The sequence below is a fragment of the Toxorhynchites rutilus genome, chromosome 3 (genome assembly GCF_029784135.1).
Source record: "Toxorhynchites rutilus septentrionalis strain SRP chromosome 3, ASM2978413v1, whole genome shotgun sequence".
In the NCBI taxonomy this organism is placed as follows: domain Eukaryota; kingdom Metazoa; phylum Arthropoda; class Insecta; order Diptera; family Culicidae; genus Toxorhynchites; species Toxorhynchites rutilus.
The window spans coordinates 120,445,707-120,517,795 of record NC_073746.1 but is presented as its reverse complement, the minus strand read 5'-3'; the positions used below and the strand labels follow the sequence as shown (position 1 = coordinate 120,517,795).

The 72,089-nt window shown below is 37.0% G+C and overlaps 2 protein-coding genes across 4 annotated transcripts in view; one reads left to right on the top strand and one right to left on the bottom strand.

Annotated features, from left to right (window-relative positions):
- The window catches only part of LOC129777496 (polyadenylate-binding protein 1-B-like), a 50,011-nt gene extending 43,174 nt beyond the window's left edge, over positions 1–6,837 (top strand). Inside the window, exons 2-3 of one of the 2 annotated variants that reach the window (XM_055783788.1) lie at positions 2,341–2,402; positions 6,166–6,837. In XM_055783788.1, the coding sequence (XP_055639763.1) occupies positions 2,341–2,402; positions 6,166–6,652 (549 nt within the window). In that variant the 3' untranslated portion in view covers positions 6,653–6,837. The remainder of the gene's footprint in view (positions 1–2,340; positions 2,403–6,165) is intronic. The other variant, XM_055783787.1, reaches the window with a different exon arrangement.
- Positions 6,838–15,472: 8,635 nt separating this feature from the next.
- Positions 15,473–45,800, bottom strand: LOC129777124 (uncharacterized). Of its 2 annotated transcripts, none has more exons than XM_055783201.1 (4): positions 17,878–18,014; positions 17,215–17,727; positions 16,331–16,864; positions 15,473–16,271 (listed from the first exon to the last, which is right to left on the bottom strand). In XM_055783201.1, exons 1-4 carry the CDS (start codon positions 17,902–17,904, stop codon positions 15,852–15,854), a joined length of 1,494 nt encoding a protein of 497 aa, XP_055639176.1. In that variant the 5' UTR covers positions 17,905–18,014; the 3' UTR covers positions 15,473–15,851. The 2 variants fall into 2 exon arrangements, with proteins under 2 accessions (XP_055639176.1, XP_055639177.1); XM_055783202.1 differs by lacking the exon at positions 17,878–18,014 and adding an exon at positions 45,704–45,800 and having other exon boundaries at positions 15,475–16,271.
- Positions 45,801–72,089: the final 26,289 nt, after the last annotated feature.

Here is a 72,089-nt window from a genome sequence, read left to right as displayed (position 1 = left end):
ATATACACATTGATAGAAAATATCCTCAGCAATTGTTTATATGCTACACATTACGGGTTTTCAGCTCATATAAAGTTCAAATTGATGAAAAATTGGAATAAAGAATTCCCTATTTTCCCATACATTTTGTTTGCGCTCCCGCAGCAAACAGCTATTCATTACAAGCAACCGGGCGAACCGTATGCACAAGGCGAAGGAGGGAGACAAAAAAGAGATTATAAATAAATATAGGCGGTCGCTACAACGTTAACCATATGGCTATATAAAGTGAGCGATGGTGGGGCTTGGCCACATTATATCATCGGACGCCAAGCAGGAAAGACGCTATCTTGAAATTGATTTTCAGCATAAGAGATTGCTGCATTTGCCGAGGATGTATGCGGTGCGATACCGCAAGAGTGAGAGACAGGAGTTTCAATGGGATGTGGAGCAGGAGAGACAGGAGTTTCAATGGGATGTGGAGCAGGAGAGCAATCGAAGTGTGTTAAAAGCGGTGGAAGCGTCGCGCCGGGTGAATGAGTGGCTAATCGTGCTCGATTTGATAGAATGCTGGAGTTTTTAAACGGTTTTATTTAGCTGGGACATACAGGGGGTTCTACCATTATCTGCTAGCGGATGAACCGCGGAATCGGGTTCCATAGTAATTCTATGAACCAACCCTAAATTTGACAAAGAGTGGTAGGTTTTTGTTCTTCTGTTTTGGTCATGACTTTCACATTATTTGACTACTGGTGTACACGACCTTACAGATGGATAGTTCAATGATTCCTGTATTGATAAAACATTGTTTTCATACTGAAATATCTGTTTTTTTGTGTTTGCACCTCATATTTAGTCATTTGTTGTGTTATTCGCGATTTTCGTGATCCGCGGTGGGCTAGCCCGACTATTCCGCGGATAATCGGGGTTCCACTGTATTTGTATGTTTGTATGTAACATGTTTGTCTATGGCGCTGTACCACATTAATTGAAATTTGACCCCTTTCCTGTTGACCGTTTGATCTGAAATTTGGAACACACCTTTATCTCTGCAGTCATTATAAAACTGCATATTTCATGATATGGAAAATCCAAGATGGCGACCGCTACAAAATGGCTGATGGCTTTGCCCCATCAATATGGGTATCAAATGAAAGGGATTGACTAGTAGATCACAGTTATTTATGAAAAATACAAATCCAAAATGGCCGCCATCACAAAATGGCGGATTACATATTATATATGGGTATCAAATGAAGGACTTGACTAGTAGAACACAGTTATTCATGAGGAGTGCAAAGCCCAATTATATCACGATACCAGACGGTAAATTCCTATTACGATATGCCCTCAAGTATGTGTTCGTTGTCGGCTGAACAATAACCCCTGCAACATTTGCACCGCACGACATTTGCACGACAAATTTTGATTTTTTCGTATTTGAATCTAAACGTTTGAGTGTTTGCTGAGTGCTGAGGTTTTATTTTATCCTTTGATTTTTTTTTCTGTAATTTTGTACATGAAAAGCTGATCATTATGGGATCTGTGCTCCATGATATTCGAATATTGGACACCCCTTGGTGTAGTCCTACGTCTCTCCGGTTATGTCCCCGACATTACCCACCCGTCTTTTCCAAACTGTATATAATCGAGTCCAAAATTGTATATGATTGAATCACATATAATCGAGTCCGACCTGTAGTCAACGTTGGTAGACCGCAGCCTAACATTTGAACAATTAGTCGCCCGTAATGCCCAAAAGTTTGGCCACCACTGGTATATATCATTCACCCAGAATGTCAGATGTTTTCACAACCACTGCAGTCAAATTTCGGAAGCAGAGCTATCCTCGGACGACCTGCAGACACCTTTGCAGATCTATTATTTCTTTTCTCGTTGGAAAATTTTTCTCACGATCTACCTATCCTAGACACTCCTACCGCAACTTTTTCGTGTGTGACAAATCGTGAATACGCTGCCACTTCAGCTACTTTCATGCGATTTCCATACTAAGAGAATCGAGATCTCTTATTGAAGATCTAATGTGATATTTGTTGTGGCACACATCCATACAACATATCACAAGAATAAACATATTATTCGCACAGGTTAATGGGGTATTTTATAATGTCAAAACAATACTACGCAAATGGTTTTAGAGAGTAATATCTCATATAGGACGTGTTTTATTCTAGGTCGTTCTTGCAATTCACTAATTAATACAAGAATGTCAAGTGTAGTTTATCATTCTGTATCTCTTTGAAATCAAACTAATTTGTTATCAATGCATTGTACGGAAAGAGTAGACAAGATCATATAATTATTATAATTACTTATTATTTTTCTACTATTTCTTTTCAGATCATTATAATGACCGTGACACTGTCACTTCTTAATGCAGTTCAAGCGGGTGACTTAGAAAGGTAATATTTTATTTTTTATAACATTATATGTGTTCGCCTGTACCTAGATGCAAACCGTCGCGTTAATCCATGTTCTTGTTCGTCTCACGTTGTATCGAGTAAACAACACATGCCAAAACAATAAATAGCAACTCGTCGTAACTCGTTTCGATTCAATTTTCAATGCTAAAATACTGCGTGACTGAAACTGCCCGACGCAGATGCATTAGCCACAGCTATTTAGAACATAACTAAACAGGCGTGTATGCCAATCCCGCTGGTGATCTGCTCTGGATTGGTAGCGGAAATATTGAAACTTGTAAACACATCCTACCGAACTGTGTCTGGCCGAATCGATTAGCTCGTGCGATCAGCGTGGGTGTTGAAAATCGGATTGTGTTTTTTTTCGGTGCGCTATTAAAGCCGTGAAAATTTGACCATTCGATCGCGTAGAATCCAGCTGTTGCTCGAGTGAGTCATAAATAGATGTTCATTATTAGACTCAACGAGTTTTCACTTTCTCAAGGAATGACCATTAAATTTCAGGAGGGGATCTTTATTTGACATTCGATTATTTTTTTATGTTTTTGGCAGACCATTTTTCGCTATTAGCGTATCGAGAATAAAAGTGAAGTCAAACCTATTAGAGGACGCAGCGTTTACGTGTATGCTTCCACTCTGTTAAATTGAATAAGTCTATGCAAACTAATTTTGCATGCAGATCATCGAATCAATGTTTCTGCTTCCTCATTCACTGCTTGAGTGTGATGTCTAGCGGAAATTACATAAGTTTCTTCTTTTTTTTTCGTTTGTCTTTTCGCTAAGCCTGTTTCGTTGGTTGAGGCAAGTGTGTTTATTTTGTTATTACAGTTCAGGTCTTCAATACGATGGCTATATGATGCGTCCAACGTAATGTTGAGAGGACATCTGTCTTGTATTGTTGGAACCATATTTTTACGTTAATGTTTGCTGCAAACGTGAAAACTTACTCTATTTAATTTATATAATCAAATTTATATAATTAAATAAAAATACGTACGTTGAGCCCCGATTTTTTCTTGCTGCGCTTTCCATTCAGCCCGCATCAAGGCCGTTGGCACAATATCAATGTCGGTCCCATCTCCCAAAAGATACTTATTGTATAAATAGAAAATAATCAGAAATTCGTCTAGAAAGGAGTCACTTTTTGTAATAAATTCTAAAACAAGTAATATATATTTTTATTTTGTTATTTTGTAACTGTCATCCCAAGTCAGTCAGGCCATTCCTACCAAAAAGTTCAATGTCGGCCGCTAGGGACCGACGCGGGACTCAACGTGTTAATTACCTAAAAGATCCACTCGATCATGATGGACACATACGGACTTTTTTGTAAGCTGTGGGAGAACAATAATTACTATGTATGGCCCCGATCCCCTTGTGTGCAAAGAAACTCAGCAACAATTTCATCAACGTGACACGTGACAGGATTATCTAGATCAAAGATTCGCACTATTGATTCAAGAAAAAATAGAGCAGATAATTTGACCAACTGCTAGCTAGGTTCGAGAATTTTCTATAAGCTGTACATCATATTTGACTTCCGAGAGAAGCCAGTATAAAGGGTGTGTCACATCAAATTGCATCACGGAAAAAACGCTGTAGAAATTTAATTTTTAGGAATTATATCTTCAGCTTTCGCTTATAATCAGATAAGAGTGTATAGATCACGTTGGCCATGCTTCACTGTCAATTTTTCGTTAATTTGGAAAAATGTCGTCGAATGAAAAAGAGCGTCGTGAATTAATCCTGTGCACTCATTTCGAGAATCCGGAGTTGTCACATCGGGACATCGGTAAGATGCTGGGAATCGTCCAATCCACGTTCAGCAGAGTACTAAAACGATACTTCTAGAACCTAACCATCGACCGGAAGGTGAAGAACGGCAAAAATGGATGCTCCGTCAGTGAAAAAGATCACAAGCGCGTAGTTAAGCAGTTTAGACATGATCCGAGAAGTTCGGTCCGGGACGTCGCCAATAAGCTGAATTTGTCAAGTTCTCTCGTCCAGCGGACCAAGCAGCGAGAGGACCTGCGTACATACAAGGTTCAGAAGGCTCCTAACCGCGACGAAAGGCAAAACATGGTGGGGAAGACGCGAGCCCGGAAGCTGTACACCGAAATGCTGACGAAGCCGCATTGCCTGGTAATGGACGACGAAACCTACGTCAAAGCGGACTTTCGTCAGCTGCCGGACCTGTTGTTCTTCTCCGCAGAGGACAAATTCAGCGTTCCGGAGGAGATTCGCAAGCAGAAACTATCCAAGTTTGCCAAAAAGTACATGGTGTGGCTAGCGATCTGCTCTTGCGGAAAGCGGAGCGCCCCCTTCGTGATGACCGGCACTGTAAACGGGCAGGTTTACCTTAAGGAGTGCCTACAGAAGCGCTTACTATCACTATTGAAGCAGCACGAGGGCCCGACCATCTTCTGGCCGGATCTCGCTTCGCGCCATTATTCAAAGGACGTGTTGGAGTGGTACGAAGCCAACGGGGTCACCTTCGTGCCAAAGGAAATGAACCCGCCCAATGCGCCGGAGCTTCGCCCAATAGAGAAATATTGGGCGATTATGAAGCAGGCCCTCCGGAAGAACCCAAAAGTTGTGAAATCGGAGGCGGACTTCAAGAGAAAATGGATTTCTGTTAAAAAAAAAACTACAACCTGACGTTGTACAGAACCTTATGGACGGGGTAAAGAGGAAGGTGCGAGCATACGGGCTTGGGCTCGAAGTATGAATAAAAAGAAAATGCCAAAAGTTGTTTAATAGTTTTTATTTTACTGTCTAAAATTTTCAAAAGGATCCGGTCTACTGGGCGAATTTCTACAGCGTTTTTTCCGTGATGCAATTTGATGTGACACACCCTTTATTCACATTTTACCTAAACATGAGTTGTTAGTTTGCAATTTTTTGATTTGTAAAGCTTTCTATGTCTTATTACTCGTAATAAGGCATGACAGAGTGATACAACTTACAGCAAGTTGCGAGATTTTAAAATATCGATTCCAAATATGGCTGCGGCAAAAATATGTTAACGCTGTGATTACTCAAACTCGATCTATAACTCGAACTACATTTAACCAAATATTTACCGAGAATTTGTAATTTTAAATCGTCCCGTTAAAATTATTCAAATTTTTGTATTTTTCCTTACTTTGTACTGAAATCAGTGGTCTTAATGTTAACTTTTATTTGCTCGGTGGTTTTTATATGAAGTTGTTTATTCCTTCTATTTTGAAGGCGAGAATATAAATTTATTTGATAAACAAAGCATTTTCTTTAAAACCGCAAATTTCTGGTACACATTTGACGGAATGTATAAGGATAAAGGCTTCCGTAGGAGTAGTGCTCCCTTGGCCGAGTAGTTAGCGTCATAACTAACATGCCGGGTGTTCGGGTTCGATTCCCGTTCTGGTCGGGGGAATTTTTCGTCAAAGAAATTTCCTCCGACTTGCACTGTGATCACGCGTATTCTAGAGCTTGCCACTCAGAATGCATTCAAGGCGTGTTATTTGGCATAGAAATCTCAACTAAGTACTAATAAAAATGACGCAAGTAATACTACGTTGAGACGGCGAAGTTCCTCTAGGAACGTTAGTGCCATTGAAGAAGAAGAAGAAGGAGTAGTCTAAATTTTTGATAACACGTTGCGGAATTTTATAGTTATTAGCTTAGTCTTTAGTAAATTTGTCGTTTTGGCACTGTAAAATTTGAATTAACATGCAATATCTTTCCGGTTCTTTAATTACAGTTATACAGCCGCAACTACGCATCACGATCTTCATCACGACCTCAATCACGATCTCTCGCATGATCTTCATCACGACCTGCACCAAGACCTACATCACCACGACTTGCAGCACACTGTTTTGGACCACCACAACCTGCATCCTCATGTTCTACACACTGAAGCTTCCCACCATCACCATGCCGATCTTCACATCGATACCCCTCATCATCATCATCACCACACTGACCACCTTCACACCGAGTTACATCATCACGACCTGATACATCAGCACGGTAATCATCTGCATCACTCGCATCGTGACGTGGTAGTGTCAACGCCGAATGCTTCCGGTTTTTGGAAGAAAAGCTTTGTTTGGAAACCGCGCTGGGTGAAGTCGTGGCAGGAGAAGAAAGTTTACGTCGGAGTGTGGAAACGTGTCTGGGGCCCAGTGCAGGTCACCGAGTGGGTGCCAATTCCAAAACCACCACCGGGATGGGCTAAACATTGAATGTCAAGCGAACGATTCGTGCCCTCTTATGCATCCGTATTAAAAATGTGTATGTCTAAATACTTGCTTGTATCTTGCTTAGAATATTTAGTTATAAGTGTGATTGTTATATGATATTTATATATGTGAAATGTACAAAGAATATATACTTAGTAAAGAAGAATGTTGTGAAAAATGATTGTTTAATGTTATGGAAAAATACTCATACAAGGATAAGATGAAAAGAGAATATTTGTTTGACGGAAAAGAAATTCCATATCACACTTTCTGGTAGATTGCGATATCTCACAAAGTTATGATCAAACAATTTCAAATTTATGCTCAATCGAAAGGTGACATTTCGTATTAAGAATATTATGATGCTCTTATTTGGTCCGTTCAGTGGTTATAGGGCAGGGATGGGCATTACGGACGACTAATTGTTCATATGTTAGGTTGCGGTCTACAACGTTGACTGTTTCAAAAAGTCATTAGAAGATGAATGTAAAGGATCATCCATTAGCGACTTGACAGTTTTGTGTATTCGTGTGAACGAAGCCTTAAAACATTTCAATTAGATCTCAATGTCAAAACGTTTTTCAAATTCAACGTTTTCATCATGGTGAAGTACACTAACGAGCAACCCTTTTTTATCCCATTTGTTTATCTATTTAGGCTCATTAGCATTTTAGCTGTAACAGAGCCGGGTTTTGATTGTGTACATGTACATGTTTATGGTTTTATAAATTGTAAGTTACACAGTAGTAATAGCCATTTAGGCGTAAGAGTATTTTTTTCTGTTCCATTACATCAGAGGTTTTCAAATGGTGCTCCGCGGAGTTATAGCAAATGCTCCTACTTGAAAACCCATCTCAAAGAAACAATTCTTCAATTTGATTTCACTGGGCATATAGTGTTTTAACTTGTTTATTCCGGGTCAGATGTCATGTAACTATGCCGAGCAACCGAAATAGAATTGTTCCCAGTTGGGTAATGTCAATGCAAATAGAATTTGTTTTATTGATTAAAAAATGCAGGTGCTCCGTAAAATATTTCTGCTATAAAAAAAATCTGAAAACCCCTGGATTACATTATGGTAAATTACACAGTAGTATCCATTTAGGCGTAAGGGTATTCTTTCTGTTCTTCCATTGTTCAGCAGACCGAACAGCGGAGAAGATTGATATGATAATTGTTGTGTTATCTATAACACATCAGTCCGATGTTTCTTGCAGAGCTGAGCAGTTGTATGGATGAATCGATCTTCATTCCACCGTGGATCGAACCCCAACGCTGATGATTGTTGCGTGGACGTAGTTATTTTATAACAACACAAAGATGGTCAATTGAGGGCCCTGAGTTTGAACTCACGATCGATCGCTTAGTAAGCGAACACGCAACCAACACGCAAGTGGCTACAAAGACAAAGAGCAACGCTTAATAATTATTAAAAATTACTACCGAAATTCGGAGTCGGTAGTTGCAACTTCAAGAGTGCTTACTCCAATTTCCGGCCGTAATGATCGCCCCAGCCAGCAGACTGTGCAAAAATTGGCCAAATTTGAATCTATATTCTCGTTGTTGGATGTTCCGTGCCAACGAGAAGTTGCCCCGCATGTATCAACGAAAATATCGCAGCTGCAAGTGAATCCATCCCAAATGACCCATAGCAGTTAATTGCACGGCGTTCTAAAGAATTGGACACCTCCCGAACCTCATTGTGGCGTAATTTACAAAAAGTTCTTGGACTACATCCTTCCAAGATCAAATTGACTCAAGAACTAAACCCATCTCACCAAGCGTCGAAACTTCTTTGATTGGACTCAGACGAATCTTGAAGAAAATGATGATACTCATCTCAAAATCATCTTCAGCGATGAGGCTCCTTTCTGGCTAAATAACTTTGTCAACCAGCAAAATATGCGTTATTGGTCAGATGCAAACCCTCACGTGCTTCAAAAAACACCATTGAATCCGCAAAAAGAAAATTCGGTACATTTTACACTTTTACTTTTATAAATACAAAAATACAAGGCAGGCCATTGAAATTGCGATTGGTGTGTATGGTGTCGATACTGCAACAGTAAAATAGGTACAACTTAATTTATTTTTCATTTTTTTTAAATTTTTTAAATTTTTTTTTCATTTTTTAAATTTTTATTTTAGTGCAATATACTAAATTGAGATCTCTACTGTCAACAAATGGACCGTTTCAAGCTAGCGATTAACCAGAAACGTTAAAAACTGGCTAACAGAAGAGGTTTTGTGTTCCATCAGGACAACGCAAGGCCACAGATTTCCGAGAGCTTGATTGGGATGTTTTTATGCATTCATCATATAGTCCGGACCCGGCACCAATCGATTACCACCTTTTCTTCGCATTGCAAAATTTCCAGAGTGATAAGAAATTGGGATGAAGAGAAGATTGTAAAAATATATTGCTAGAGTTTAACGCCTATAAGGACCATGAACTCTATGATAGAGAAATTATGATGCTACCTTTAGAATGGCAACAAATTTTGCAACAAAACGGTACGGTACAACGGTACAAATCGGACAATCCGAAGCATATTGAAAATAGTTTTGAATTTCACCCAAAAATAATGGATTACTTTTTCCCCAACCTAATGATTAGTTCACAAGAAAACGTTTCGCAAGTTTTTGCTACTTAGTTTGTTGATTGAAGTAATACTTAAAGAGACACAATTAATGTTAACTTTGTCGTTTTCTGATCTTAATTGGATCTCATGAACGAAATTTCCAGAAGAGAAAAACATACGTTCATAATTACAGTACAGTACGAAAAGCATCGAATACCACCGAATACCATTGTCATGTATTCTCTGATGCCTTCTGTTAATACCTTTGATTGCTGCAATCGTCGTTCAAGTTTTCTCTCGATGCTCAACTATTCTGCAGGTTCCGTATCGTCCAGTGGATTTTTCCCTCCTGTTGTCCAGCTACTGAAGTCTGTAGTCACCAACGATTTCAAATGCCTGCTTGATCAATGCAGTCCGTGACGTTTGATAGAAGGCACCGAACTCATCATTAATTGTGTCACTACTACGAGCAGAATGATTATTCATGTACGCGAACTAATCTGTCTATATAAAACGTTTATCCTTTCCTTTATCCTTTCAATCAGGGCTACAAGTAGCTGCTTTGAAATTTCTGATGGTTTTCCGATAGCTGTTCTAACAAAAATTGCAACCCGACGTCAGCTTCATAAAAGGTGCAGTTCTTCCGTCATAGCGGTTTAACAGCGACGAGAACTGGTTCGAGGGCATCAATCAATTCCTTTATCACTGTCTGTTCTTCATCGCTGAAGCTTATCCTGTGTCTCATCTTCCGATCAAGCAGCTCTGAAGCTGAAGTTCGGAGGTTCTAGAATCGGGACAACACTGCAGCACTGTATTTTTCCGATCTTATTTTGATTCTCGAGTAATATTTCGAAGCGGCATAAAGGCAAAAATCATTTATGGTGTAAAAAATAAATTACCGAAAATACCGGTTATCAATTATAAAATTACCGGTAATTCGGTAATGAAAAATGATCCGGTATTACCGGTGGAACCGGTAGCTGTAAAACCGGTTAACAATCTTTAGTGATCAGTTGAAAATGCGAAAACGAGGAAACAGATCAAATAGTTCTCACAAATATTACACACTGTAGATTCACAGCAAAATCATGTTGTCCTCATAAACCCAAAAAGTTGTCTACAAACCCTATGAATACGGATTTTTGATTTGCTTTCTCAACAAAACTCAACTCAAACTCCTTCATTTGATCCCGACATGGTTGCGGCGGTCGATATGCTGTGAACGGGACTTCAAACTAAACCCCTACCTTCCAGTTGTTGAAGGATGTCGTTATTGTATCTGCAGCACTCAAAACGAAGAAAATAAATGTGCGTTATATCTGTAATATAACCGCAAGGTTAACTCAGGACTATCGTCGGCTTAGTAATTATTTGTTTAAAGTTGCATTTAAATAAATTCTCAATAAATGGTATTTTTTTTGTTTTTTTTTAAATGATGATGGTCCCATCTCTTTCCCCTGCAAAGGTTTGAGCGGGACGAGTTATCTTATTGATAATAATTTTATTACGGTATTTATATTTTTTCATCAACTAACCAGTAGGCAAACTAAATTGAAAATAAAACGGACTGGTTATCTCGCAGGCATAGATTACTAATCGAAAGAACAGTTTGAGCCATTATATGAACGTATTTATTCCATTGCATGTCGAGGGAATTTTCAACCCGGGAAGACCCTAGACCGATCGGGAATTGAACCCAATACCTATGTCAGTATTAGCCAAGAATTTACAAGGGAATACCCGCTTTATTAGACCCCCGGCCACGATGTGATCGTTTCCGAGTTCAAACAGCTGAGCAAACCCAAGCCTAATTCTAGCCGATACTTCAGACTCATTACTTATCTCAAGGCATGTCAAAAAAATTTCCAACCCGAAAAAATCCTTGACCGATCAGGAATTAAACCCAATACCTATGTCAGCATTAGCCTTGAATTTACAAAGGAATTCCCGCTTTACTAGATACCCGACAACGAACTGCTAATGCGGTCATTTTCGAGACCAGACAACTGAGCAAACCTAAGCCTAATTCCAGCCGATTCTTCAGGACCTACATTCAACCTGGAATACAAACGTATCAACCTAATTCTGCAATGAGATCCGCCACAACACAGAAAAAACTCGTTATAATTATCTGTTGAGAAGATGAATTTACGAGTATTCTGATTGAGCTACCCCTAGCTTCATTCTGGTTTCCACATTAAGCCCATTGGAATGTTATTTTTTATTTTATTCGACAGAAATTGCTGTTTTCCCTTGGAATTACCTTGCGGTCTATTCAAATGTATGCAAAATAATATTATTCTGCTTGTGTACGATATCGTTGAAGGGAACAGTAACGACTGTCAAATGACAGAAGCTAACAGTGCCCGAAAAGCATAACGTTTGTAACGATTTTGCATGTCCGTTCAACACGGCAGCAAAAAAAGAAACTAACAGAGGTTGACCAGCCGACGCATCTTGTACCATGCATCAGCCGCAGACTAGTCGAGACTGAAAAAAAAATTCAAGAGACTGTCTATATTTATAATGATTTAAATAGTTCGGTTTCAAAGAAGTTTTGCGCTATTGAAACAAGTTTGTGTGGCCAATAAATAGAAAAAACATCACTCGTAGAACTTCGTTCATCCAGCTGAGAGATATCAACATTCAAAACCTTGTAAGCCAAACGCAACCCCCGCGTTTTCGAGACTTTGAAATTACACTCCAAACGAAATATATAGTTCTACGTAAAAACCAAGAATGATTCTATAATATGGACTTTTCCATAGTGACTTGTTTTGTTAAATAATACCATAAATAATAACCGATTACATTCATTCAAAAAAACCATTTTTTTTCCATATTTTTTTCACTCATCATGGCCATGGGCAGTTCAGCGAGAGTTCCCGGACAGTTCAGCGGCGGCTGGTGAAGCAGGGACTAAGCGGTAAGCCCCGGAAGGTGCCGATGCTAACGCCGAAGCATCTGAAGGTGCGACTGAAATTGACGACAGACCACTTCGATTGTATCGGTCCTGAGAAGGAAAAGCTGTGGCGAAATATACTGTGGTCGGATGAGACGAAGGTAAACCTCATCGGCTCGGACGGAAAAACTTGAATCCATCGTCCAATAGGCTGCGCTTACATGTCACAGACATTCAAGCATAGAGAAGGGAACATTATGAAGGTGAGGGTGCTTCTCCTGGTGCGGGGTTGGTGGATAAGATCATGGTTCAGTACTTCTACGCCCAAATCATAAGGGATGTTATGCTGCCACACGCCGAGTGAGAAATTGCCCTGAAATGGCAGATCATGCAGGATAACGATCCGAAGCACACCGCCAAGACCGTCAAAAGTGGTCCCAGGATAACAAAGTCAACGTCCTGGAGTGGCCAGCGCAGTCACCGGATATAAACTGTATAAAGAACCTATGGAAGATCGTGAAAAGTTCGGTGCACACAAAGAAGTCGAAGAATAAGCAGCAACTGTGGGAAAGGATCCAAGCTTGTTGGTACGCCATCCCGGTCACCAGGTGCCAGAAGCTGGTGGAGTCCATGCCGAGCCGGGTGTGTGGAGTGATGCGTAACAAAGGATACACGACCAAATACTAGCTCTAGAAGTTTTTCACGATATGAAGTTTCTTGTTTTTTTACAATGAATTTTAAAACCGGTCTTAATTTTTGTCGCGTCATTTTAGTTGTTAAGTATGCTTAAAACGCATTTTTTGATGAATGACGGGATTAATGACGGGATACGGGATTTCCTGAATATTTGCTAAATCGGATTTTATCTTCTAGCGTCGCAGACATCAGAATTTGAGTTTTTTGAAAATCGAAAAATCACCCAAGTACATGAAATCGGGATGTAAAAAAAATGTTTTAATGCCAAATGTCTTTAAGTTAAGAAACATCGAAATTTATTGTTATCTCGACAATTTTTGTTTGTTAAAAATTGACTTTTCAGACGATCGAGTGCCAAGAAGTCTGATTGAGCTAATGCTTTGCATTGGGTATTTTATAGTGTATTTCAACATTTAGCATGAAGCTCCAAATGAAATATCGAGATGACCATTTTCATTGGCACCCTAAACCATACATTTTGCCTCGTATTCCGAAAAAAAACTAGGTCTCAGAGTGTCGATTTATGACAATTTTTTTTTCGAGATAACAGTAATACTTTGCAATTTGAAGACATTTGGCATCAAACTTTTTTTTTTGAAAGCAGCGTTTTCATGTGGTGGTTGAAGATACGCTTGAATGACCAAATTCTAATCTTACGTTCGTCTAACGCATAATTTCTGGTGACACGACATGGGTATGACTTTTCCCTATTTCCAATACTTAAATTACCGTTGTGTCAACTAAAGGAAATTCCTGAATACAACTATAAAAAGTGTTTCGATGCCTGGGAAGTGTTCCAATTAACTGGAAATCTTCAGAAGGGGCCTAATTTGATGATAATATAAATTTAGCAAATATATTAATAGGAGTACCGGTAAGTTTCTTGTTTTTTTTTCAAAATTAATGCTTTATTCTGTAAAAATGGTTACAAATTTAATATCCAAAGTATTGCCCATCGCTAGTCACAGCTTTTTCCCACCATTCTGACAGTTCACGGATCCCTTTGCGGAAATAATCGGCCGGTTTGTCGGCTAACCACGAATCGATCAAATTTTTGACTTCATCAAAATTGGAGAAGTGCTGGTCAACCAGGCCATGTTGCATCGATCGAAAACGGTAGTAAAATAAATGACGGAGCAATGTCTGGAGAATACGGCGGGTGGGATAGGACCTCCCATTTCAGCGTTTCCAAGTATGATTTGACAGGTTTCGCGACATGCGGCCGAGCATTGCTGTGCTGTAAAATGACTTTATCGTGTATTTGCTCGTATTGTGGCCGTTTTTCCTTTAGTGCACGGCTCAAACGCATCAATTGTCGTCGGTAGAGGTCCCCCGTAATGGTTTCATTCGGTTTTAGCTCATAGTACACCACACCAAGTTGGTCCCACCAAATAGACAGCACAACCTTCTGGCCGTGAATATTCCGCGCGGCCATCGATGTTGGTGCATGGCCGGGATATCCATACGTTGCCCGACGTTTAGGATTGTCGTAATGGACCCACTTTTCATCGCCAGTAACGATTCGATTCAAAAACCCCTTTCTTTTATGCCGTTGGAGCAGTTGTACGCACGCGAAAAAAACAGCGTTCGACGTCTCGTAGCTTCAATTCATACGGCACCCAATGTTCTATCTTTCTGATCATTCCAATTACTTTTAAATGATCGGATATGGTTTGCTGAACTACTCCAAGTGTATCTGCAAGTTCTTGTTGCATTTGTGACGGATCTTGATCGAGTAAAGCCTCCAATTCTTCGTCTTCAAACTTTTTGGCGGCCCAGAACGTTCATCGTCTTCCAAGTCAAAATTATCACTTTTAAACTGTGCAAACCACGTCTTACGCGTTCGCTCAGTTGGAGCATGGTCACTATAAACTTCCACCAAAATACGACGACTTTCCTCAGCTTTTTTCTTCATATTGAAGTAATGAAATAACACTCCCCGCAAAAACACTCTCCTTGGTACGAAATTCGACACATTCTAAGTGGCAAAAAACTATGTTGTTTACGCTTCTACGCGCAATGACAGTAGCTTTCCAACGAATGTCTGGAAATTTGATTCACTGGAATAATAATCAAGTTACGCAATCTGTTGTAAAATCAAAGAAACTTACCGGTATACCTAATAGATAGAATGTATTTTAGGTCCACACTGTGAACCTGCATCGTTGCAAAGGTTTTAGATATAGCCACTCTATGCATTATTAGATGTTCAAAAGAAATGGCTTTTTTCATTGGACTATATTTGGTGATAACTATCAAGTTTTCCTACTAATAACTATCTGGTCTTCTCACATAATCTACTTCCTAGTATAAAGGTAAGTTATAAAGAAATAAGGTGATTGGCGACAGATTAAAAACCAGGTTAAATTTTCAACTAGGTAGACTCCATGAACTATGATCGATTGTGCCACAGAAGTAGAACGAACGAAGCAGGGTTCAGAACGCAGCCAACGTTTGGACTCTGTTTTGTTGAAATTGATTGGATCCGAATAATTCAGCACTTTCAATAAGGCAGATATAATATATATAATAATTGAAATTCGATTGCTCTCGAATCTACATTCAGGCGCATTATCAACGCTATAATTATTTCAATATACACGATAAACGAGAGATGAGTAATTTTCAATAACCTTTTATTTCATGAGAAAATCATAAAATTAACAAACATACAGTCGTACAGAATGGGTGTAAGGAATGGCGGATGTGAATCTACTAGCATACGGCTCCATCGTCAGGAGCCAGTATGTAGCTCTTACGATGTGATGTCACAATAATTAAGTTTGATATGGAAAACGTGCTGCGATGAAGATGAGCATTATTGATGTAACAATGTAAACTCAACATTCACTTTTCATTTCGCTTAGTTTAGTCTTTTTCACTCCGTGTTACAATTTCTCAAACTCGGGCGCTCTTATACAATATTTAAATACTGAGTAAATCTAGTTAATAACTAGATGACTTTGTGTACAAGGCAACTAAAGTAAAGATATTATCTAGATCTAGAGCTATCGTGAATGAGTTAGGAGATTGGAAACCGAAAATCAGATTTGTTCTCGGTGGTGTCTGTTTTCACCACGGCAGGTGTAATATTCGTCGCAGCCTCCGGTGCTGCTTCGACAGATTTGGGCTGACCAGAGGCGGTTTCACTACGTTTGAAAACTGCCTTCGACCCTGCTGCATCCTTCCGATCCCAACCGTGTTCTACCTCGTGGTGATGATCGTGGTGATCAGGCGAAGGGAACCACTCAGAGATCCATACAGGTTTCCAAATCTGCTTCCACGCGGGTACCCAAATCTCTTTCCAATCTGGCACCCAAATCTGCTTCCATGCTTCCTTCCACTCGAGCTTCTTGTCTGGTACCCAAATCAATTTTTTGCTTGGCTTCCATGTCTGAACCCACGCCGCTTTCCATTCCAGTTTCTTCTCTGGAACCCAAACCTGTAGGACGAAATACGGATTCAGAGATAATCGTTAGAATACGTTGCATCATTTCCAACCTGTTTTTTCTCGGTCCGCCAAACTTGCTTCCAAGCTTCTTTCCACGCTAGTTTCTTGTCGTCAACCCAAACTTGTTTCTTCGCTGTGTTCCAAATCTGCTTCCAGGCAGCCTTCCATTCCAGCTTCTTATCGGTTCGCCAAATTTGTTTCTGCTCCGTCTTCCAGATCTGCTTCCAGGCCGATTTCCACACCAACTTCTTTTTCCACAAATCGTGGCTAGTGTACTCCCAGCCTTCATGGTCCTTGCCAAGATACTTCTCTCCGGGAATTCCTACCTTCACCCATGCTGGGTACCAGTACTGTTTCCACGCCGGCACCTGGATGTCTTTCCAGTCGGGTACTTGGATTTCCTTCCAAACAGGCTTCCAGATTTGTTTCCATGCGGGAACTTGGATCTCTTTCCAGGCAGGAACTTTCGTCGGGACCCAGATTGGTTTCCAGATTTTCTTCCAATCGGGTACTTGAATTTCCTTCCACGCGGGAACCTGAATTTCGTTCCATACCGGTTTCCAGATCTGTTTCCAGGCTGGTATCTGTAGAAGTTGTAATAGAGGGTTTTTATTTTGTCATAAAAACTTGAGTGATTTTTTGCTTCAGTCACGGTCCCTGTCTTGTGATGCAGCAACAATATTCTCTACGCATGTACCTTGAACTATGTCCATATGAATTGAAATGAAAATGTAATTTTCGACACCCAATCGTTCTATTTTATTATTAGGATTAGAATAAATAACGTTGAGGCTTCTTACCCGTCGACATCAATAATACCTACTGATCAATGTTTTGAACTGTGCAACTTCGTCCTTATGTTTTACCGTCTAATGAATATGAAGGTCCTGTCGCAATACAATTTTGACATCCAGCTTTCCAAGTCTAATCATACCTGAATATCCTTCCAAACAGGAATCTGCGTTGGTACCCAAATGGGTTTCCAGATTTTCTTCCAATCGGGCTTCCAGATCTGCTTCTTGGCTGGTTTCCAAATCTTTTTCCAGTCGGGTTTCCAGATCAGTTTTTTCTTCCAGTATCCCGGATCGTGGTGATCCTCTTCATGGTGGTGGTGGTGGTGGTGATCATGAAGATGATCATCGACCAAAGGCACTCCAATTGGTTCTACATGGTGTTGCTCTACCAGAGCTTGCTGGTGTACAAATTGATGATCTACAAATTGCTGTCCTACGAATTGCTGCTCTACGACAGGTTGTTCCGGTTGGTGGTGTTGATGCTCGTCGAAGGTGACAGGCACAGCGGGCGCTGGATACTCGTATCCGGATCTCTTCTGGACACCAACCGTCTGCTCTTGGGTATTGCTATTTCGGGTTTCTTCAGCTTTCTGGTCGATAATGGCTTTAGCACTTGCTGAGGCTATAATGTAAAGTATTATGCCAAGGGTGACCTGTATTGAATAAAGGAAAAAACAGTTCTACATTAAAAAGTTACCATAGGAGTCAGAACTGTACAATAAATAGTACACGTACGAGATTTGATCAAAAAGAAACGAGATGTATTCGTGCTTCTAAAACAGTATAGTGCTTGAGACACGTACTTGTTTTATTTCGCCCTTAGGGGGCATAATGCAGACCAAGCGTAATTTGAAAAATCGTCTGTGTTGTCACGAGTCGCTGGAGAAATAGCGGTCCACTACGACAGTTTTCCCAAGTGCAAGAGTGAATAAATATTTTGCCGGATCATTTTTGTTATGCTAAATGTAGCCTCCTAGTTCATAAAGGATTTCTTTTTGCTATTCTTCGCTATAGCCTGCCCTCATACATCCCATCAATTTCCCGGATTATACGTTTTTCTTAAAAACCATACACATTAAAGCTTATCGTGATTTATAATGCTACGCTTACAATAGAAAAGGAAATGATTATAGCTGCTATTTGAAGCTACCGCAAGCCGGCTGTAATCTTCTCTCTATCACGAAATGGTGTTGTATTGTTGTAGTGTCCCAGTAACGTGTCAATAATGACTGCATCAACACATTGTCGAGGTGAGAAAAACAGAAGCAACAAACAATCACTATGAAATGGATCTTTACGATTTATACCAACTGATTATCTTCTCAGTCATGCCTCATGCCTGTGTGTGGTAGAGATAGCGTTTAGCGTGTTTCTTCGAAGTAAAGCATACATATTTTGCTATAACTAACGCCCACCCATCAGCGGAAAGCATGAATTGTATGTAATTGGACATGAATAATCACCATGTGGGGGCTCTTTCTACCTGAGGCTGAAATGGGCTCCATTGTTGATAGCACATACACCCGTCAAAGTGAACAATCGGGATCTACGCTTCACCAATTAATCGAATCAGACTACTCGCTCAAGATTATGTAAGAGCCAATTAAATCAGGGTAGGTGTGGTGAATAATCGCTTAACACTGACGTGAACATCCATGAAATGAGTTTTCATAAAGCCTTTTAAATTTTGGACGTATCGTTATTGTAAATGCTGCTGTGGCTTAGTAGGAGGAAGACGATTTTATTCAGCTAAAAATCGGTTTCCTTATTGACATTATTGAGTTCATTATTATATGATCCGAATAATGTTTAACGGACAAAACTTAACACAGCGGAACATAGTAATATCTTCGTTTAAATCTTTTTCTAGCTTTTTTGGAAACATATATATATTTGAATTTTTTAGACGGTCAAAGGTAATCAAAGACTAACAATTTCAATTAGAGGTGGTTTAGGAATATTTAATATTAAAATCGTATTTAGCTCCAAGATGATCATTTATCAGCGCTTCGCGATTAACGAAATCTTATCTATACCCTTCCTGGATTGTGTCATATATGATCGATTATCGTGCTCAATGAAGCAAACAGCCTGAAAGTCATCAATAACTAGGACTAATAGCAACCTAGCAAGGTTTGTGAGAACTCTGATTTTTCAAAGATGCGAGGCTGTGTTTACGACAATGGAAAGTGGAAAACCGCAAAAAAGTGGAAAAACCGCAGAGGATATGTAGAAGCAAACGGAATAATGATTTTCAAGCCAAGGAATAATTTCTCATGTACAACTATTCATTAACACGTTAAGCCCCGATTTTGTCCTGCTGCGCTTCCCATTCAGCGCGCATCAAGACCATTTGCACAATATCAGTGTCGGTCCCAGTTCCCAAAATTAATTATTCTATGAATAGAAAATAGCCAGCAATTCGAATAGAAATTAGTTACATTTTGTAAAACTCAGCTCATTTAGTTTTTTGTTAGTCATACGTAGGCGTTTATCGATATCTCGATTTTTAAATTTTTTATGTCTTTTTAAATAGCGATTTTCATTGAAAAGACAAGCTTTGCGCAGTGGCGATATCGTAACCAATGAGTTGAAAATTGAAAAGACAGTTAATTTTTATTCAAATACCCGCCGTTTTGACAATTTTTCTAATTTACAAAAATCGCTACCTAACAATTTAAATAATTCATTTTTATATGCTGTTTTTTTTGCCAGATCGGTCCACTAGATTCTGAGAAAAACGTGCCACTAGCACGTTTTTCTCAGAAATATTCAAATATACCTTAACCCATCACCAAAATGTCCCAACACCCCACTTTAATTAAAGTTTATTCCGGCCTTCCATTTTTATTTTTTTAATTAATTCTTTATTTTTGACACATTCAGCCTCCTGAGCTGGTTCGTCTCAGATTCCGGCCTTCCAGGGGCCCCCCTAAAACATGCATCCTGAGAGACAGATGATAAATTCGAAGGCGTGACCGGAATAAATCGCAGCAAAAAACAACTTTAACAGAAACAACCGCTCAGAAAAGGTGCCATGAATATAAAGCCTCACAGAGAAAAAATGTAATCCATATTTCTAATTTATTCTGGGGTCAATGTAATGGGAGCGAAGTCCCCATTGAGGGTAAGAGGATAAGGAATCGAGGCGGTCCAAGCCTCCAAGATGACGCGAACCGAGTCGACCGCCGACCCGCCGTTGGAAGCGGCGGTCTTCGCACACAAACCTGTGTTACACTGATTGCTCGGTTAATTTGAAACAAAGGATACGATCCTTTAGCAAGGCATACGATTACGTAGTGCATTACGTTTGCCCGGTAAATTACAAGTATTTTGGTTTGGACATTTAGCGCGCAAAATCATAACTCGTATTCTCGTGCACGGTATAACCTAGGGATTGCACTATCGTGTCAAAATTTCAATAACCGGTTATTCGGTAATGAAAATTTCTTTACCGGTAAAAAGATACTTTGAAATCAACCATTTTCTTGAAGAAACCTTCAAGGAAAGTATTTTTTGATAGTGATTAGTTTACAATAAAACATTTTGCAAGTTTTTGCTAATTAGCTTGATTGTTAAAGTAATAATTAGGAACACAAATAATGTCTATTTTGTCGTCTTCTGATCTAGATCGGATCTAATGAACGAAATTTCCAGAAGGGAAAAACGCAAGTTCAGAGTTCAATAATTGAAATGAATACTATAACTCTTAGACTATGTTTTATCCTGATCGGTGTAGTCCATGAGTGCTGAAAAATGGTGTTCCTAAACCGACCTCCTCATGATCCCGGCCTTCGATTTTTTTTACCGCGATTCTACTCCCAATTTCCCGAAAATAACATATACCCCTAATTATATAGGTAATGTATGAAAATAACTGCCGAGCGGAAAAATTATATAGTCTTGTTTTGACTTCCGGTTTGCTGTTAATGGCTCTAAATGACCAACAATGATGGATACCCCCACGATATGGGTATTAGGTGAAAGGACTATAACAGCGGATTTCAAATATCGTATTCCGATGCCATTTTGGAATAGAACATGGTGGCTTCCGATTAGTTGCAAACGGCACTAGTGGACCGGAAATGAAGTTGAAGGAGTTGAGTTAGACAAGAGTTAAATCGAGACAAAGAAAGTTCTAGTGCAGAATGGCGGTAGTAAAAGAACACATGCACAAACGGAACCGGAACCGAAATCAGAACCAGAAACGAAAACGGAAACGGAACCAGAAACGAAACCGAAACCGGAAACAGAATCGGATACGGAAACACTGACTTTTTTTCAATTAACGGCATGCCGAGTACTACAAGTAACGAGTACATTCAATTTATCAATTTATATATAGTTTTGTGATTTTTCGACATCTACAAGCATATTCAACTCATTTTCCGCACAGGTCAAACTTTTTACAAACTAATAAAGGCAAATATTATTTATGGTGTAAAAATTGAAATAACCGAAATTACCTGTTATTGATTGTAAAATTACCGGTAATTCGGTTATAAAAAATGACCCAGTATTACCGGTAAAACCGGTAACGGTGAAACCGGTTAACAATCCCTAGTATCACCCAAGGCGCCTACATATACATTTATACAAGCCCCTTGGTATCACCGAACGTCTTATACCCATATTTTTTCCCGCGCCACAAAATTTCTAGCCTACTACACTTTTTCTGATTATTTAAATTTTCATAAAAACAAATCGAAAAAAATATACTGAAAAATATTTGTTTTGAAATTGTTTTTTTCAAAACGTTTTTTTTAAATTCTCAAAAAAATATAAAAATAGCCAATACAATAAGTAAAAAGTTATTCATACAGTAGAAGACGGAAACCTTTAAGTGGAAAACAGTTTTTCTAACTTTTTCAGGTTTTCTTAAAAAAAATTACAACTTATCCTAATTTTGGTTAAATCGGATATAGTGTATCCGGCAAATCTTAATGCTAATGTTTAAATATGGGCTTTTGTCAAATTGTCAACATTCTACGTTCTACATAGTTATTGTAATATTAGGTTGGGGAAGAAGAAATCCATTAATTTCTCGGTAGATGGCTGTAGTGATCGATATCTCGTACAGTACCGATCAAACAATTTCATGTTTATACTCGTTGTCAAAAGGTGAAAACGTAGCCTGGCTTACTATTGTAAATGTTGTTTTTGTTACCGATACCATCCTAATTTCGTGCAGGCATTTTTGATGTTGAAGATTCACCTCGCACAGGCAGAACCGCTTGCGAAAATGTCGATGAAATCACAAAAATAATCGAAGTTTATCTGCATGACATTAGTCGTAGATTGCCCAGGAGCTAAAGATCGACCATAAAACAGTTTCAAACCATTTGCGAAAGCTGGATTCACAAAGAAGCTTGATGCTTAGGTGCAACACCGATTAACACCGAAAAACACGATGGATCGAATTTCCATCTGCGAAGCCTTGGCCAAACGGCATTAAATCGACCAATTTCTTCAACGGATAGTGACTGGGGATGAGAAACGGGTCACATGTGACCACATTGTGAGAAAACACTCGTGATCAAAGCGTGGTGGAGCAGCACAAACGATAACCTAAGGTATTTGGTGAGACTAGAAAGTAATCACTTATTATTAGTTGCTTTCCGTATGGCCAAACACAAAATTCAGATCTCGACAGTTAACAACTGGACCGTTTGAAGTTAGAGATTGACCAGAAGCGACCAGAACAGAAGAAGTGTTGTATTCCATCAGGACAACGCAAGACTACACACGTCCGTAGTGACTCGCCAGAAACTTCAGGAGCTCCATCAAGTTTTAATGCACCATGCGATTGCCACCTTTTTCTCGCGTTGAAAAACTTCCTGAATGTTAAAAAATTGGGATCAAAAAAAGATTGTGAAAATAGATTATTAGAGTTTTTCGCCAATAAAAACCAAGACTTCTATGAGAGAGGCATTATGAAGCTATCTTTGAAATGACTACAAATTTGATTGCTCAACGAAAACCCCTCGTAGTATGCAGTCAGAGGGGACCACATGTGAGCCGTGCAATCATATTCATGCCTGTAGTAGATGACAAAGACTATTATGCTGAACACAACCAAATGTTTACGCAGTTCCAACCTCACACCCCTTCTCACTCTAATTTTCATAACAGAATTGCTCACTTTGACTCACAATTGTTAATTGATTGAAAAATACTTCGAAATTGTTAAGTCATCGTGAGCCAAGTCTTAAAAAGTGCTTTATCGGTTCAGTCAGAGTGGACCATGAATGAATTGGAAGCCAAATAACTGCCTGTTTTGGAATGAATTCAAGTTTTTCATACATATTATCATACGTTACAGTATTATCAGAGAGTAGCCAAAATTTCAGGGAACAATATTGAACGAAAAAAAGTAATACTTCGAAAACTTCAAGTTCGTTATTCTAGAAATCATAAAAATGTCTCATGGTACGTTCTGATTTAACACCGTCCAAATATGTTACGATTTAAAAATTAGTAGTAATCTTACAATGAAAACATAAAAAAGTTGTTGATTTTAATTTTGAAATAACAAATTCTGTGCAATTTATTTTGAATAGGTTTGTTATTTTGTTATAAAAAATGAAACAATTTCGTACATTTCATTTTGACATTTTGACTAAAATTTTTTAGGTCTCATAGTTTATATGTTAGATTCTTAGTAATTATGAGTTACTAATTTTTGGTCAGAGAATGAATTGTAGAATTGTTTATGCTTTCATTTGTAAACATCAAAATGAATTAAAACTATATTTTACAGGCTTACATTCATTTTTTCAAAAACGTTAGAAAATAATATGAATAGTCCATATAATAACCAACAATAAAACACCCATACATCGGAAGAAGTGGCCACTTCAACAGGAAAAATAGTTTTTCAAACAATAAGTTTTTCGTGTTTTTTTTAGATACAGCTCATCCAAATTTGGTTTAAAGTCAAGATAGCAATAGAGTGTATACGACAAAAAGTAGTCTATTTTTTTAAGTTTAAAGTATGCAAAATTGTCTCAATGTTTGTTTGTCATACAGGTTTGAAACTTTTTTTTTGTCTAATTGATTCCAGATGCCGCGGAATTACAGAAAGGATGGACAAGCAACGTCGAAGGAGGAGCTTGAAAGAGGAACGAAGGCTATCAAGGACGGATTTTCTTTGTACAAAGCATCGAAAGTGTTTGAAAATGATCGAACAGCACCGAAGAGATTCATGCAAAATTCGTTGGCTGCGTCCGAAGAATCACCTAGAACCGTTTTTTCATCTAAGCAGGAACTGAAAATGATCAATCATATTCCCGACCTACAAAATCAGCTAACAGGCGATACAGCGATTAAAGCGTTCTTGCAACTTTCCGATACCATTTTTATAGCACTCTTTCGGGTTTTCCTCAAAATATGCCTCAGTTTCGGCAATCACTTCATCATTAGTCTTAATTTTTTACCCAGCGAGCATTCTCTTCAGGTCTGCAAACAGAACATAGTCTCTGGGGGCCCGATCTGGAGAATACAGTGGATGCGGGAGCAATTCGAAGCCCAATTCATGCAATTTTCCCATCGTTTTCATTGATTTGTGGTGTTCTCCATTTTTTTTTTCACAATAACAAAAGTTGCTCCACTCTCAATGCTGTAAACTCACGAACTAATCGACCGATTGCTGTAAAAATTTGACACGTATCCATTGAAAGATGGTGCCTTGTGATAGTCAAGTAGAGGCGCCATCTAGACGTCAACCATATGAACTTTTCAGCCCAACTCTTATATGGTATTGACGTCACATGATATCCGGGCAATGGCATTTGAATTGGCGGAAAAAAATAAATTTACTCTCCGTTCAATCTCAAATCTCGCTTAGACGGACGATATTGATTTGTCGAATTCATGAAGTGCCTAAAATATCACATTCAAAAATAATTATCACCGAATATCTAGGGTATGCTACAAGTTGGGTAACGTCGTCCTTTTGACCATAAAATTTAGTTGCTGAAAAAGGAATTGCATGGCATCAATGCAATTTTTGTGGTCTGGCTTCTAGCCAAGACACCTGGTATCGAACCCAGAACACATCTACTGATGGAAATATTCTCCTGAATTACTTCAAATAAACATAAATATGTTTTAAACTTGATATAATGATTGAATATTATTGATCGAGAGAAAACAAGTGTAGCTCAGTGTGCAATGTGACCTTTTCTATTTAGAGCATATTAGGTGATTTGCAGAACTAGCAGAACAATCAAATGTTGACCAATCAAGCATTTCCCGATGTTTAAGAGCCATAAGAAAAATACTGAAGGCTAGAAGATCATGTGGAACCGAATTTGATCATCAGATAACAAAGCATTTGCGAATTTTTATTTGTAAGGTACAAGTGCAAGTCATTCCTGCATCGGATCGCGACCGGGGATGAACATTGGATTAATTACAAAAGTCATATGTTGACCTCGGCCAACCGGCCACATAGACCCCATGGCCAGTTCGCTTCGGAAAAAAAACAATATTGTGTATTTCATAAGGTCAGCGAGGGGTAATCTGATGCGACCTTTTGAAAACCGTTGAAACTCTTAATAGTGAACGGCACTCAAAACAATTGAATGAATTGAACCGTGCTCTGCTCTCTAAAACGACCGGAATATCAAAACAGTCGACACTAGGTGATTTTTTCTGTAGACAATGCCTTGTCCGTTAGACGCGCTTCTCTTTTGTATCAATCTTGCCAGCAAACAATATCTGCCAAGTTTTTCACGACTTCGAAAACTCCCTTCGGGTCCGAGAAAGACAGCCCAATGTGCCGGTGAGACATTTGTTGACTCGGTTAGATCTTGATTACATGATCGTTTTTGGACGTGAGCGTGAGAAAAAATGGTGAGAAAATGTACAGCTTCTAATGGCCCTCACTTTGAATCACATATTCTAGACCATTCGAGAAATGTAAGTGTGTAATTTTAATGTAAAAATTCATATATACCTAGCATATGAAATTTAAATGTGAGTAAAAGTGGCGGCTATTGATAAAAAATAACTTCAGAGAGCTGTTTTCTGGAAATAAAACTTCGCGAGATAACATTAAGAACCCATTCAAGGTATTCTGCAATCAATTCATCATGATGGTGAGCGTGTCGATTTTGTTTTTGTTCAACGGATATTCATTAACATCTTAACAGTGATTCAAATTAACATAACAACAGTCAAATACAATTCACATGTTTATTATCTCCATCCACGAATCGTGCTTGATGTATTTCCCATCGCACTTTCCTCGCACAGATCACCTTTCTTTATTTTGCAGACAATGATGTCAGCGGTTATGAAAACTCAAACTAATTAACATCCTTTTCGGTGTGTACGAGCTTTACAGCCATTTGCTAATTCAAGATTAAAGAAACAGACCACTTGCATCAGCTCTCTCCAGCCCACTCCAGCTGTTATGCAACTGGTGAGTAAAATAGAAAAGCGTCGACAATATTCGCAAGAAGATAAGGTCCAACAAATCCGGCTCATGATTTTATTTTGTTACACCGTTCGCTCTGATTGCGCTCTGATCATTTGCATCATCAGGTGAGAAGTAGGTCATCGGAGGGAGTTGACCTCGCAGTGCGTTTATGCGATACTAATTTCCAGACCTTGAGGTATTACCGCGAATTTTTCGGTAAAAACGGTTTTACGCTGAAAAAAAAAACAAAACATTGTGTATCGAGCACCGGCAAACCGGTTTACGGTCGGCCAGTAGCTCTCGCGTTCACTCATTTCTCCGGGTTATCCAATACTGTCTCTGTTCGGCGGCTATACCCTGGCATGTTCCATAACGCGAAACCACCTTCCGTTAAATGTTCGATCACGACTCCGAGAGCGCGGCGCCTGTTTGTGCCTACTCAATTTCATTGACAAGTTGTTGGCGTTTTTTTTCCGAGCTCGTGAAGACAGGTTTTTTCTTCAACTACGCGAAGTAAGTATTACATAATATTGTCGGTGAAGATTCGAGTGGTATTTTTTGGTATGGGGAGAAATGTGTCTATAGTTCAGCTGGTCAATGTTCGATTTTTGTGCATGAGTCAGATCCGTCAGTCGGTCACTGCTGAAACGGATTGAAATGATCGTGGGTTTGGAAGGATATTGAGGCGCTATTATTCGACCAATTTGTGAACTAGAGTTACAACACTGGGCAAACATAGCTTCAGACGCATATAGTCAAGTACGGAAGAGAGCAGATAAAATAATGCATCATTTGCATCTTTAGCGCAGGAGTGCTAATTCATTCGTTCGAATTGTTCACACTTACTGAACGTACGTTATGCAAATACACACTCAGCGGCCTACACAGGTAAGTTGAAGTGAACGAAAGTGAAATTTGTATCCAATCGACTAGCGTAATCTTTACAGCTGAATGCAATTTCTCGTACATCGAAACGAATGTCGATCAATAGATGCATGATATAGAATAGTTCACAGCACGGATAATTGAGCATTACGTAACGGTGATAATCTATCTTCCTGTATTTCTCACACCTATCGTCTATGTAATAGAAACAAGACGTTGTAGTCGGCTTATAGACTCTGATTACGATCATACTGCATAACAACTTTGCTATTTTCCCACAGCAAAAAAGATAGGAACATCAACCCTGAGTTCGGGCGCTGGTAATGATCGCAGAGCCGAACCCTGCTATCACGATATCGAAAATACATTGTCGGCATTTCCAAAATTTTAACTGTGCGCTAAGCAAAGGTACCTTGTATTTGACTAGCACGACCGAAGGCGACTATAAGTGATAGAATTTCCTCCCTTAAAACATCGTTAACAAAATATAAAATCGATTCTGGACACAAGAGAATAATCTTGAGAATAATAGTTGTTTGATACGGAAAGTATATATTCATTAATAATTTTTATTTTTAAAATGGGTTTATTCCACCTGAAAAACCATTACCAGTTTCGCTTCGCGCCAACGGTACGCTAAGCTTAATGACGTCAACGCGATTGGCCAGTACTGTTTCTGTACCAGCAAATCGTACTCTAATTTGTTATTGTTGTTTTGACTTTGCTGCTTTCTATTTCATTCATCATCTCGGTTCAAGTTTAGGGTCAAATGCAACGACTGTCTTTTTGTGGGAATGAGAATCTATGATTTTATCCAATTCATTCATTTCCTCTTACTTCGAACACAATCGGCAAACTGATGAAAACCACACATGTTTATAAACTCTTAACCAAACGTATCTCTATGGAAATAAATTAAGTTTTCCACTATACCTGCTATTTAAGTAAGTTCGCGTTCCTATTTCACTATGCAGAGCTAATGGCATTTATGTGAAGTGTGATGATACCTTCACTGCCAATGCAGTTTACCTGAGTGAATTATGCTTTCGCCTTAGTCTGTACCATTAATATCATAGACGGATCTACTGTTCACAGAGTGTTCGCTATAGCTTCAAGTTTAATGACGATCGTTAGGTAGAAGGTTCCGTAAACAAGTAACGTGAAAGGTATTTGCAATCAACATGGAAGGTCACGTGGAACGACTTTGCATGGACGTCATTGAATAAGTCTTATTCAGGTACTCCTGAATGGGATGGTTTCTGTTTTGTCTACAATGTGATCATAACATTTGGTTCTTCCCCTATTTTGTTTTATCTTCCCTAAGCCATGAGGTAATTTCGAGATACTTGTTATATTCCTACAGATTGTTGCGAACTCATTTTCAATAAATATAATACTCAGGATTAAAATAGATATGCACTCTATGATTACTTGTGTAATTGCGGTGGCTTCACATTTCATAAGCGATTACCGTCGATGGGGGTGAGAAAGAGTCATGGGGGTGAGATTGACAAATATTGCGAATATTTTCGAAAACTGTGAATCGACAGGTTATAGGGGACATATTTTCACTTCTTCCAATGTATAATAATTAACTGTGTTATTGTTTCATAATTCATCAAAGTTTTTCTCGTTTTTGGCCCATTCTCATATCAATTCATTCGATTCTGGACTGCGTTACCGCATTCTGGTATCTCGCTAGATCTTGCTTCCTCGTGGGCTCTTTAGCCCCGTTATTATTTAGTTATTATTATAAGTTATTGACGTAGGATTACGTCTTTCGGGAACATATTGGGGTACAAATTGAAAATCGAAAATCGAGCACATCGTGAAAATTGTCCAATTTCAAACGCCTATTGCTCAGTCATTCAATGTTGGATTGATGAAATTTTTGCGTCAGTCGATTTCGGCACTCCATAACAATGTTTTATATTGAAGAAAATAATATATGTCATAAAACTAACTATCGAACAATTGAAAAATCTCAACCCCTATCCTAACGGAAATACCCACTTGTGATTGGTCGAAATTGATGACACATGCGGCGGATCCCTAACAGAGACATCAAAACCAAGCTGCCTGGGGGAAATCGACATTGCAAATTCATGAAAGTAGGGGGAGCTTTTGATCCTACCGAAATGTGTTCCCTAACAGAGACATCAAAACCAAGCTGCCTGGGGGAAATCGGCATTGCAAATATATGCATGTCGGGGGCAATACAAAAGCAAGTAAGGTGGGTGATACGATTAATTCTAGCAAATAAAATTTGAATTTGGAACTTTAATGTTGGTTGCTTCGTGAAATTTCATATCAATGACCGATCGTGTATTGTGAATAATTTAGCACAAGTTTAGGTGTAAAATTGTATATGGTAGCAGTTGTGTTAATAATGACTTGATTTATGAAACAATTTATTTCAATTTTCATAAATAAAACCAAGGTGTGTTCCCGCTCGAGAACGGGTCGTTTGGTTTAAGCTGTCTGTTATGTTGTGTTCATTTTCACCCAAGGAACATTTAACGGCGAGAAAAATTGGAAAGGTGAAGAAATAGTGATTTCCCATATGCTCTACATATAGTATTAGGTGTTGTTAGTCTAATTAAAATTCGCATTGGGTTAAATAAACACTCAGAAAGTAAAATTATGAAAGAAAATTACCTTTCCCTATTCAAATATGTTTTCTCTATATCCAAGTAACATGTTTTACTGATGAGAAAATTTGATAATTGTGTTCGGTATTGGTAATTATCTTATATTACATTGGTGAGTTCTTTTTCTTTATTTCATCCATACATATCACAGGAGGCATCTCGTCTAGGATCAAAGAGGGCGGTTTTCATCACATCTCGTTCCACTTCGGTATCTTGTATCTGATACACACCATCCAACGACCATCATCACTAGCTAAACACTGATGGAGTGAACAAACAATACCCAAAAACCAAACAAAACGGCCCTTTTCATGTCCACCAAATCATTATCAAAGAGTTTAACGATGTAATTCTTCAAACATATCCAAAATCAACAGATAGCCTAACGAAATCCTACGTCAACTATGCGGTCGTGTCTCGGACACAACCCTCCTGTGACTTTTATTCTTCCGACGACTTCAGCATTGCATTGTATAGCGAAACTCATTCTCCCAGTTGTCGTAGTTCATGAGTGTAATAAAAGCGAAATGTAGAGAAAAAAGAAGAACTACATATTTTCAACATGTTCGAACCCCACCCCACGAATCTCAAGAACGATGCCCTACAGAATTTTCATCTGTTTCTAATAAAAAGTATCACAACGCTGACAATTGTTGTCAATTTTTTCTCCTATCTCAATTGAATCCAGAGTTCGTTTTAAAATTGAGATTTTCGCCGTTTCGTCCTAATTATTATAGAGTAGACACAGCCAACTTTGAAATGATCCAAATTTAGATGAATGTTGTGGAACTGGATCTGGATTAGCTGGCCGGCCGCCGGCCGTTGACTCGATCCTCGCCTTTTTTTTAACTTGGTACTTATGATGGAAACTACCTAAAATCACAATTTTCATTATAATACTACCAGTTCAAAATACGACTGATTTTTTAAAAGTGCATATCCAAAATCATTGAATTATCTTAAGAAAATCGTAACTCAAAATTCAGATGTCTCATTACAATATACATGCGATTCCAAATGAAAAACATCGTGTAATATTTTCATTTCTATACCGGGGTGTAAAATCAAAGTTTCGAAAACGAAAGCGTTACGCCGGAGTCCGAGATTTTGAGCGTTAATAGCTCCTAAACAACTGAATGAAATGGTATGATAAACACTTCATTCGAAAGATAAAAAGTCTACGCGTTATACACTTATTACTTTTTGATCCAAAAACATGTTTCAATAGTCTTAAAATTGCCTTCAAAACAGGCTATTGAAATCACCAATCGGTATATAAGCGAGCGCCACTCGGAAATCCACTCAGTTCTAATTGAACAGCGATGGGAGCATGGTGTGGCTGTTGTGGTGAAGCTCTTCGTTTATCATGAAAGCGCGGATGAACGGTGTCACCAAGAGCCTGTTTGTGCACCTTAGGCCATCAGGATGAGAGTGATGCCACAAACGGTTCCCCGGGAAGAGATCGGAGCAGCCGCCACACACACACATACACGCGCGGAACTCTTCGTTTGGATGCCATTCAGCATCGAGAAAATTCTGGAAAGATTCAATTGTTGCTGAAAAATAATCTGCCAGTTCTCCTGGGAATTGAAAAATACATTCATGTGAAAGAGTTTATTTTAATGTTTTCTAACCATATAACACAGCGACCAAATATTTTTCAATTAATTGCTATTAACAGGTGGTTATCGAGTTAGCATTAACCACTGGTGGGCTTTGAGTATCGAGGAAAATCTGGAAAGAACTAATCGTTGCTGAAAAATACTCTGCCAGTTCCCCTGGGAATTGAAAAATGCATTGGTGCGAAAGAGTTTATTCTAATGTTTTCTATCCATATAACACTGCGATCAAATATTTTTCAATTAAGTGCTATTAACAGGTGGTTATCGAGTTAGCATTAACCACTGGTAGTGGACTTCTGGAAGAATCCGGAAAGATATGGCTGCTGCAAAATGATCTGCCAGTTCCCCTTGGAATTGAAAATAACATGCAAGCGAAAGAGTTCATTTTAATGTTTTCTAACCATATAACATTGTGACCAATTACATTTGGTTCTGTGATTTTTCAATCAAGTGCAATTAGCAGGAAAGCTTCCGAAGATTATTCTTCCCCATCAGTAGGATATTTTCGTATCCAATATTGGATGCATAAAACATTGTACCTACAACGTAACGCTCTCGTTTTCGAAGTCCCCCAAATATTCATTTATTCATTCATTCAGAATGGATTCAGATTCGACTTCAAACAAATGATCACTAAATCAACGATAGTCCTACGTCATCGTTGCGGTTATACCATAGATATAACCCACTTCCTGTTTTATCCTAGGACTAATCGTTCTCGAGATATAAACAATTTAATATAAATAAAAAAATGTTTGTGAAATAATAGAAAGTGCCTACTGCTGCTAGACATTACGACTAAGATTTCGACATCGTATAGAAATTTCACTAACATTATTTTCACTATAAAAAAATGGGTGGGTTATATCTATGATATAACCGCAAGGTTGACGTGGTACTATCTTAGCTTAGCAATCAGTTGTTTGTATTGAATAAATTTTTGATTGAATGAAACAATCTCCAAATTCAATTGAATTCAATATATTTGCTTTGTAAGTAAAATAATTTAACATGTAAGGTCAATTCATGCATTGTGATAGATTACGTTTTTCGTTACAAGTGACTTGATTGACAGTTCTTTCACCTTTGGTATGATGCCTAGGACAAAATATGCTAACGGAAGAATAATCAAACGATTATTTTATTTTAAACTAGCTAACCCGGCAAACTTCGTCCCGCCCATTTACTTGATTAATTCTCGAGTAATGCAGAAATTTGTGTTTTATTTGTATGGCAGCCACCCCTAAGAGAGGGGGGAGGGGTATCTAACCACCATAGAAACATTCATTGCACCCTAAAGTTTCCATATGCCTAATTTGGTTTAATTTGCTTGATTAATTCTCGGGTAATGCAAAAATTTGTGTTTCATTTGTACGGCAGCCCCTCTAAGAGAGGGGGAAGGAGTATCTTAACACCATAGAAACATTTATTGCATCCTAAAACCTCCACATGCCAAATTTGGTTTCATTTGCTTGATTAATTCTCGAGTAATGCAGAAATTTGTGTTTCATTTGTATGGCAGCCCCCCCTTTGAGTGGGGGAAGGACTGTCTAACCATCATAGAAACATTTATTGCACCCTAAAACTTTCACATGCCAACTTTTTGTTTCGTTTGATTGATTAATTTCCGAGTAATGCAAAAAATTGTGTTTCATTTGTATGGCAGCCCCCTCTAAGAGAGGGGGAAGCAGTATCTTATCACCATAGAAACATTTATTGCATCCTAAAACCTCCACATGCCAAATTTGGTTTCATTTGCTTGATTAATTCTCGAGTAATGCAGAAATTTGTGTTTCATTTGCATGGCAGCCCCCCCTTTGAGTGGGGGAAGGACTGTCTAACCATCATAGAAACATTTATTGCACCCTAAAACTTTCACATGCCAACTTTGGTTTTGTTTGCTTGGTTAATTTCCGAGTAATGTAGAAATTTGTGTTTCATTTGTATGGCAGCCCCCCCTTAGAGAGGGGGGAGGGGTCTCAAAATATCACGAAAACCTTCCACGGCCCCAAAAACCCCTACATACCAATTTTCATGTCGATCGGTTCAGTAGTTTCCGAGTCTATAAGAATCAGACAGACAGACAGAGATCACTCCATTTATATATATATATATATATATATATATATATATATATATATATATATATATATATATATATATATATATATATATATATATATATATATATATATATATATATATATATATATATATATATATAGATTTCCCTTTGAATTCGCATCTCTCAAATGTACATACTTCTCGAATGAACTTTCGGGTTTGAAGCAAATTGCGATTTTGCTTCAAACCCGAAAGTTCATTCGCCTCTAGTGTCTGCACGATTTTTCCAGGTTCCTAAGTTTAGAAGTCCGTGTTAGGGAAACATATTCTAGTCTGCACATAGGCAAGCGAGTACAAAAGTACTCGCAGTTTGCATTTATTTGCAAAGCCGATTTCCCCAGAAACCTTGGATTTGAAGTATGTGTTAGGCAAACACATTTCAGTCGAAACAAAAATGATCCCGACTTGCATGTATTTGCAATGCCGATTTCCCCAGACACCTTGATTCTGAAGTCTAAATTAGGGAAACACAATTCAGTCGGAACAAAAATACTCCCCTGCACCTGCATGAATTTTCCCATTTCTCCAGACACATTAATTCTGAAGTCTGTGTTAGGGGAACGCATTTCAGCCGGAACGAAAATGCCCCCGATTTGCATTAATTTGCAATGCCGATTTCCTTCAGGCACCTTGGTTTTGAAATCTCTGTTAGGGAACACATTTCGGTGGGAACAAAAAAATTAGTGGGTTATATCTATGATATAACCGCAAGGTTGACGTGGAACTACCATAGCTTAGCAATCATTCGTTTGTATTGATTAAATTCTTGATTGAATGAAACAGTTTCCAAATTCAATTGAGTTCAATATATTTGCTCTGTGAGTGAAAAAAATGAACCAATGCCGCGTAAAGTCAATTCATTTATTGTGATTGATTGTTCTTCGTTACAAGTAAATTTAATGACGGACCTTTTACGTTTGGTATGATGACTAGAACAAAATATATGTACGGAAGAATTATCAAACGTTTGATGAACCAGCCTAAGGCTGAAAATCTTTCCAATAAAGACAACAAAAAATTATCAAACGATTATTTTATTTTACATTTCCCTCTGAAGTTTACATCCCAAAAGTGTACATACTTCTCGAATCTCGAATTTGCTTGAAACTGGGAAGTTCATTCGCTTCTAGTGGCTGCACGATTTTCCCAGGTTCCTAAGTTTAGAAGATCATGTTAGGACAGACATATTCCACTCTGCACAAAGGCAAGCGAGGACAAAAGTACTCGCAGTTTGCATTTATTTGCAGTGCCGATTTCCCCAGAAACCTCGGTTTTGAAGTCTGTGTTAGGGAAACACATTTCAATCGGAACAAAAATACCCCCGATTTGTATGAATTCGCAATGCCGATTTCCCCACGCTCCATGGATTTGAAGTCTGTGTTAGGGAAACACATTCCAGTCGGAACAAAAATACCCCCGACTTGCATTAATTTTTGAAATACCGATTTCTCCAGGCACCTTGGTTTAGAAATCTCTATTAGGGAACACATTTCGGTGGGAACAAAAGCTCCCCCTACTTTCGTGTGTTCTTCTTCTTCTTTTTGGCTTTAAGAGGGTTTAAACTTTTCAGTTCACTCGCCTCTAGGCTCTTTCGTGTGTTTGCAATGCCGATTCCGCTGCTTGGTTTTAAAGTCTGTGTTAGGGAACATTTTTCGATGAGAACAAAAGTTCCCCTACTTTCATGTATTTGCAATGTCATTTCCCCAAGGCTGCTTGGTTTTGATGGCTGTGTTAGGGAAACCGTAAATCGGGCCAATCAAAACAATGCAGTTAGGGCGTTTAGATAACGCCTAATATTTTACAGTTATTCAATTGTTTATCTAATGAAAAACAACATTTTGTTAGTTGCGATAGATGCGTAGAAATATTCCCTATCAAGTGATGCAAACATCTCTCCTATCCAGTACGAAATGTTCGAGCTATAAGCATTCGAAATCTTTCATTTTTTCCTGCATGTTCTATGTTTAGGTTTTCATTTTACCCTCCATATATTCCGGTTAGACGTAGTCCCACGTCAAAAACTCCTCCTACTTTCATGTGTTAGCGATGCCGATTTCTCCAACGCTGCTTGGTTTTGAAGTCTTTGTTAGGGAACACATTTCGGTGAAAACAAAAGCCCTCCTACTTTCATGTATTTGCAATGTCTATTTCCCCTAGGCTGCTTAGTTTAGATGGCTGTGTTGGGGAAACCGTAAATCGGGCCAATCGAAACGAGGCAGTTAGGGAGTTTAGATAACGCTTAACATTCTAGAGTTATTCAATTGTTTATCTAATGAAAAAAAAACATTTTATTAATTGCAATAGACGCGTAGAAATGTTCCCTATCAATTGATGCAAACTTCTTTCCGATCCAGTAAGAAATGTTCGAGTTATAAGCATTCGGAATTTTTCATTTTTTCCTGCATGTTCTGTGTTTAGGTTTTCATTTTACCCCTTGTATATTCCGGTTAGACGTAATCCCACGTCAAAATGGTTAGGGGAAATCAGCGTAAAATCGACACTCCCTGATTTTTCCTGTTAGCAACAATATGTTGCAAATTTTTCGATGTCCAGGGTTACCATCTGTCGTGATGTAGCAGGACATGACCTGATTTTGAGATATTTTTGGGTCGTTCTGATTTATTTTCATGTTTTAGCATTTGTGCTGATTTTCATGAGAAATTCAACTTTGCTGACGAATCATACTTTTTTTGTATTACGTTCGTGAGTACAGATGACTCAAATTTCACTAGCGTGTAAAATGTGACAGTTACATTTTTTAGAAGATCTCTCATCTGTTTTCATGTGTTTAATCTGAATATTCCAAGGTGATGGAAGAATTTTTCTATTTTTTATATTAACAATACAAATTAGGGTGCACAGTGACAGTGTCAGTATGTAGCGCCACCGGAGCGTTTTTTTCATTGCGTATTTATTTTTTCGTAATTAAATTTATTGTGAGGCCAATGTAATGGGAGTAAAATTCTCATATAACAATTGGTGGAAACAGGTTTGCTTGCGAGAGATAGCCGCTTCTGACAGCGGGTCGGTGACCGACTCGGATTGCATAACCTCGTTATTCTCGGTAGATGGGGACTTCGCCCCCCATTACTTTACCTTCAGAATAAAGTTTATAGCTAGAAAATAAACTCATAAAAATTACGCTCCGTTGACGTTAATACGTAAGTACCGCAGCATTTTTAATTTTCCTCAATCTGTTTGTGCTCATACATTTTAACATTATACTTCATACTTTTGTTTTACATTTTGTGTAATTCTTACTGACTATTTTTTATGCATGGCTACATTATTTTTGGGAGCTAGAATTCATCGCATAGTTTTTGTTCCTATTCTATTTCTTAGTTTTGTTTTGTTCAAATTGTATTCTGAAAACAATCGTTCAACGGTTTTCTGAGGAATGCGGCAGAATCATAAATGTTGAAATAATATTTCCCAATTTGGGAAAAGCAAAACTATTGTCATTCCTTCTTGGTGATGAAATTTTACCCCAAAAGAAACTAGCATCCTTGCGTTCGTTTACAGCGAAGTCAGTAAAATCCAGATTTCGGATCTCCCTAAACTGATTATTGATCTCCTAAATATAATTTCGATGGCAAATATTCGGAAGACTTTGTAGAAGGAGAACAATTGACATATGTTTCCTTTCTATGACATTAGTTGAATCTATATTCGTCATGTTGATACTCAAAGGATCATTGAAACTAATTCGTTTAGCAAAGTGCAATGTAAAACCTTATCGAATCTCCCTAAATGCATTATCGATTTTTTGTAGAAGGGGAACAATATATATATGCTTCCTTTCTACGGCAATAGTTGAATCAATGATCGCCACGTTGATTATTGAAGGACCATTCAATTTAAAAAGTTTTAGAACTTGATTGTAGAGTGTAATGTAAAACTTCATCGAATCGGTATTTAAATCAGCTACGGCGTTGTGTGAAATTTTACATACTGACAAATATTCGTTGATCAACATTTCGATAGCAGCACCTGCATGAACGTTATCCAAATTGACATTATTTTGCTGATAGAACTGAATATCAATAAAAAAGAGGCAAATTAGTGAGAAAACACCGTACCGTATTTTTGTGTGCTTATACTAGATACAAGAACAAAAAAAATTGGAGGAACAGAGTGCGAAGTTGGACATTTTAAGTGATTTTTGACATGCTGTAACTTCGTGAAAAATCAACGCATATCAATGGGATGTGCATCATTTTGAAGGTAATAGAATATCTAATGTACATATTTTTATCTTGGTGTGTAGGTGTAGTGGGCAACAACATCGGGAAGAAATGAAAAATCGATTTTTTTCAAGAATATTCTGGACTAACACAATTTTTTGCTAACCAATTAAACAGCAAATCTAATTAACCTTATCAACTAGCTTTTATTTGGTTGCAATAACGTTTCTGTAGGACCTTTCCACACAGAGATATTTCAGTTTGAATGAAAAATTATCCCTTCCTCTTTGATGATGAATAATTCAATAAACAACCATCGCACCGCAAATATTTAGATTTTTGGCCACGATTCAAAAAAGTGCCAATAACAGGATTTTTATAGTGCTTTATAAAATCCACTGTAATTCTGCAAATATCGCAGTAAGTTCTAATGGAGGCTAATTTTTAGCCTAGTGTATTCCCTAAACATCTGTGAACGTTTCATATTGACACGTTCAGCCGATTTTTCAAAGTTTGGAAAAAATAGAGGAGCATTTAATCACAAGTCATATCAGAACTACGAAATCCTACGCGACTCTTAGAATGAACGAATCGTAACATTCATCTTTATGAGTTTGTGGGTGGAGAGTGCGTGTATGTGTGTGAGTATCATCACTCCTTACAATATTTGTACCTACAAACCCATGAAAACGAAAGTTACGAATCGTTCGTTCTGAGAGTCGCGTAGGATTTTGTACTTCTGATACGGTTTGCGATTCAATGCTCCTCTAATTTACTCCAAACTTTGAAATACAGCTATTTTATTCAGAATTTTAATAACACATGTTTTGGAGAAATATAAATTTTAAATGTCCAAATTTATTTTCAATGAATTTTTTTTACAAAAAAAATGCTTGAATTCTAAATAATTTCCTACATTTCATTCTTTAATCAACATTTTGCAGATCTTATAGTTTTTAAATTAAGATTTTCTGAAACAAGGTTGAAAAAAAGTTTCAAAAAATTTCTCACACAAAATCTATCAGAATGAAGTGTTAGAAATTATTCACGTTTTCATTAAAAAATATCAAATTATTGAAAAAAAACTCATTGAAAATTTTTTTTTTAAATTAAAATTCATTTTTTATGAAAACATAGTTTCTGAAAAATGAAATGAATTCTGAAAAAGTAGATATGAATTTCCAACAAATCACCCATATATCGGAAGATGGGCACTTTTACACGGTTAATGTTTCTCGAACAAAAATTACTATTAACGTTTAATTCGTGACATTTTTATCATCGCGATTTACATGCTGTGCTAATTTTTTTCTTCTTAATAGAAATCAAGAACATGTCAAACGCGAGAATTTACACACAAAAATGTTATGAGTAAAACATTATTTTTTCAGGAGTATAAAGACAAAAATGTCTTATATTCCAGAAACTATAAAAGATAGAAAGCTGATGTCTTCGACAAAACTTTATATTTCAATAAGATCTAAAACTTTGTCGATAGTGTATTCGCTATCTTGACCATAAACCATAAACAAAATTAGGATTAGTTGTTATTTTTCAAAGAAAACATAAAAAAGTTGTTGTTAGAAAACTTTTTCCCTGTGCAAATGCTCAGCTTCCGATGGACAACTTACTTGAAATTGTAGGGGCCACTCATATGTTTTTTTTTGGGAATTAAAAAAAAATTTAGAGAAAAATCAATTTTAATTTTTGAAATATTTTTTTTCACTGCATTTTTTTTACAAAAACTTTTGGTATTTTTTAATAAAAATTTCAACAATTTCCTACAATTTATCCTATGACCAGAATTTTGTAGGTATTATGGTTTTTGAGCTAAATTTTTTTTTTTGTTAGAGATCAAGAAAGTTTGTTTGCCCTTTTCAAAAAGTGATCTAATCCTTTCTTGAAAATTTCAAGCATGAAAAGCTGCTTAAAAAAGTCATGTGTACACACCCACAACGTTTCACTGCTATCTGATATGGTGCTGCCAACGGCCAGTCTTGTTAGCATGAAATTCGTCATATGTGACTCATATGACATCATATAAATTTAATTTGTAAAGGGTGTGTCACATCAAATTGCATCACGGAAAAAATGCTGTAAAAATTTAATTTTTAGGAATTATATCTTCAGCTTTCGCTTATAGTCAGATAAGAGTGTATAGATCAAGTTGGCCATGCTTCACTGTCAATTTTTCGTAAATTTGGAAAAATGTCGTCGAATGAAAAAGAGCGTCGTGAATTAATCCTGCGCACTCATTTCGAGAATCCGGAGTAGTCAAATCGGGACATCGGTAAGATGCTGGGAATCGTCCAATCCACGGTCAGCAGAGTACTAAAACGATACTTCGAGAACCTAACCATCGACCGGAAGGTGAAGAACGGCAAAAATGGATGCTCCGCCAGTGAAAAAGATCACAAGCGCGTAGTTAAGCAGTTTAGACGTGATCCGAGAAGTTCGGTCCGACATGTCGCCAATAAGCTGAATTTGTCAAGTTCATTCGTCCAGCGGACCAAGCAGCGGGAGGGCCTGCGTATATACAAGGTTCAGAAGGCTCTTAACCGCGACGGAAGGCAAAACATGGTGGGGAAGACGCGAGCCCGGAAGCTGTACACCGAAATGCTGACGAAGCTGCATTGCCTGGTAATGGACGACGAAACCTACGTCAATGCGGACTTTCGTCAGCTGCCGGGCCTGTTGTTCTTCTCCGCAGAGGACAAATTCAGCGTTCCGGAGGAGATTCGCAAGCAGAAACTATCCAAGTTTGCCAAAAAGTACATGGTGTAGCAAGCGATCTGCTCTTGCGGAAAGCGGAGCGCCCCCTTCGTGATGACCGGCACGGTAAACGGGCAGGTTTACCTTAAGGAGTGCCTACAGAAGCGCTTACTACCACTATTGAAGCAGCACGAGGGCCCGACCATCTTCTGGCCGGATCTCGCTTCGTGCCACTATTCAAAGGACGTGTTGGAGTGGTACGAAGCCAACGGGGTCACCTTCGTGCCAAAGGAAATGAACCCGCCCAACGCGCCGGAGCTTCGCCCAGTAGAGAAATATTGGGCGATTATGTTGCAGGCCCTCCGGAAGAACCCAAAAGTTGTCAAATCGGAGGCGGACTTCAAGAGAAAATGGATTTCTGTTAAAAAAAAACTACAACCTGACGTTGTACAGAACCTTATGGACGGGGTAAAGAGGAAGGTGCGAGCATACGGGCTTGGGCTCGAAGTATGAATAAAAAGAAAATGCCAAAAGTTGTTTAATAGTTTTTATTTTACTGTCTAAAATTTTCAAAAGGATCGGTCTACTGGGCGAATTTCTACAGCGTTTTTTCCGTGATGCAATTTGATGTGACACACCCTTTAAAAGCATATCCAGAATGTGTCTCATAAAGTGCATATCGCATACAATGTGTTTAATATGCTCAATTTCAAAAAATAATAATAGTTTGATCATAATACTCATAATAGTAAGAGTTACAGGTGTCCTGATTTTTAGCTCCGACAGATGGTGACGTCACAGATTTTGTTTATGCTTTTACTTTTACTTTTCTTATAGTAATACAGTACACAAGAGAAGAATTGTTGTTAAAAGTAAAAATAATTGAATAAAAATGAACCAACTACATGTTTCCATTAATTGATGCTAGTGTTAAGAATCATAAGGGCCCAACTGACATTTTGGCAGGAACTGGAATTTCAGCATTATTGAGGTGTTTCAAATTTAATTATAATTTTACTTCTCGTCAAATGTTAAGTTTTTTTTTATCCTTAATATTATTTGTACTTTTTATTCCATTAAAATAACTAAAAATACAAATTACACAAACTACAATATTTATCAATCAAGTTCAATCAAAAGGCAAAAAACCAAGATCAATGCATATGAATCAATTAAACATACTTCGGTTGTCGCGCTTCATTTTTCTTGTTTTTTAAAGTTTTTCCGTATTCATTTTTTTAGATAGAAAAAACATAGGTACTTACGTATTTTTGGAGCTATAAAAAAAAACCTATGTCGAAATTGCGATATTTTCGTAGAACGCTACCAGGGCGCAAACTTTGGACACTATTTATACAAAAATCAAATTTCGGACAGATGGAATTAAAATTTTTGGACACTTTATTTTGTGATTTTTTGAACAAAAATTACACTACATTTGATTATATTTTATAGTCAACTTCGAAACACTTACCAAGCAATCACGATAACCTGATAACGATGACGAGAGCTGATGAAACACGAGAGAAATTTAAATATTGATGAAGGGGTAAATTCTACGTGCTCAAGCTAAGCAAACGTCAAACACAAACGATAATGAGTATTGCAGTTGTATTATTTCCTACTATGTAATAATTCAAATATAATGCTCAAATAAAGTCATAGTGAAACCAAGGGATTACCCTCAAGAATCAATTGTGATATTAATTTTATAGTTATATCATCAGTGCATTAAGCATTTCAAGATATTAGAACAAAGTGTCCGAAATATGATATTGTCCGAAATATGATTCAGAACGGTAAATGGGGAAGAAGTCGTAAGATTTTTTTCACGCAAAATGCAATTGAAAAATAAATTTGATTGACTCCGCATGAGACGAAAAATGTTCCCCTTGCGTTCAAGTTTTGAAAGAATGAAATGTTCTATACCCTAATTGTGAAAATAAAGTAATTACAATTGTGTACAAGAGATAAACTTCTATGAAGCTCATCTAAAATCCTAACATAATAGACATTGGAATACTAATTTTGAAATCAAGGAAAAAATAATACATTTCAGTTCGTGACATGCGTTGTTTTTTTTAAATGAACGTAATGTGAAAAATATTATTTGCAAATATGTAATTTGATTCTGTATATCCTCTTCCAACGTTATTCGTTGACACATTCAATTTTGTACCATTTGAATAACTGACTGGTATGCCTGGTATGTGGTTACTAATAAAATCAAAGTTTAACACAACCAAAACCCGTGCGTCTTCCCACCTTCCCACCTATCCATCTCATTTACAAACTTGTCCTTTCTTACGTTTCGAGTAACGAGTGTTTTTTGAGCTACAAATATACTCAACAGAAAAATAGAGGAGCAGAGTGCGAAGTCGAAAATTTTAAGTGATTTTTGACATACTGTAACTTCGTGAATAATCAACGCATATCGGATGTACATCATTTTGAATAATTCATCATCAAAGGCATAGGGGTAATTTTTCATTCAAATCACTGCATGGAAAGATCCTACAGGAACGTTCTAGGAACCAAAAAAATCTGGTTAGTTGGATTTCCTGTTGAATTGGTTAATAAAAAATTGTATTAGTCCAAAAAATCTTTAAAAAACAGAAGAAAAATCGATTTTTCATTTCTTCCCGATATTATTGCCCACTACACCTACACACACCAAGATAAAAATATGTACGTAAAACATTCTAATGCCCGATATGCGTTAATTTTTCACGAAGTTCCAACATGTCAAAAAATCACTCAAAATTTCCGACTTCGCACTCTGTTCCTCTAATTTTTTTGTCGAGTGTTTTTGAATTATTTAGTTCCTTTCTTATGTAAGATTTCTCAACGGTGGATTAATTTGTTTTTATTCTTATGAATGAACTATTGACAAATTTCATGCCAACTCGACTGGCCGTTGGCAGCACTATTTCAGATAGCAGTGAAAAGTTGTGGGTGTAAAGACATGGGTGATTAAGGCAACTGTGCATACTTGAAATATTCGAAAAATAATTAGACTACTTTTAGGAAAAAGCCAAATTTATTTTTTAATTTTTTCCAAAAATTTATAACATAACTATGACTATGATAACTATGATACCTACAACATTCTTGTCAAAATATGAAATGTAGGAAATTATTTAAATTTTCACAAAATATACCAAAAGTTTTTTGGAAAGAACTTTTGCTGACAAAAAAGTTATTTTTAAAATTAAAATTCATTTTTCTCAAAATTGTATTTTTTTTTAAATTCCCAAAAATATATATATGAATAGCCCTTAAAATTTTCAACAAATCGTCCATACATCTGAAGATGGGCACTTTTACAGGGAAAAAGTTTTTCGAGCAACAACTTTTTTATGTTTTCTTTGAAAAAAATACAACTAATCCTAATTTTGTTTAAAGTCAAGATAGCGTTATGGTGTATTCGACAAAGTTTTAGATCTTATTGAAATCTGAACTTTTGTCGAAGACGTCAACATTCTGTCTGTTATTGTTTTTGGAATATAAGTTATTTTTGTATCAAGAATCCTGAAAAAAATAATGTTTTGCTCGTAACATTTTTGTGTGTAAATTCTCACGTTTGACATGTTCTTGACATGTTTCTAAATAGAGTTTTCTCTTAGCTCTTAGCAGATCATGCAAATTGCGATAATTTATACATAAAAATGTAACGAACAGAACATTAATTACTTCCATTCAACCGGTGACTGTAAGGACGTAGCCGGCGTCGTTCTTGATTTTCGAAGTTCGAATCACCTAAAATTTGACCATGAGAAAGGATTGCTACTTCCAACACACCATTCTGTGTTCTTTGTGCAATTTCAATCACGGAGAGCAACTATGAAATGTAAAGTCTAGTCAACCTTAAGCTCCCTGTTATTATTCAGTGAATCATTACTGTGATAATAATTGGGAACATCATATCCAACACAGAAATAAAATCCGACTAGTCAAAATGTACTAATAGTCAAGTATGAGTTACGTTTTATTGAAAACTGAGTTATTAAATAATATAGACTAACTCCTTGAAAGTATTTTAGATTGAGTGTATTGAAGATTGATAAATCCAGGATAGCTGGGAAGTAAAGTTATCGCATTACTTTCGTTTTTCCTGACTAGAATTGTGGTCATGCGTATTCTAGAGCTTGCCACTCCAGAATACATTCAAGGTGTGTTTATTACCATAAGAAGTCTCAACTAAGTATTAATAAGTTAATACCTACACTAAGACGGCAAAAAATCCTCTTGGAACGTTCATGAAGATCTCAACCAAATACTAATTAATAAAATTACACATATTATGTTTTGAAGGTGAAGTAGCACTTGTCATTGAAGATGATAGAGATAAGATGACACTCATATTTTCTACAATTTCAACGTACCGGAAATTAATGTTTATGTAGATTGATAACATTCATGTGAATTATCGTCTTGGAAGAAAAAACTTGGAACGAATCGGATCAGTCAAACACTAGCATCGGCAGCGGCCGGCAAACTGTTTGACGCAGTGCAGGTGCAGTCATATCAAGCAGCTAAACGTAGCGTGCAGATATACCTAATGTGAATGCACGGTTTAATGTTTTGCATTTATGCGCTAAATAATAAACAATTCAAAAACTGTTCGCGTTTTTCTTCGTCACTTTAGTTGTTTAGTTTGAACATGATAGAGCATAATCGAAAACAAACCGGCTGGAAACGATCAACTTAACATTGTTCCTTTTCCACAACAATCTATTCGGCAGTTACTTAATATTTCTTGGAAACACCGATATACATATTACACTTCTCCCCAACACGGAATGTAACACTTTCCATAGTACCATTTTCAATGGCTTCACAATAATTGGAATAGCAAATCATCCGTGATTACATAACACCGTGTCCATATCTTCACTCAATTGTGTGAATTGTTTTCTCAAACATATTTGATTTGTCGCCAAATCTCGTTCGTTCACTTAATTCTCCGGCTAGGGACTTTTCAAAATATATTGTTCATGAAAAAAGAAAGAAATGCATCCACTGACCACAAGATTCCATCGGGGCTTCATGATTCCCGAAGCTTTGAGATTTCACTCGCCGCAAACACTAGGGACACGGATCCTCTCCGAGGAGGTTTTTGACACTGACTGGCAATTGTTTACATCCGCTACTATTTAATATATAAAACCAAGCGGCTTTACCACCTCTAACGCAAAACTTCGAAAATCCCAACTCCGTCCAAAGAGGGCGAAGCTTTTCTCCGAAAGTGAGAGTGAATGTGGATATCCTCCCATCGGCTTAGTGGGATTGGTGGAGCGAACACGTGGGTCAGTGAGAGCTTTCACTCTCCGCCGGAATATGCGCGCCAAAGTTTAAGAGTTGCGCGCCTTTGGCATGACGTCTTCTTGATCTACATATACCTTAGTTCACTCTCCGAGCATGGATTAGGCCAGGTGAGTATTGTGAGAGAAAACTATGTGACGAATGTGGCTTACACGTGAGGCGTACGAAAAAAAAACAAACAAACGCGCAAAATACAAACGATACTGTTAATGATGGGACCGGTTTATCGCTTGTTTTGCCGCCAGTGGTGTATTCTGTGGGTGTTTAGAAGGGCGTTTTCTATCTTATATCGTGTAACTAATAAAAAACTTCTGTCCAAATGGACTGTAGATAATAATGAAGATCATATTTTTGATATATCTTCCAAAATTTGTATGATGTAAAATGTAAAATTTGTAGCTCAGGTCCAAAATATTGTTATTTCAAAGTTTATAAATCATTGTACCAACCAAAAAAAAGCGCTTACGATGGAAAAAAACTTGTATCAAGGAAGAGGGATCTGATGGAATGATGGATGGGAAACATTATATTGGGTGTACAAGTGTGTTTTGAAATATTTTACTTTGGAATCAACAAGCAATGGCTTGTTGTGCCACTCTTAAACCTTTGGCAAGTTCCCCTTAAGAATAATAATATGGTCCAATATCGCCTCCAGTTCATTGTCTTCTATCGATGCAGGTTGCAGGTAAAAAATCTGGGGTGACATTGCGCATTTCGAAACGAGTAACTCGTGTCGAGATAACTCAAACTCGAATCGAATCGATTTTTGTATTATGTATTTTTTTCGTGTGATTATTTTCAGTGTATTAGATTTCGAGCAAAATTTGTCTCGAAGAGAAACGTCAAATTTTTGGGTTTGTAAACAAAGCAAACTTCACGACTATTGCAAATATCAATGCCGAAAACCAAATTTAATTTGATATTATATTAGAATTGTGATTAAAAATAAAAGATCGCGAAAATTTGACGATAGCGATAGTGAAGAAAAGAGCTAATTCCACAGATGCGAGAGTTGAGGGAGAAAAGTGACTCTCTTTCGCGTTTTTTTTTATCCTATTTATTTATTTATGAGGCTCATTAGCATTTTATCTGTAACAGAACCGGGTTTTTATCGTGTACATGTACATATGTTAATGTTTCTATAAATTGTAAATTACACAGTAGTAGTAGTAGCCATTTAGGCGTTAGGTTTTCTGTTCCATTACATTATGGTAAATTACACTGTAGTAGCCATTTTAGGCGTAAGGGTATTCTATCTGTTCTTCCATTGTTCAGCAGACCGGACAGCGGAGACAGTTGATATTGATCATTGTTGGGTTATTTATAGAACAGCAACCCGATGTTTCTTGCAGAGCAGAGCTGTTGTATGGATGAATCGATCTTATTTCGACCGTGGATCGATCTCTATCGCTGATGATGGTTGCGTGGACGTAGTTATTCTATAATAACACAAAGATGGTCAATTGAGGGCCCTGAGTTTGACCTCACGATCGATCGCTTAGTAAGCGAACGCGTAACCAAGTGGCTACGAAGACCCCCCTCTTTCGCGTTGCCGATATAAATGATAATAATTATCTTTTGTTTCAAGGTTTTGGCAGTATATCAGACTTAGTCAAAAAGCATTTCAAAATATTTCGGATACAACCGTGTCCCAAAAAACTTTCAGAAGTACTGCTACTCCCGCAGCTTTGAAATTAGCGGCCGTTTTGAATCTTCTGGCTTCTGGCCGTACCAAATTAATGTAATGAAGGAGAAATTTTTTTACTTGGTATGGCTCAACCAACAGTTTCATCAGTGTTCAATGAAATTATGCTATTTCTGGAAAGAAGTTTATGCGAAAAATGGATCGGATTAGATACATCGTTTAATGAAACAATGTAAAGGGTGTGTCACATCAAATTGCATCACGGAAAAAACGCTGTAGAAATTCGCCCAGTAGACCGATCCTTTTGAAAATTTTAGACAGTAAAATAAAAACTATTAAACAACTTTTGGCATTTTCTTTTTATTCATACTTCGAGCCCAAGCCCGTATGCTCGCACCTTCCTCTTTACCCCGTCCATAAGGTTCTGTACAACGTCAGGTTGTAGTTTTTTTTTAACAGAAATCCATTTTCTCTTGAAGTCCGCCTCCGATTTGACAACTTTTGGGTTCTTCCGGAGGGCCTGCAACATAATCGCCCAATATTTCTTTATTGGGCGAAGCTCCGGCGCGTTGGGCGGGTTCATTTCCTTTGGCACGAAGGTGACCCCGTTGGCTTCGTACCACTCCAACACGTCCTTTGAATAGTGGCACGAAGCGAGATCCGGCCAGAAGATGGTCGGGCCCTCGTGCTGCTTCAATAGTGGTAGTAAGCGCTTCTGTAGGCACTCCTTAAGGTAAACCTGCCCGTTTACCGTGCCGGTCATCACGAAGGGGGCGCTCCGCTTTCCGCAAGAGCAGATCGCTTGCCACACCATGTACTTTTTGGCAAACTTGGATAGTTTCTGCTTGCGAATCTCCTCCGGAACGCTGAATTTGTCCTCTGCGGAGAAGAACAACAGGCCCGGCAGCTGATGAAAGTCCGCTTTGACGTAGGTTTCGTCGTCCATTACCAGGCAATGCGGCTTCGTCAGCATTTCGGTGTACAGCTTCCGGGCTCGCTTCTTCCCCACCATGTTTTGCCTTTCGTCGCGGTTAGGAGCCTTCTGAACCTTGTATGTACGCAGGCCCTCCCGCTGCTTGGTCCGCTGGACGAATGAACTTGACAAATTCAGCTTATTGGCGACATCCCGGACCGAACTTCTCGGATCACGTCTAAACTGCTTAACTACGCGCTTGTGATCTTTTTCACTGACGGAGCATCCATTTTTGCCGTTCTTCACCTTCCGGTCGATGGTTAGGTTCTCGAAGTATCGTTTTAGTACTCTGCTGACCGTGGATTGGACGATTCCCAGCATCTTACCGATGTCCCGATGTGACAACTCCGGATTCTCGAAATGAGTGTACAAGATTAATTCACGACGCTCTTTTCCGTTCGACGACATTTTTCCAAATTTACGTAAAATTGACAGTGAAGCATGGCCAACGTGATCTATACACTCTTATCTCTTTTCCGTTCGACGACATTTTTCCAAATTTACGTAAAATTGACAGTGAAGCATGGCCAACGTGATCTATACACTCTTATCTGTTTATAAAACCAAAGCTGATAATATAATTCCTAAAAATTAAATTTCTACAGCGTTTTTTCCGTGATGCAATTTGATGTGACACACCCTTTAATATTGCTTCAACAAATTCAAAATACCCGGTGTATCGATGGTACTCATAAACCCATTGTAAGGCCTACAGAAAAGGAAACAAATGTACTGCAAATGTGATTCTTATGGTATTTCTTTGTGATTCCATAGTGCTGATATAAAAGTATTGTATTTATACTCACGTACTTGTAGAAATAGACGTCAAAACCAAAGGAAATGCAATTGAAATTTTCTTTGATGTAAGGTTTAGCATTAAAATCAACGTTTCACTAGCATTTTCCCATACGACGATCAATCATTTCTTGTCGAGACATTTGTTCTCGTTTCGAGTTGAAAAATGCTCGAACACAATGTTACGTAATGTCAAACTTTGCTCGAAACTCTACTACTGCCTTGTTCATTTCTCTCGTATCGAGCTCGCTTCGAGATTCAAAATGCCAAAGTGGTCGAAAGGGACAAAAACCACTCGTTTCGAAATGCGAAATGCCACCCCTGATCACTGGGAACGCCGCTGCACAGTGGGGCCGTTTTGAAAAAAGACGGTCAAAAATCTTTTCTCGTCTTACCTTACGTTTTAGAGGTTGGGATCTTCAGAAAAGTTGTTCAGAATCTTGATTTGGATAATTTGACGGTTTAATTTAAACTATTACTAAGTTACAGTGAAAATTATAAAAAAACTAACTGTTTATACTTACGAGATAGTTGAATTATGTCTTCAGCAACATTGTAGAGCTATAAGTTTCATGAAACTTTGCTGAAGATATATAATATCTATCTTCGGTCCTTCAGAGATATAACTGTTTTTCTGGGGAAACTATCTCAAAACTAGTTTTTTCACATAAGTTATACCTAAAAATACATTATATCAACTCAACATGTTTCAAAAAGCTTTAGATAACATGAAAATAAATAACTTTGCTGAAGACACTGTTAGTTTTAAATGACTTCATTGCGATGTACAGTGGTTCCAAATCAAAAATATGTCACTTTTATTCATTGAATTATTCAAAAACGTGCTCGTCTGTGCATCATCACTCAACGTCATTTTGTTCGTCAGGGCTTGGAGTATACGGCAAACTACTATTCGAACTCGGGAACTCTCGGGAACATGCCCTTTTTATACCAATTTTTACAGCGTAATTTACTCAATGCTGCTCGGTTTTCTTCATACTTTATTTACTATTGATGTTTATTTGCATTATATTAATTTATAAATCAATTTCTGATTCTATCTCACTATCAGAGCTCAAATTTGAGTTTTTTTTTGTAGTAGTTTCAGTACTAAGTCTCAAAATTCTAAAAAAAGATATTAAAATTTCATAAACATATATGTTTTTGTACCGTGGAACACTGATAAAATTCTGAAAAAAATCACACATATCTAGAAAAGGCTTATAAACACATTCTAAACTTCAAAATTCAACATGCAGAGAGGTCTGCAATCAGGATGTTTTTGTAAGATTGCTAATGACATCGGACCCTCTGATAAGCAGCTTGCGATAACGAAAATCGAAAAAAGTCCAATTGCTATCACCAGCTGCAATAAAACTACTGCAAAAACACTCAAATTTGAGCTATAATAGTGAGATAGAATCAGAAATTGACTTAAAAATTAATATAATGCAAATAAACATCAATAGTAGATGAAGTATGAAGAAAACAGAGCACAATTGAGTAAATTGCGCTTTAAAATTGGTATAAAAAGTGATGTTCCCGAGTGTTTCCGAATAGTAGTTTGCCGTATACTCCAAGCCCTGACGAACAAAATGACGTTGAGTGTTGATGCACAGACGTGCACATTTTTGAATAATTCAATGAATAAAAGTGACATATTTTTGATTTGTAGCCACTGTACATCGCAATGGTGTCATTTAACACTAACAGTGTCTTCAGCAAAGTTATGTATTTTCATGTAATCTGAAACTTTGTGAAACATGTTGAGTTGATATAATGTATTTTAGGTATAACTTAAGTGAAAAAAATTGTTTTGGAATGGTTTCCTCAGAAAAACAGTTATATCTATGAAGGACTAATAGATAGATATTATGTATCTTCAGCAAAGTTTCATGAAATTTATAGCTCTATAATGTTGCTGAAGGCATAACTCAACTATCTCGTAAGTATAACAAGTTAGTTTTTTTTAAATTTTTACTGTAACTTAGTAAGAGTTTAAATGAAACCGGTAGATTATCCAAATTAACATTTTGAACAACTTTTCCAAAGACACCCAACCTCTAAAATGTAAGGTAAGGCGAGAAACGATTTTTGACTCCAGTGTATAACGTTTCAGATTTCGTAAAACGTGATAGATAATTTTCAATATTTAATTCAATTTATACATTTCACAATTGCAAATCTTATTCACTCTTGCGAGCATGGCAAATTGTTTTTTTTGACATAGTACTATGTCTTTGATTTCTATATAGGGGGGTAGGTAACACTATGAAAAATGTAACGATTCATTAAGAGTTTTCAAATGCATATAACTCAAAATCGTTATTGCGACATATGTTGTGTTGTATGTCATTGGACTGGAAATTTATCCAGCATTTTTTTTTTGCTTAAGACATGAACAGTGAATATAGTAAAAAAAGTTAATAATTTGACAATTGAAATGGATATGTTTTTTCGATTTTACTAGCCACTCGTTTTTTCCCACAACGCAACGAGCAATCTTTTTGCCTACAATTCGGCGTTAATTCTCAATGTAATTAGATGCGTATTATGAATTATTCTCAATTTGCCGATAATAGACATTTATCAGTTGTCAGAATCAATGGAGGGATGATCTAGGAATGATCTTGAAGATGATATTGTATAATTTCACTCTATACTCCCCACAGATTTGACGGGAGCCTGGCTCAAAAGATTAAACGTTGATCGAGATTTTATTAGATTGAAGTTCAGGTTGTTGTCCAATCAATTCGTGCTCAATTCACGTTTTATCGCGTAGGTCTTGCTACTAACAATTTATGAAATTGTGTGTCCAGAATGTCATTATATCGAGCATATTGTTTGGTTATGTAAAAATGCAACTAATGAATTTAATTGGCTGCTGATTTAGAAGTTCGAAAGGTGAGTATACACGCATATTTTTCAGGGCTTCCATTTGATGTATCAAAAAAGAAAAAAAATACAGATTTTGAACCACGAAAAAACAATGAAAACAAATGTTGTCTGGAAGGTCGAAAAATAGTGAATTTTCGAGATTTTCTTTCGGACGTTAGGAATAAAGTTAAGTGTTCGGGTATTTTTGTTATTGTATATTTGAAGATGTATTTTCCATTTTTTGAGTGCATAATGTTTATAACGCTGTTGACGGTCGGATGTGTAGATGTTGTCTGAAAATCCGTACCTTGCTGATGGTATCGGTTCTGAAGCAACGGGAAGTCGCAGAACGAATTCCAATGAATATTTCGAATATTTTTCCCAAAAATGCAAAGACAAATTATTCGACTTTTTCGACCTTCCAGACCTTAACTCTTTTTTCGGATTTATATTCCAGGTTTCATTTCCAGACTTTAAATTTGATACAGGATCTTTTAGATTAAACGCTCACGCAACAAATTCTAATAACTTCTACAAAAGTGAACCGATTTTTATTTTTAGAAAACGAAAATAAAGCTTATTTTGAGACATTTTCGATATGACAAACCCTTTTCTTCGATAACGCGTTTTAAACGGTGAATTAAATTCTACATGCACAACTCTAACATTACGACTTCGATACCGTTGCAAATCCGAGTTATTTCTTCTTTAAGTTCCTCCAAATTTTGCATAGCATAGCACACGTTCTTGTAAATTGTACATCTTGACACTAAAACCATCTGATCAGACTGAACGAAAAGCCGAATACTATCGTCCCAAAGTGGGCAGTGTTACCATCGACGGAGCGAAAAGAATGTTTATAAGGTGCTATAGCGTGAGCGTTTAATATGAAACACCCTGTATTTAATTTTGGATTTTGAAATACTGAGTTTTCTGGGCTTTGTATTTTTCGTTCTCATGTTATAACCAACAGCGCACCGTAACATGTTCGATCTTGTAAAGATTGACCATATTTCGGCGCGGTGTTTTCTTGTCAAGTTCCAAAAAATGAAACAAAGAATATTTTACTATTCATTTTATCATTATTTGTCTATCTTTTAACAATAAAACAAAAATTGAACGGTAAAAAACTAGAATAGTTACAAGCTGATGAAGCGAGAGGGTTAAAAAAAAATTGTGCCATGACGGGCACGATTTAAGTCCTTCTGGTTATCTGGAACAAAAAAAAATCGAACAAATTCTGAATCAGTAAAGATGCCGCTATCGCATGAACTTCGGACAAGTCAAAAACTTGTTTTTGACATAATGGCGGCCGTTTGAAGAAAAAAAAAAACTGTTCAAATGGGTTTTTTACGTTTCCCGAATTTTTAGAAATAGTAAAATTGAAAAAATTATCATTTCGGATATTATTCGCGAATACATCGGTATTTCATAAATAACTCTTTAGTAAAAAGTTCCGAGGACCCTGAAAAGTTTCAATGGCTTGCGTAGTTTTGTAGAATCATTTCATTGTACAGAGTATTTAACGAAAGGCATCTTCCGTGCATCGATATTCAACAAGCATCAAACACGCGTCTAATAGATGCACACAGTTTCAGCGATAAAAATGAAACATCGCGAGAATGACCGTTTATGAAAAATCGTTTCTCGACTCTCGGTCAAAACCGTCAACAAAGCTAAGGGATTGTTGCATCAGAACAAAGCCGATGCGCACAGAAAGATTCTTAGAAGTTTCCTCAGAGGAGATGCAATACTTATACGCTAGCGACAGCTTACTTACTATGCAAGGGTGGAGTTTACTTCGCAAATATTCTCTTTTCGCTATCCCCTTTCGTTGTTTCTATTCTAGCGGTTGCATAAGTTGCCCGTTTTTGACAGCTCTGTTTGTTCGCTAAAAAGACTATAACTCGGTAAATAACGGAATTTTCGAAAAGTTCTTTCTGGGATATTTTATTTGATGAGTAAACTTCAGAAATATTAAGAAAAAAATTGTTGATTCTTTTAAAATTTCTAGACTAGAATTTGTTGAGGCATAGAACCGTTGATAAGAATCGAATTTCGATATTTTCGTTGTTAATCACATGGGTGGTTAAATTAAATTAAGTGCGCACTAACTTATGGGCTATCAGAAAACCATCCGACGTAATTCATCATATTTAGCAAAAGCTAGACAAATTTCTTGCCATATCGACACTTCAAAACTTTTTTGTTCTGTTTTACCGTTCGTCATCTAGGATCCGAATTGTGACGATTCGTACAAAGATTACTTCCCGGATTATCATTTGTTTGCAAAATTGGTCTGCGTATCGACACGCTTGATTCGATCCATGCTCTGAAAATATTTAACGATTTTGGCAGTCTTCAGGTATGTTGCGAAAATGATCATTTCATATACACCCTGAAATAGAATTCACATTTTTGTCAAGTTTTAACCATTAATCATATGTGTCCGCTTCGTAAAATAAACAGCCCTTACGTAAAGTCTGTTTCAGTTAGAATTTGATCACATAATGTACGACATTTCTCAGCGTAGAAATAACGTACAAAAAAGGGAAGAATTTCATTTTGTAGGTTTTTTAATGAAATTTAGGGGGGAAAACATGAACATTATTTGTCAGCTGTTTGGATGAATCTGTCTATCGTATTTGCTATCTCGTTCCGCCACTTTGCCATTTGAGCTGGTTTTTTATGGTTCTGCCACATTTCTTCAGTTTGCTTTTGATAATTGGCCAATATCTCTCGATGGAACAAAAATCTGTACAATTTGGTGGATTAATAGTTTTTTCAATGACATCGATGCTGGCGTGATACGACCGCAAGCCCTCTCGCATACAAATTCGTGACTCACCGTGAACCTTCTCGCCAAATCCCGCAAGAAGAGCCTAGGATTGTTGTGGACTGCTCTAATCACCTTTGCTCTCCGAGCCATCCATTCATTGCAAATGAATTAGCAGTACATATAATTCCGATCCATTTTCAACTAACAACTAGTTGAGCAATTTCTGAACGTTTAGTCATTGCTCAATAATATTCATGTTATATCGTTTCGAATATTTCACCGAAAAGTTTTGATTGTTAAATTGTTTTCCATTACAATTTTTTTTTGTCTCCCACTAAAACAGAAAAGACACCGCCAGAAAATGCAGTATTATATTTTCTGGTTGTTTCTTTTCTGCTTCAGTTGGATAAATGCAGTAAAGCAGTTATCAATCCATAGAAATTTGATGCCAGTGTACGATGGAACGCATTTTTGGCACGCGCATAGGCGAGAAAGGTCGTCTCTAAATGTAATTGTCTTGTTAGAAATTATGTCGTACATTTCGTAATTTCATAATCACGAACCATGCTCCCATTCATATAACGAAATGTTCTGTTCATTGTCCATTTTTGATTCGCTACTCATAAATCCATTGAAGGCTTACTAACCGATATTCCAGACTCGTCGATTGCCCATGAAAAAAAAACTCACAAAGCAATTAATAAATTGTTACCCAACTCCATTTCAATTAGGTGCGTGGATTAGGTGCGTATGTAGCTGCTCGGAGCGATGCGTTTGTTTATCACATGTTGCCCTTCTGTAATTGTCCGCAGCCACAAAACACACACGCGATGGTAAACTCGTACCTACCATCTTTCCCGACAGACGCTCGGCGGTGTTGGTCTCGAACAATCCGTTCACTGTGTCAGTATGATTTCCCGATATCTGCTCCGAGTAACCATACGACCGTACTGGTAGGCTTATTGTGTAAGGCGCGAGATGTCTTCCTAGGTTCCGTGACTGTGGCACGAATATGAATGTAGAATTTCCAGTTTACCATTGTGGGCATGCTTGAAACATTTCCCCTTATAGTACACGGAATGTGTACATTTATAGGTTGATTTATTTTTTTATTATTTAGGATATATAGTTCAGTTGAAATACAGATTGATTCAAGCGATTATGCAACAGTTCCCGGATGAATCGTGCGAACCTCCAACCACTGCGACTTTTTTCCTAAGGTTGTTACTTTCTCATACGTCTTCCTGAATTTACCGAGGTACCGGGGCTGAAACTACTCGAAACATAAACCAAGAGGACTAAGTGAAATCACCAGTCCCACTGTACGCTTCCCTTCGTTTTGCCCGGGGTTAAGTTTAAACCATGGCATTGTACCTTTTCCGAGTGTAAGAAAGCAAATGGAATGATTCCTTCGTTTTGTAAGGTTTTTTTAAGGCGCATCAATTCTATGCTGTATTAAAATGAATAATCTTTGAATAACTGGAATCATTAATGGTGACGTTCAATAAAAGTACTCAAACCTTCCTTATAGGTGATTACAGACAAAATTTGCATAATACGATCGGCCAGTTTGGTACAGATATTACATCATATATTACCGTCAAACCCACGACCACAGCAATGCAATCCCATTTCACTTTCGCGCGAGGAGTGTCCCTCTCTTCCACCTTTGCCGGTAACGTAGAAATTGGCCTCAAGGACGTCTCTAATGAGTACGTGCTCGTTGGAGGTTGCTTTAACATTTCGCTTTCTTGTTACAGCAATACACTAACGGAAGACTTTGTGGTGGAGAGCGCCACCTGAGCTGTTTTGGTGTATGTCATTGAGTCATAATCGATGTCGTATATACTCAACGAGCCGTTTTTCCCTTACGAATTATATTTTTATCTTTTATTGATAATTATTGAAATAATTTTGGATTCACATTATACGAAACATTCAATCGCCACTGGCTGATAGACTCCTGTGATTTTGTTCTGATTTATGGACATCACGATCTGCTGCTATGTCATGACATTTGTTGACCTGAATCTTAGTTTGGTGAGGTTCCGAGTACATAATAAACTGTTACTTTTTGACTTACTTCTCTTGTTTGAAAAAAAACGGACCAATGATTCTACCGGCCCATTACTAGAATTAATTGCTCTGATAGATGATTATGTCAAACGTTAAATGGAAGAATAGGGTTTCGCGAAATGAACCATCATTATCGTAAAGAAAATGCATAATTTTCAGATGTTGTTAAGGTCATGATATATAGGTTGAAACTAAACACGAAACAAGTGATAGTTTTCAAAAGAAAAAATATATTGCCAATTCAAAGATTCATACATCTAACGGGTATTCAATAAAAAATGAGAATTTCTTCAGTGATGTAGTAAAAAAATATTTCAAGCAATTCAGTATTTTTTATTGTTCTTCAAAAAAAGTCAGTGAATGTTGGCAAAGGGGCGGTGCTCAACCGTACGGCGCAACTTGGTGGAGATGCTCTCACAAGAGCCCTGGATGGCACTGACATCCATCTTCCGGATGCAATTCCGGATCCTCGTGGTCAGCTTCTTGGCGTCCGTGGCCCGCTAATTATTCTTGTACACCAGGGCACTGAGGGGACCGAAAAAATCCATTCGATCGGACGGCACTGGGACAAGTTGGTCGGGTTCCGTTCCTTGGGTACGTACGGTATCTGTTTTCCCGGGGTACGCCAATGTCTTCTTGGTGTAATAGATAGACGCCTTGTCCGGCCAGAAGACGTACTTCCCATCAAAATTATGCTCCTCTAAGAACAGAATCATAATGGAGAAGCACTCCCTCTGGTATACCTTCTGGTTGATGGCAAGTCTGCTCGGCTTGTACTTGTATTCGTACCGTCCTTGTTGTCGCTTTTTGTTCAGCTTTTTTAGAGATCCCTTCTTCGTCATGATCTACGCCGGACGGCCACTAGTCTTCCACTCGACGTTCCAGGATGTCAGGATCCGGTAAACAGTGCTCACCGGCACATTTTCGTTCCGAAAGTGGTCTACTGTAAACTTTTTTCGTTGACTTTCACGCGATTAGAAGGACCGTTCAACGCGCTCGCGGAATGCTTGTTGTTTCGGCGCCATCTTTGATCGAACTGACAGTACCCGAACGAAAAGAAACGAGCAACCTGTTTCTAGGGAGGGAAGCAAAAGAGCAATTCTATCGGTGAGAAAAAAATTACGCTCTTTACTTTTTTTTACAGAAAGGTATTGAAATGAATCTCATGTTTTATGGAACACTCGTTATGTTCTATCTTTCATACTTTTTTCGTTATCTCTGATGGTCCGATTTATTTTTTTTCCTATCGTTCATAACCGTTGATATTCCGAAGAAATTTAAATTTAATAGTCCTTTCTTTTTTCTTTCTGTCACAGGAGGAGTTCATGTCAACCCTGCTCCGGAGCGAAGAAGTTGAACATCGTGAGCACTTCGTGTCCGCCGGAAATAGGATTTACGAGAAAGGAGAAAGGCAAGAGCGACGAATGGAAGTCTGGTTTCGGCGGCTCGACGGTGCTGCGTGACCGAAGAACGAGAGCAAGATGGTCTCAAGGCTCCGTAACTTGGGCCGGGAGTTTTGAGCAAACGACGAAGCAGACGAAACAGAGTTCACTGTAATTAAGTCACAAAATGTATATTGCAACATTTTGAACATTTCGGCACAAGAAATTTTGTTTTCAGCACAATATTCCACACAATGTGTTTGCCAAATAAAATTAACCATATAAAAAATCGCCGAACAGAAAAAAGGAAACTTGTCCTTAATAACGCTGTAAACAAACTTAATAACAGATCGCGCTTAAAATTGCCATTAATATCACTTAGAGTAGTTTCAAAAATGGAAAATGATCATCAGGAAGATTTTTTTCGGTGTATATTTGACAGAATGTATAATGATCAATTTCACTGAAAATGCCAGTAAATTTATATGAAAATGGTTCAGTACTACGTGTTTAAATAATCAAATAACATCAGATAAAAAGTCTGACTAATTTTTAAAAATTATTTGACTTAAACTCTAACTCACAGCCAAGAAAGACACTCAAATCATTTGTGATGAATTTCAATGTGTTGCATTTGACATTCAAAGTATAAATAGCAGCTTAGTGTGAGCCTCCTTCAATGCCCATATTTTTTCATGCACCAGCGTAAAATAAACACTTTTTTATAGTCTCCTAGATGGTTTAAGTTTTTGCAAGTGAATTTAAAGCTTAAAAAAGTTAAATGACACTGTAAAAAAATCATATATATGAATAAAAACACACAATTTAACGCAAACTAGATTTTGTGTCCGAATTTTTATCAGAATTCATGCTTCTTTGCGAAGAATTGATGAGAAGCTCCTGGATTTTCATTATAAGTACCGTTTTGTCTCAAAATCCGAACACTTAAGCTTTGATGGCCATTAAACAGTGTCATTGCTCAAAATTGTACTTTTTCGGGAAATTAATTAGATTTTTGGATTCAATAGAGCCTTCATTTTCATTTGGCTTCAATAAAATTGATTTTCAAATACATATTTATGGTGAAAAACTACAAAAATGTTTAATCAAATTTGTCTCATATTCCGAACACCATTTTTGTCTCTGAATCACATTCCGAACAGCGAAATACAATTTTTTTTAAAATTTTGAACTACTGCACCGATTCATATGATCGATATAATCTAGTCTTTTTTGGAAAAATATCATTCTGGCAAAACATCTGGTTTTTGTTTTCGTAATTCTGATTGTATTTGTTTTCTATAGTTTACATGGTTTAGGGACGAAGGGCGCAGTATTTTTTATATAACATACAAAAATCAGAGATCTGATTATTTTTTTCTTTTCTGAGTTATGATTTTCCAAAGTTGAGATGTGTTGGTTGCGGTAACTTATTGGATAGAAGATAGGAACATGGGAAACCCAATTTTTGAGCAAGTCTAATATTTTTTTCAAATCATTAACTTCAATTTAATATGTGGATCATCTAAAACGGTCCAGTAGTTCAATAGATATGAATTTAAAAAAAGGCATTTAAAAAAAATCATAAAAATAATAAAAATCACTTCTCTGATTTTGGATTTATTTTTGGATTGTACCCCAATTTGTGAACTATTGCTGTATTTGACTGAAAATAGTATTCGGAATTCGAAGCATGCGTCGAAACATGATTCCAATTCTGAACACTACTTGAATGCTAATTTTAATGAAGATTTCATCCATTTATAGTAGATTCTTACCTTTTATAGCACTTAACATAAAAACAGCAAACAATAAAACATCTACAAAAACTGAAAAATTCACGATGCTTGTTTTGTACGGAATTTACTGACGCAAACGTTTTATCACTGTTTTTTACAGTCACATTTTTTGCGAATGCTTGGTATTATAAATTATAGGCTGTATCGTTAACTGTAAATGATGTTAAAATGAAGCCTGTAACCCAAAGAATGTCATGGTTTTGATTATTCAATTATTTATATCATTAAAGTTCAGTAAATTTTCATTAAAAAATTAAGTGTTCGGAATTTGAATCATGCGGGGAAATTTGATTCATATTCCGAACACTACTTCAATACTAGTTTTATTGACGATTTCTGCATCAAATATCTTCTTTTTTTCAATCATTTATTGTAGATTCATACTTTTTCTAGCACTTAACATGAAAACAATAAACGATATAGTTGAAAAAACTACAAAAACTGAAAAATTAACAATACTTGTTTTTTTACAGAATTTGCTAACGCTAACATTTTATCATTGCACAATGGTCCAAGAGATGCATTTAAGCGGAAATTAGCATTTAGAGTTTTGAAAATCACATATTATATAGAGTGAAATCTGTTCTTTCAAATTCCGCCAACAAAATTTTTTTTATGTTTGCCCCAGAAAAAATGACAAACAAATGAAAAGAACATATTTTTTGGGAAGAAATATCAATAACATTGAGCGAAGTTGAGATATCGACAAGTTCTGCATCGAAAAATGTTTCTATTAGTAAGCTCTAAAAGTCTTTCCAAGGCAGTTTGCATGTAGAATTTGAAATATAAATGTTAGAGCGAAAAAAACTTAGAAAAAATGCGCTATATCGGTTATTTCAAGAGATAGAGAAAAACTTTGTTCTACAAAGATGTCCCAGATAATTGGAGTTACAATACGTTTACCTCTATCTTTAAAGATAAGAAAGTTAGATTTTTTATTTCATCGAAAATTTTGGTCACCCTATTTTTGACAACATAAAAACGAGCGCTCTATCATAAGTAACAACTCTGTCTAAGACAGTTTTTGTCTAGAGAATAACTGTCAAGCTCTAAATGCAAATTTCCACTTAAATGCATCTCCTGGACCATTGTGCATTTGTTTTGACTGTCACTTTTTTGAAAATGCTTTTTATTATAAATTATAGGCCGTATCGATACGCAAATACGATACGTAAGATACGTAAATGATGTTAAAATGAAGCCTATACCACAAAGATTGTTAGGGTTTTCATTATTCAATTATTTATAACATAAAAGTTCAATAAATTTACATTCAAAAATGAAGTGTTCGGAAATTGAGACTGTTCGGAATGTGAGACAAAACGGTACACTTTTTGCGGGTGATTCGCTGTTTTGACGACATGATTATACAGTATAAATTTACTCACGCGGTTACAAAGATCCAGTTAAATTAATTCGTACAATTTTTATCGAATACATTTATTACTAACATAGTTTATTATAAAGTTCGTATTACTTTTATTCATATCAAAGTTTGAACTGTAATGGTATTATCGTATCGCTTATACAAAAAAAGTAAAGCCTTTTGAAAAGTTAGTTACAAAATATTTGGAAATATTTATAAACAACGTATTTTGACCATACATAAACGAAAAAAATAACACAACATCATTAAATGTTAAATGTTTTTAATAAATTCTCCTATAGCGACAAATGAACCTTCAAAACGCTCCATATTGTACAAAGGCATGATGGGGTAGGGAAATCCTCCAGATGTTTTTAGTATATACTTTGAACTTGACAGAAAATAGAGAACCAATCTTGGAAGGTGCGAGAATAATGAAGCCGACCAACAAAGTAAAAGTTCAAAAAAATATAATCATGTTTATATATATATATATATATATATATATATATATATATATATATATATATATATATACATATATATATATATATATATATATATATATATATATATATATAAACAAAATATAATAATAAATAAAAATATAATTCTTATGATTTATTCCGGTTTCTTTTCTATTCATGAAGTTTTTATAGGAGCGTATAAAAAAACTTTCTAATCGTGTAATAAATGCATCGTTTTCTTCGATAAAAATGTACAAACATTCACTTATAAGCGTGTAATATCGAGAAAACACAGTTTTCGTACCTTCGTTCTACTAGTTTATTCAATATATAATAATTGGAATTTTTAACTTTTCTCACTTAAAATGTATACTTCTATAAACATTTTAAAATAAATTAGTTTAAGTTAATTTTATGGTTTTTTTTCTACCTGATAATTTGTAGCGCAATAGCAGTATGAATTTTCCGGACAATATGAAAATATGGACACCATAATCTATAATGATTAGAAATTGTACCTGTATCAATAATACCAAGTGAATGATATGAGTGCCAGATAGTACACGCCTTTGATTGCTAATTAAGTTACGGGAACTTTATCTAAATAGGTCTAGCAAGGAGCGATAGTCTTAGCCTATTCACATCGCATAAATATGCTCGGAATAGTATTCCGTACAAAGCTAGTGCTTGGAGCGTGCTGCAAGTTCAGTTTTGCATTTCTCCAGACATAGGATTCTATCCAGTAGTGGGAAGCTTATTGTTGATATCGCGGAAAACACCATTGTCATGCTTACTACCAAACGGTTACGCGTGCTTGGTTCACCCAGTTGGCGACAATGGATAGTAATTAGCGGCAAAGGTGTTGAATTGGTATTCCATTTACTCTGTAGAAATATGGTGTGCTGTTGATGTCGTGTTGCATTGTTTTACGTCATTCCTAAATCGTGCGCATCGTGAATGGTGATATGATATGATGGTGCTGTTTGAAATGATATTCAAAAGATACACAACAGTTAAGTTGGGCCTCATTTTTACAAGAATTCCAGTAAAGCTAAATCGAACCCGAGTGTTCCTACAAATCAAAGTGTTTCGTATCGCGTTTGAGGCGATGAGCACCTGCTTCAAAACAAAATTACAGTGTTTCCACAAACCACAAACCAGTGTTTCAAAACCACAAAATATCTTTGTTTATCTCTGACCGATTACATCGGGCTCAATCAATTGACACTTTTTCGGAGTGATAATCCCACCCCACCCCATTCATATGGCAACGGGGCGCTGAACGAAGCGCTAAAACTGTGTCAAACTGGAGCGTGTTTGTATGTATGAAACTGTTCGGTTATACCTGTTTCACTTTTTCCTCTCCCGGGGACCGAAAAACGATTTGGGTTCGAACCAAAACATGGATGCAAAAAAAAAAATCTGTGTTGCCCGTTGACAGTTTGCGAATTGCGCAACTCTTAATCTTTCCCTTTCGCAGATTGCGCAATGATCCGTCGCGTCTTGAGGGAATAAATTCGCAACAATCTTGTCATGAGAGGTCTTTATTGCAACTCGAAGCATCGTATGGTTCGGGCACTTATTATGAGTGCTAACATGAAGTCGTATGAACACGATCACTACTGGAAATTTGGACTTTCAAATGTAAATGTTTTCTTATGATAAAAACCGAAGAGACTCACCACTTTCGCTGTAATAATTGTGATTGTGTTTATTCATGTTTTCAAGGAAACAATTCCTGATCATCCCGGTAGATTTTTTTTCAATTAGCTAGTAGTCTAACTACAAATTCAATCAGGAAGATCAAGCATTATTCTAAATTGCTAAAAATTAGAGAAAATTATCGTATAGCTATTTTGAAGGTTTTTTTTACAAATCTGCTGAAATTTCTAGGTAGTGTGAGCATATTAATTGTTCATACGTTAAACAGCTACTCAAGCCGTAGATTCAATGAAATTATGTAATTGAGTTAACTTATTGGTTCTCTGTTTATAGCTATTCGTTACGGTAGGCCTGTGCACCTACTTTTCCGAAGCAGCAAATTTAGCAATTGCTACGTGTCAACGAAAACTATAATTGAGCCGTTACGATCTGCGTGGTGCAGATAGTCGTTAAAGTTTATGGTTACTCCTTGTACGGATAAGTATTGTTTCTGGCGAGTTTTTGGAATATACGCTGTACATTATCGTAATCGTTTGGTGCGTCCCTTCATCTAGTCAATACATTTTGAATCGGCTCTTCGCTACGTGCACTGAAACAAGTATAAATTATTACAACAATAAAATGAATTAACAGATGAGATGCGTATAAAAAGAATCAAAATACATATATAGATCATGTCATTATAAATAAATATACCTAGATTTGATCCATTCTATTGACGGAATGAAGCAGTAGCGGATATAAGTCATCGACCGCATTAGCAATAGTTGTATCTGAGACTCTGGAATTACCAAATCGCTCATGGCTGCTCAATCCGTCACGTTAAAGTGAATCGTCATTTCAAGGAAAGATTAGAAAAAGAAGCAATTTGCCATGATGTTAGCATCGAGGTTCACACGAGGTTTGGGAAAAAAGTCTAATATTTTGCGACAAGGTACAAAACTACGAATTTGTCTTTTGCGAATTTGTGTTTTAAAGAAAAATACTTTATTAATCATCTAAATTTACCTTAAATAGGCCCCTTCTGAACAAATGCACTAGTTACAACGAATAATCCAGTCATCGAAACATTTTTATAGATGTATCCAGGAATTACCTTCAGTTCACGCAGAGAATTTGTTTTTGTGTATTTAATGCTGACGAAGCGGTAATTTGAGTTTCGGAAACAGAAAAAAAGGCACACGGGGCCATATCTGGAGTGTTTGTTCAATCACATTCTCACAGTTGGTGCATTATCGTGGTGCAAAATCCTTCTACTAATCTGGCCGTTTTCGACGAATTTTTTCTTTCAATAGCCCATAACACCCTTGATTGACCATTTTCAAAAAAATAAGTCTCTAATCAAGCTTAGTTGATTCAAGTGAGGGGAATTTTTCGCATTTCATCAGATAATAGTTTACTGCTTATAAATAACCCGGTGCATTGCTAAACTGAAATGCTTGAAGACTCTGGTAGACAAATATGGTACAAAACTTTGATTTCATTTTTCTCAGTTGCTGGTTTTGGAACAAGGGACAACTATGCGTAGAACGGCAGGTGACTGGTGACTGAACTGAAAAAATTAAAATCTCTATAATCTCTAGATGGGATAAATTTGCAGCTTCCAACCACAATTACTTTGAATAAAGTATTCCAAACCATTAAAGAACAACAAAAGGGAATTTTAATGAAAAATATGCGGTTCCACATGCATATAGAGTAATGCGGGGCAAAGGTGCGCACCTAACTGTTGTTGTCCAATAACTCTTGAAATAAAAGCAAATAAAATTCCGTTTGCTTACCAAATTGTAACTATATGTATTACCTTCGAAACGTAGTACAAGCTTTCCTCGAGTTGTGTTTGTAATTGAACAAATACCTATTTTAATACAAAAAGACAAATGCGCACCTTTGCCCCATAGTGGGGGCAAAGGTGCGAACGGTACGGGGCAAAGGTGCGCACTTATTGAATTGAACTTCTGAGATAACTTATACCAAAAATCAATGCTTTATCATCAGAAGCGGGAGGAGCATCATTACTAGATAGTGTAGGCACCGTCCAGTAGGCATGAGGGGGGTGAGTGGACATTGTGATCGAACATACTACGTGGAAATTTTTGGGAGGGAGGAGACTGACAATATAAGTTATTCGAAAATGTCCAACATTTGAAACAGAATTCGTTTTTATCAACAAACTGGCTGACCCGGCGAACTTCGTCCCACCCACAATTGATATATTGATATAAATCATTTCGAACACTCAAGTTCCCACAGAAATTATTTTTATGTACGTAATCTATACTCGTGGTATATAATTTCTTTTTTGACATATAAACCTGATGCAGACTAAGACGCATCAGTTCTGATACTGGCTGTTTAAATCCGTGTCTCCGCTCTTGAGTTAAATAATAAGGAACGGACACCAGATCATTTTTATTTATATAGATCAAGTTTATAAATACATAGTTACCTTCACTTGATTTATTTGAAACTCATTGTTGAAAAAACAATATTTATTTCAAGTTTATTGTGAAAACATAAACATAAACGAAACATAACCGTTATTGAATTGAATGCATGGTGAAAATAAAAACATTTTTCATTTGAAATTTATTTCGAATTATTTTTAAGCAATTGTTTATTTTTATTCCTCATCTTGGATTTCGGTTCTGAGGATTCCGACGCTTTGCCTTGGAGCGCTGATGCTTCGTTGTACTATTGTGAGGTTCGAAGAGACAGACGATGGTTCCTCATGAAACTAGAATCAAAATCTCTTACTGCCTGTTTGCAACTTGGTTGAATTCGTGCTGGAGGTTGTTGGCTTCCGCAAAATCAAACGCCAGACGCTGTAAATCTTTGAGAGTCATACCATAGAAAGCTTCGTCCAGTGCCCTGCAGTGGTCCCCCAGATCCTCAGACTACTCACTCGTAAATACCAATCTGAACCGCCCTAGGTGCTCGCTGACACATCCCAGCAGAAGTAGAAATGCCAATAAAAGAAGATTCGAATCTTAAATCACTTTCTGATATGAGCCTCTTCCTCAGAGCTGATTCAGAAATATCGAGGTCTGCCGAAACTGACGCTTCAAGAATCCGTCCCAAAGCCTCTTTCGGGCCATTTGAGCATTTCTGGAGTGCATTTCTTCAAATCAGTTTCCTTCTTGTGGGTCCCGTTAAAAATATGGTTGAAAACATTTTAGAATTTTTTTTCAGAGCAAAACTCTGGTGCGAACTTTCGCACCACAGCCACTGGGCACCTTTGCCCCGCAAGCAATGTTTGAACTAATCGAATTTTTAAAAAAAAAGCTCTTGAACTTTTTCACAAAAACGAATACGCACTATCATCTACTATAGAATGAAGGTTTCCTTGACAGTGTAGTTTCGAACTTTCCAGTTATTTGAGGTAAGTAAATCGTCATCTATTTACAAAACTGAAAAAATTAGATCAAAACATCGCAAAACTCTTTTTACCTCATAACTTTTTGCCACTTTCATGAAATGTATCTTTTTTTATGTGTGAGCTGCTGGTTTAATAATGTATCAAACGACTACACTGTTGTCGAAATTTTATGCTCGTTGCACCTTTGCCTCGTGTGCACCTTTGCCCCGCACTACTCTACCTGGTATGATCGGCATGTAATGAGTTCCATTTCATGTTAGTGATTCTACGGGTTGTAACTCAAGTTGCAAGAAAGAATGCGGAATACAGTCAATGTATTGTTCTAGCGAGTGTAGAACGATTGAATCAATCATCTTCACCATCTAAAAACCACGCAAACCATCGGCCTTTTTCAGAATCACCGAAAATTCCTACTAAAAAGAATAAGTACTCAAATTTCCATTCGTTCTCAAATGATATCCAAAGTAAGAAGAAAATCGAATTAAGTATAACAATTTCACGGAAAGAGAATTTTGGTTTTCCTTGAAATGCTATTTTACAAAGACGACTGAAATGAAATATTTAGGATCTCTAAAATTCACAAATTAGACTTAACAAATTAGACTAAACAAAGCCCTCTTTTTAAGAACAAATGAGCTTCTTTACAAGATTGTATAAAAGATAAAATCAATCAATCAGCAAATTCATTCTTAGAAGTATACATATATGAAAACGAATTACACAAACTAATGTAAAACGTCAAAATTTATGTCTCCTTTTTTGATGTTTTTGGCAGGTGTCAACAATAATCCAACCAACTGTCGAACGTAAAAACGGCAATACAAAGTGATTATTCTTGGTGACAATGTTCAGTCACACCGAGCCAGATCTGCCAGGGAAACGATTGAGCTACTCAATTGGAATCAACTATCGCCTGCGGTATATTCACCAGACTTGGTCCTTTCCTTAACACTCGTGGAGCAGTGCTTTAATTGTTATGAAAACGTGCGAAAATGGCTCGATGAACAACAGACAACAACGAAGAAGTTTTTTGTCGAGGCATCCATAAATTGCCTGAAAGATGGGAAAAAGATGCAGCTTCCAATAGAATATTTTAAATCGCTTAAGAACGCTCATAAATTAAATCATTTAAGATATCTTTAATGGAAAAATACGGTTTCATAAGCATACACCTGATATGCTAGGCATGCGATAGACAAAATATGAGGGTAAACGCTTATCTTGAAGACAGACGTTCGTTTTTCTAAAACATACAAAAGATGTCAAGTGAGTACTTAACGTTAACTTAACGTTCTTCTTCTTCTTATCTTTCTTTCTCTACTTATTCTTCTCTTTATTATTCTTCAACTATTTCTTCTTCATTTATTTCTTCTTCCCTTTTTTTTCTCCCTCTGTTTCTTCATCCCATGTTCCTCTTTTTTCTATTCATTCTTATTCTTCTTCGATTTCATTTGTTTTTTTTGTTCTTCTGTTTGTTCTTCTGCTTTCATCTGGTTCTTCTTTTCTTTTTCTTCAACATTTGTTTCTTCTTACTCTGTTTCTTCATCCTTTGTTCTTTCCTTTTCTGTTTCTTCTTGTACTTCCGTTGCTTCTTAAAAGTTACTTACTTGGTTGGAATTGATATGTCGAATAACACTAAATAATAACACACTTGGACAAATGTAACAATACAAATCTGCTAGAAGCCCCGACATATATGTCACGCCAAATAGTCGACCACGGGTACCACTTCCAGGGAGCCTACGAATAATAAAAGGACTGACAGCGGTGTGTTGATGCCAATGATCATACTTCGACGAAAATTATCAAAAAAGTTGATGGGTCTGGGCCTAGGGGCACGGACAGGATCTTGACATAGGACTGTGATTGTGTGTAGCAATAGCATTTGATTTGAGTTTTTCATTGTCCAAAATTTGTATTTTTTTCTCTTTTAATAAATCAAATGGAAATCCTGGAAAAAAAACCATTTCCTGTATGAACTTGCATCCTTTAAACGGGTTATATGAGATAACATGGCTTTATAGCCAGGTGATGTATATTGAGTATCCTATGGCCATTAGTGCCCTCTTGAAAAGTTCGTTTAGCTGATGAAGTGAATTGATCTCATTGGGTGCTAAGTTCTGCTTATGTATAGGAAAGGGAAAGGAGAGCCCGATTTGATTGAACTTTGGGAATAATAGAGTAAAACCATCTTCCGTGATCATCCCTCCATTGGTTCTGCAAATTTATAAATGCCTGTTTGTACGAAGAATGGAGAATAACTCGTGATACGCATCAACTCCCAATCGAAAAAACATACCCGTTTTAATCGTCAAATTGTTTACTTTTTTATTATATTTTCTGTTCGCGTTTCAAGCAAAAAAAATGCTGGATAAATTTCCTGTGGTATATAAAACAACATATGACACAACAACAATTTTGAGTAATATGCGTTTGAAATCTCTTTATGAATCGTTACAATTTCCGTAGAGTGACCCCCCTATATGGAAATCAAAGACATAGTCCTATGTCAAAAAGAAAACAAAGCTTAGATCATTCTTGAAACCTTGTAAACGTATTGACCCTAAAAGGTTCGTCTGAAATACAATCATGTATGATCGACTTTTTATATTACAGAGACTCTTAAATGTTCACACTGCGGCATAATTTTAAAGAGCCTTTTACAAATCCATCATTGTGCCTGAAGCAGGGCTTGTCCTTTTTGATACTAAGAAGCAAAAATGATTTTTTACTTGTTTCTTTCACTTCAACCAGAGTCATTTTCAAATTATTCATTTGTTTTGAGCAGCAGATGTTTTCATTGACGATCAGAACTCTTTGAATGAGATATAAGCATTATCATCACCAGATGGTCTCATTTCGAATGCGAAAGAACGCTCGCCGATATTCAACTGTTTCATTTACCCATATTATTGAAAGTCGCATAGGCATCGCAGTTACCCTTACCACTACACCATCGCCGCCGGGAACTGATGACTCTTGTCAGCCTGCTACACCACCCTTCACCTCAAACGTTTTCATTTGTTTCGGTGATTACGTTTCGAATACAATAGTGGAACTCTCAACTCAATATTAAATGCTCGAATAAATTAATGTTTCGGTTTGTTCTAAAATGACAATTGGAAACTTCGTTAAAGTGTAAAGAAAATGAAATGACGTTATAAAGAAATAACGACGAAAAGAGCGCAACAGTATATTGACTAAGCGTGAATAAGGTGCCACAATTAATTTCCCTTGGAAGAGATCCAAGGCGTGTTTCGGGTGAATGGTATTCGGGTAAACGTTACACAACCGCAGCAAGGTCGTAAACGGACAAAATCCTATCTGTTGGAACACAATAAAATAAACTTGAATCCTGTTAATAGTCAATAGTCTGATCCGAATAGTGAAACCAATGTAATCTAAAATCCATTGGTTTACCAATCATGTGTGAGAAAATAGATCGATATAGTATGCTGCAACATATTACATTGGGGAAAAAGAAATCCATTATTTTTCAGGGAAATTAAAAACTTTATATAATATACTTTGGATTGTCCGATTTTAGGTCAAATATGCACCGTTTTGTTGTAAAATGTGTTGCCATTCTAAAAGTAGTCATCTCGCATGTCATCTCTCATAGAATTCTTGGTCCTTTTTGCGAAAAACTCTAGCAATCGATTTTTACATATTTCTCTTGATCCCAATTTCTTATCATATAGAAAGTTTTCAAGTGCGATAAAAAGGTGGTAATCGCATGATGCCAAGTCCGGACAAAACGGTGGATGCTTTTAAAACATCCTTTTAGACATGTGTGGCCTTGTGTCCTGATGGAACACAACACCTCTTCTGTTGGCCAATTCTGGACGTTCACTAGCTTAAAACAGCCCGCTCAAACTATGCACGAGTTTCATAAAAGTTCCTGGTTGAAGAATTCTGTTCCTCCTTCTGTAAATCACGCCAGTACCCGTTCAAACCATCTATAAACCACATAATTTGAACTTTTTCGTCAGTGAAGATAACCTAGCATTGAAGAGCTTCTCGTTATGGTGTATAGCAAAATGTATTGTTTTGAAGACATTCTTTGTCATAACATACCATGCCTCTCTGTCGTTTCATGTGAGTTTTGGCAAAACTCAGACGTTCTGCGATGTGAGATGGCGTAAGATTATGAGCTTTAACCTTTTTAGCCCGTTTTATGTAAGGATTTGCTTGACGAACTATCTCCCGGAGAAAATTCATAGATTTCTTTATTTGCATAAGCAATTTTGAGGTATTCGAAGCTGTTCTAACTATTTCCCGAAGCTTTTTTTTATCTGTATTATAGTTGATTTTCAACTCATTTGGATGGTTCGTCACTTTTACTTCCATTTTTGGAAGAATGTCCTGAGTGAGAATTGAACTCGTGACCTTTAGCGTGAGAGGCATGGATGTTACCACTATGCCAGATCGTCTCCTCTGCATTTCCCGAAGCTGTTCTAACTATTTTCCCGACTATATCCCGGTCGGACAGCTTCGATTTACGTGGAGCTCTCTTCCTTTTACCATTTCCTTGAGGATTCGCCAAATAATAGAGCACTACTTGATGGGATCGTCCAAACCGACGAGCAATTTCTCTGATACCAACATTTTCTTGGTGAAATGCATCGATTTGTCCTTTTTCTCTCTCCGTGAGCACTTTTTCCTTCGAAATTTTCCAGATTTAGTGATCAAAATAACTAAAACTTCGAAAAATGTAACTGGTCTTATACAAACTTAAAACTTGAAAAATACAAAAACATTTGTTCACACTCAGCGCTTTCACACACATATATGAAAATCATGCAGTGTATGGTAGTTACCGATACCAATACACTAGAATATAAATTGAAGCGTTGTTCGTTTACAATGACACAAAACAGCAAGATCA

Excerpts from the sequence above, each read along its gene's own strand:
- LOC129777124 (XM_055783201.1), bottom strand. The coding sequence starts at position 17,904 with ATGCCCCCTAAGGGCGAAATAAAACAA. Across the intron at positions 17,728-17,877 it reads CTAAGGGCGAAATAAAACAA|GTCACCCTTGGCATAATACT; the intron begins GTACGTGTCTCA and ends TATTCAATACAG. Across the intron at positions 16,272-16,330 it reads GGCGGACCGAGAAAAAACAG|GTTTGGGTTCCAGAGAAGAA; the intron begins GTTGGAAATGAT and ends TTCGTCCTACAG.